This window comes from Lampetra planeri, chromosome 27 (assembly GCF_965212315.1).
Source record: "Lampetra planeri chromosome 27, kcLamPlan1.2.h2, whole genome shotgun sequence".
Classification (NCBI taxonomy): Eukaryota; Metazoa; Chordata; class Hyperoartia; order Petromyzontiformes; family Petromyzontidae; genus Lampetra; species Lampetra planeri.
In genome coordinates this window covers 7,224,282-7,296,370 of record NC_136133.1, presented here as the reverse complement: position 1 = coordinate 7,296,370, position 72,089 = coordinate 7,224,282, and the positions used below count along the sequence as shown (strand labels likewise).

At 48.4% G+C, this 72,089-nt stretch overlaps 1 protein-coding gene and 3 non-coding genes across 4 annotated transcripts; all 4 read right to left on the bottom strand.

Annotated features, from left to right (window-relative positions):
• Positions 1-34,343: 34,343 nt before the first annotated feature.
• On the bottom strand, positions 34,344-71,390 carry LOC144727908 (uncharacterized). The gene is made up of 8 exons (XM_078607046.1): positions 71,358-71,390; positions 63,098-63,257; positions 49,492-49,636; positions 48,591-48,668; positions 41,158-41,448; positions 36,018-36,080; positions 34,837-35,027; positions 34,344-34,444 (listed from the first exon to the last, which is right to left on the bottom strand). The coding sequence occupies exons 1-8, from the start codon at positions 71,388-71,390 to the stop codon at positions 34,344-34,346; spliced, it is 1,062 nt and encodes a 353-aa protein (XP_078463172.1).
• On the bottom strand, positions 42,668-42,739 carry TRNAA-CGC (transfer RNA alanine (anticodon CGC)). Its single transcript has one exon. It is a non-coding gene; the product is annotated as a tRNA-Ala (tRNA).
• TRNAA-CGC (transfer RNA alanine (anticodon CGC)) lies at positions 43,176-43,247 on the bottom strand. Its single transcript has one exon. It is a non-coding gene; the product is annotated as a tRNA-Ala (tRNA).
• On the bottom strand, positions 43,749-43,820 carry TRNAA-UGC (transfer RNA alanine (anticodon UGC)). Its single transcript has one exon. It is a non-coding gene; the product is annotated as a tRNA-Ala (tRNA).
• Positions 71,391-72,089: the final 699 nt, after the last annotated feature.

Here is a 72,089-nt window from a genome sequence, read left to right as displayed (position 1 = left end):
GAGCCGCCTCTAAACCGTCGCCCGTCCCTCGCAGTGTTCGTGCTCAGGGGCACAAGTGCTCTGTGAAGTGATAGGCCTCGCGTCTGTGCCTGCGGGAATCCCCACCACCACGCAAAGGCTGGATTTGGACGTCAATCAGATCACGAAGCTCGAGCCCGGGGTGTTTGACAGTCTGGCGGCACTGGTGGAGACACGAGGCTATGAGGACCTGCCATTGTCACTGCGATCGTGAATCATGATGTTGAATACCTCACATACACCGGCATAATGGAAAACCAAATACAATAACAATGTTCTAACGGGCTTCGTTTAATGAAAGAGTGGTGGCTTTATAAAGTAAACATTTCTTAAGAGAGAATAGAAGTCGCTTTAGCTCAAATATCTATATAATTGTGCATCAAGGTCACTTCAACGAAGTTCTCAATGAATGTGAATGCTTATTTATCCTTTTTTATAAAATAGTTCGGAAAGTGAATGGAATTCGTGTAACTTAAGATTGATATGACATTGAGTGGAGTTCCTGTTAACTAACACATATGTATGGAAGTGACATGAGTGTTATTAAGTTCATGCTTATGAAAGCGATTGTATTTTATTAAAAGAAACACATCTCTATGAAAGGGATTGAAGTCGGTTTTCACTGTGATGTGAATAGATATGCATTTCACTAACTTAACTCCATGCACGTGATTGGTGTCCGCTTGGCGCTCTCATTAATCTCTATGGAATTGAACGCAGGCCACTTTAACTAACTGATGCCATTGTAATGAATAGAAGTCACATGACGACGTTGAACAATTTCTCTTGTAGCTCCGTTTTCTTGCACACGACGTTGACCAATTTCTCTTGTAGCCCCGCCCACCACCCCCACGTTCCATTCCCTGGTTACCACATTCAGATAAGCCCCTCCCCCCTTAACTTGTATTTAAGGGCTGGTCTTTTGGAATTTTCCTCACTTGATGCAATAATTTTAGCTGTGACGGTCCCACCTTATGACGGAGACTTGTGTTGCCTCCGAAACGTCGTGATTTATTATTTTATTTCCATTACTACTTCTCTTAACTTTTAATTTTATTTTTTACCTACATGACTTTACCGAAAAAAACCTAACAGTATGAATAGAGGTCACTTTGATGAAGCAATCTCTAGCATCACCATAAGCCATGAGTACCCTCTGTGGTGAGTCACAGCCTGAGCCAGCTGACCGTTGTGGATGTTAGTGGCAACCAGCTGCAGCCTCTTCCCGAGGGGGTGTTTGACCACCTGGTGAATCTGCGGCAGCTGTGGTCCAACAGAAACCACCTGACCTCTCTCCCCGCTGGGGTCTTTGACAAACTCAACCGGCTCATTTACCTGACTCTGAGCACCAATCAGCTGAAGAGCGTTCCCAACACGACTGGTGGTGGAGCTGAAGACTGAATGAATTAGCAAATTGCTAACAATTAATGGTCACGTTTACGAATTTCATTAATTGTGTTGGACATATTGCACCCACACGTACACAAAGGTTCATTTTATAATTTGACTAGCGGAAGTACCCGGCTTTGCCCGGGTGAAAAATATATTTCTTTAAAACCTTACATATATATACACAGATACTAAGGTATTGTCAAAGCCCGGTGGGCTGTTTGTACATTTCTCCACCAACAAATATATAAGAGGCTTTCACAAGTCCAAAAAGTTGTAGAAAGTGTGGGGTAAATAGTTGATGTCAAAAGGTTTCCGAAAATTGCGGTCTCCCCCCCCCCCCTCAAAAATATCTTTACCCCTCGTAGGTATATATACTAACAACACCTTACATACAACAGAGGAAGTGGTATCTATTGACTCTGTAGTAGTATCTAGTGACTGTACCGTAGTATCTACTGAGCCAGTAGTAGCTACTGACTGTGTAGTAGTATTTAGTGACTGTAATAACTACTGACCATAGTAGTATTTACTGGGCCTACAGTAGAATCTACCGACTATATACTCGTAACGACTAACTGTATAGTATCTGCTGACTCTATAGTTGTATCCACTGACTATAGTAGTAACTACAAACTCTATAGCAGTATCTACTCACTCTATAATAGTATCTACTGACTCTAGTAGCTACTCACCGTGGTAGTATGTACTGACTGTATAGTAGTATATACTGACTGTAGCAGTATTGACTGACTGTAGCGGTATATACTGACTGTTTTAGTATTTACTATAGCGGTATCTACCAACTCGATAGCAGTATCTACTATCGCTACAGCAGTGTATACCGACTGAGGTCGTACCTGCTATCACTACAGCAGTGCATACTGCTGTGTTGGTACCTGTTATGATAACAGCAGTGCATATTGTGGTGGAACCTGCTATGATTACAGCAGTGCATACTGCTGTGGTGGTATCTGCTATGATGAGAGGAGTACATATTGTGGTGGTGGTACCTGGTATGATAACAGCAGTGCATATTGACTGTACTCATCATTCACCCTCACCATTCACCACTCACAACTCACCCTTACCACTCATCCTCACCACTCACCACTCCCACTCACTATTCACCATTCACCCTCACAACTCACCACTCACCAACCTCCCTCACCAATCTCCCTCACCACTCACCCTCACCACTCACCCTCACCACTCACCCTCACCACTCACCAATCACCACTCACCCTCACCACTCACTCTCACCACTAACCCTCACCACTAACCGTCACCACTCTCACTCACCACTCTCCCTCACCACTCACCACTCACTCTCACCATTCACCCTCACCATTCAGCCTCACCACTCACCCTCACCACTCACCCTCACCACTCACCGTCACAACCACCACTCACCCTCACCACTCAACGTCACCCTCACTACTCACCATTCATCCTCACCAATCACCACTGACCAATCACCACTCACCACTCTCCACTAACCCTCACCACTCAACCTCACCACTCACCCTCAAAACTAACCACTCTCTCACCACTCACCCTGACCACTCAGCACTCACCCTCACCACTCACCCTCACCACTCACCCTCACCACTCACCCCTCACCGCTCACCACTCACCCATCACCATTCACAACCGCCACTCACCCTCACCACTCATCCTCACCACTCACCCTCACAACAACCACTCACCCTCACCACTCACCCTGACCACTCACCACTCATCCTCACCAATCACACCCTCACCAATCACCACTCACCCGCACTGCTCACCCTCACCACTCACGCTCACCCTCACCACTCACCCCTCACTAATCAACACTCATAACCGCCACTCACCCTCACCACTCACCACTCACCCTCAACACTCACCCTCACCACTCACCGTCACCACTCACCCTCACTACTCACCACTCATCCTCACCAATCACACCCTCAACAAGCACCACTCACCCTCACAACTCACCCTCACCACTCACTCTCACCACTCACCCTCACAACAACCACTCACCCTCACCACTCAGCACTCACCCTCACTACTCACCCTCACCACTCACCACTAATCCTCACCAATCACACCCTCACCAATCACCACTCACCCTCACCACTTGCCACTCACCCTCACCACTCACCACTCACCCTCACCATTCACCCTCACCACTCTCCCTCACCACTCTCCCTCACCACTCACCAGTCACGCTGACCACTCACCCTCACTACTCACCACTCACCCTCAACACTCACCCTCACCTCTCACCACTCACCCTCACCACTCACCCTCACCACTCACCCTGACCACTCACCACTCATCCTCACCAATCACACCCTCAACAGTCACCACTCACCCTCACCACTCACGCTCAACACTCACCCTCACCACTCATGCTCACCACTAACCCTCACCACTCACCCTCACCACTCACTAATCACCTATCACAACCGTCACTCACCCTCACCACTCACTCTTACCACTCACCCTCATCACTCACCCTCACCACTCACCCTCACAACAACTACTCACCCTCACTACTCATCCTCACCAATCGCACCCTCACCAATCACCACTCACCCTCACTGCTCACCCTCACCGCTCACCACTCAACCTCACCCTCACCACTCACGCTCACCCTCACCACTCATCTCTCACTAATCACCACTCACAACTGCCACTCACCCTTCCCACTCACCCTCACCACTCACCCTCACCAATCACCACTCACCCTCACCACTCACCCTCACCATTCACCCTCACCACTCACCCTCACCATTCACCCTCACCACTTTCCCTCACCACTTTCCCTCACCACTCACCCTCACCACTCACCAGTCACGCTCACCACTCACCCTCACTACTCACCACTCACCCTCAACACTCACCCTCACCGCTCACCACTCACCCTCAACACTCACCCTCACCGCTCACCACTCACCCTGAGCACTCACCACTCATCCTCACCAATCACATCCTCACCAATCACCACTCACCCTCACTGCTCACCCTCACCGCTCACCCTCACCACTCACCCTCACCACTCACGCTCACCCTCACCACTCACCCCTCACTAATCACCACTCACAGCCGCCACTCACCCTCACCACTAACCCTCACCACTCACCCTCACCACTCACTAATCACCTCTCACAACCGTCACTCACCCTCACCACTCACTCTTACCACTCACCCTCACCACGCACCCTCACAACAACCACTCACCCTCACAACAACCACTCACCCTCACTACTCACCCTCACCACTCATCCTCACCAATCACACCCTCACCAATCACCACTCACCCTCACTGCTCACCACTCAACCTCACCACTCACGCTCACCCTCACCACTCACCCCTCACTAATCACCACTAACAACCGCCACTCACCCTCCCCACTCACCCTCACCACTCACCCTCACCAATCACCACTCACCCTCACCACTCACTACTCACCCTCACTACTCACCCTCACCACTCTCCCTCACCACTCTCCCTCACCACTCTCCCTCACCACTCTCCCTCACCACTCTCCCTCACCAGTCACGCTCACCACTCACCACTCACGCTCACCACTCACCCTCACTACTCACCCTAACCACTCACCACTCACCCTCAACACTCACCCTCACCGCTCACCACTCACCCTCACCACTCACCCTGACCACTCACCACTCATCCTCACCAATCACACCCTCACCAATCACCACTCACCCTCACCGCTCACGCTCAACACTCACCCTCACCACTCATGCTCACCACTAACCCTCACCACTCACCCCTCACTAATCACCACTAACAACCGCCACTCACCCTCCCCACTCACCCTCACCCTCACCAATCACCACTCACCCTCACCACTCAACCTCACCCTCACCACTCAACCTCACCCTCACCACTCAACCTCACCCTCACCACTCAACCTCAACCTCACCACTCAACCTCAACCTCACCACTCAACCTCACCCTCACCACTCAACCTCACCCTCACCACTCAACCTCACCCTCACCACTCACCCACACCACCACCACTCTCCCCCTCACCACTCTCCCCCTCACCACTCTCCCCCTCACCACTCTCCCCCTCACCACTCTCCCCCTCACCACTCTCCCCCTCACCACTCTCCCCCTCACCACTCTCCCCCTCACCACATGTTAAGGGCGATCCTAAAGGAATCTACAACCTTCGATGATTCCTTTGCGCGATTCAAAGAATCGATTCCTGGCGCATAGGAGGTTTCCATTTTTAATTACAGAGTTTTATTTTCATTGTTATGTTATGTTTTAAAGTTTTCAGGAGTTTTTAATTATATTTTAGCCCCGGTCAACGCCGGATATTTCCCATTCGTAGCAGTTTATATCAACTCTATAACCAACTAATATTAAACGGAAATAAAGCGATTCTAAATGAATCTACAACCGTCGATTTCTTTTCGCGATTCAGAGAATCGATTCTTGGCGCGGTCGGGTTTATAGTTTTAATCACACAGTTGTATTTTCATTGGAATGTTATGTTTTAAAGTTTTCAGAAGATTTAAATGTATTTTTCCCCCGGGCAACGCTGGGTATATCGAGTTTATAGCACAAAGTCGTCGCCTGACAGAGTTGCGTGTCGAGGCCTAGTACCATGCAGAGCCTCCGGCCTCGCCTAGATTGCCCACTCGGCTGAGGCTGGGTGCTGGGGCCGTTAACCCCCCCCCCCCCCCGCGCTACAATAATACTGTCTAATCGCTATAATTTTATTATCTACCGACCCTATAATAGTAATTGCACACATTGGGGTGGGGGGGGAGTGAAGAGGACGTGAAACTTTGATGAATTTACCTCAGAATCGCGTGTTAATGCGTGCGCATATTTATAACGGGAATTAAAAATGGCGTCCACCCCGCAGCGAATGCGTCGCTACTCGTTGCCAGGGGCAACCGCCGTGGTCCGCGCCGGCCGGCAAGAGTAAATAAATAAATAAAGCGTTAAATAAATAAATAAAGATAAATCGCACTAAATCGATAATCGGTCCAATTTAAAGTTTAGAGACGAAAAATCGGAAATGCCTAAGTTTACTGCGGGGCCGGGGGCGTGCCCACCTGCAAAATTTAATCTCGCCGAACCCCACGGTCCGAGAGCTAAATCCCCCGGTAGGGAGCGTACGCAGACGGATGGACGGACGGACGGACAAAAAATGAATTATATAGGTTAGATACTAAACCACGTGTTCTTGCTTAGCAGGGAAATATCTTGCGTTGTGCACCCTTTGTTTGTCCCCGAAGTCTCCCTTGCCAAAGATACTTCCGTCTCAGCGGGGGATGTCGTCTGGTCAGACAAGAGTTCAGGGACGTGCTCTATTTACATCGGGGCCAGAGCCTATTGAGACTAAGGTTTTCTGGTACGGGAGACGTAAGACGATACGATAAAATATCTCGGAACATGTCTCTGGGTGGAGAAAGACTAAAGACAGAGTCGTGCACCCAGCATTGAGAATAGCGGAGGAGTGGCCGCCAAGGGAGGCACATTGGCCACAGTGGCATGAGAAAGCAAGAAACTGCAGGGCTGCACCTTTACCTCTTCACTGAGATACGAAGGAAAACATTAAAATGCGGTGAATTAGGCCGTGAATGCAGAATGTAGCGTTTGGGAACAGGTGACCGATTTTGGAAACGGTTACTGGATAAGAGGTCGTCGTCTAATACCACTAATAACTAGCCTCCTTGAATTATTTTGACTGCCTGGGAGCTGGGCTCTGGGTTTGTGCTGTAATAAGCTCACAGAGCTGCCCAGTAGCGCGTTTGCCAAACTCACCCGGCTGAAGCATTTGGGTCTGGACGGAAATCAACTGAAGAGCATCCCCGCTGGGGTGTTTGACCGCCTGGGGAACCTGCAGTGGCTGAGTCTGCACACCAACCAGCTGAAGAGCGTTTCCAGGGGCGCGTTTGACAAAGGGAGCCAGCACTTCCAGGAACGGTCTCTGCTTTGTCGCTTGGCATCGGGATAGAGACGATGCTCGGCAAGAGTAGCGCTCAGTTTGTAAAGCGACCGCGTTATTGACATCCACAGTCATCGTCACCATCAATATCGTCACGGTGTCGTCTTGTGCTACAAGTTAGTCAACAATGTCACTGAGCGGTGTGGGGAGCATCTGCCTTCGTTAATTCGTGAATATGAAATACGCAACCGACGCAGTAAAATATACATTAAGAGTGCTTATACGTGCGTTCATGTATACATTGTGTGTGTATCAGGGGTCGGAGACCTGCATATCAAGAGCCGAATGCGGCTCTTTCGTCCCCCCCTTGCGGGCAGCCGTTTTTTTAAATTAAATCTTAAACTTAATTTTACGTAAAGATGACTAAATATGACAATGGAATGGTTCACTATGGAATGTCTGAGTGATAACAAAATGTACAACAGCCAAATTGTATTGTTAAAGAATCACTAAACGAAATGGACGCAGTTGATTTCATCACTTTTGTTGTTCATTTAAGTCAGAATGTTTGTTTTTGTTGTTATCTGCGTATACCCGTTGCTGTTTTTGTGCACAAGTAGCTCTGCGTGCGATGGACAACGATAGGATGCGACGGAATTGTCCATCCAGCAGACTGAGTCCTGAACATGGGCGGAGGACCCAGTGAGTACCTACCCGAAATGAGTGACAAACGGCTACTCGCCAGTGACTCACGGCCTACCCGTACCCGTACCCGGCCGCACCAGGGTTGCAAACGGCTACCCGTCCCCGGCCGGGTACGGGTAGCCGGGTATAGGGTAGGGTACGGGTATCGGGTACCCGGTTGCGACCTCTGGTGCGCCCTTCTGCACTCTCGGATTGAATGAACAAGGCAGCGACACTGACAGCTGCCCGTCGTGCAGCATGGAGTGGGTTGTTGGTGGCTGCCTGTGTGTGAGCAGCAGCTCCGCGTGGCCGCACTGCCGTGGATCCAGGCTGATTCTGTAACTGTTCGCGTTTTCAAGGCAGCGATATATTTTGTGAGAGTCCTGTTAGGGTATCGCGACTGTATTATTACTGCATTGTGAACCCGCAGACATAAAATAGGCTACCGGCCACGGCTAATATCAGTCTCGAATAGTGAATGCTGTATCGTATCATCTGTGTAGTTATTAGGCTGATGTACAAGGTTTAACACCCACTAATTAAACCTCTGACACTATAGTGCAAATAAAGGCAACATTTATTCGTAACATAACAACACTGGTTACACTTAGCTTTCCTATACTTTGCTCTTTAACATTCGGAGCCGCCCCTACTGGACATTTGTGAAAAAGAGCTTCATAGCTCATCGGTTTTTCCAGGGTAAATATTCTAATTCTGAAGTACAGTAGTGATATTACATTACATATGAAGTGTACACGTTGTCATATATGTTGCACAAATGCATGAATTGTGATTAATGCAGTCATACGGTTGTGTGATGTAATTAAAGCTGTAGAATAGCAGTCACCACCGTCAGTCATGATCCAAAGCTTTTGATGATTAATTGATACACGAGTACTAAAACCCAGCAAACGACAGTTATTTAATTATTAAAGAACCTCACTCCCGCCCCCACCAACAACCCCTCTACCTCCAAAGCAACGCTGCCTCCCACCACGCACTCAATGATGGTATTATTGATTGGTAGTATACTGTCCTGTATACAGAGGTGATGGTGCTGGCGGAGTAGCGATGACTTAGTACTGGAGGAGGCGAGGTCTGTGCTAGAGTCTCTGGCTGTCGCTTTGAGCTGGGAGCCCGCAAAAAGTCCTCCTACACCAACACCACCATCGCCACGAATGATAATATTGAACTACTAATACTCGACTAGTATATGGCATCAACTGCTCCTTCGATAGTCATCACATAATGCCATCATTATCAACGTATTTGAATACTTCCACGACTAACGCCACCACCGCTTCTGTAGCGAGAACAGAACCCTGCTCCGTGTTGTTAGGCCTTAGTTGGACTAAAGACAGCTCCGTTTAAAAATAGCGCGTCGAGTTTAAATGCTGACGAGTGCTTTTCCATCATTTCCATCTATCGCCCTCCAGATGGCAGCATCAACACCTTCTTAAACGAGCATTCGGAATTCCTATATCTGATTCCTAACCCATCTCACAGGCTCGTGTTTACAGGTGACTTTAATTGCCCCGGCAATACCCCAGCCTCCATCGATAGTCACCTTGAGTCAACTCTGGCCTGCCATAACCTGGTCATCACAAACTCAGGCCCCACCAGAGCTTCATCAACAAATGTTGACAGCATGCTCGATCTGGTTCTGGAACCTGACCAGCACCGACGCATCACTGCACTGGGAGTTTTCCAAACTGGTTACTCTGACCACCACCTCATACTTTCTTCCCTCCAATTTCCTAAACCAATCACCATCAAATTCACCCGCAACTTGCGTAATTTTAAGGGTATCGAATTTTCTGCTTTTCGTCACCTCCTTGCAAATTCGCTTTCAATGTTATCCCCATCATCGGATCCAACCGTCTGCGCTTTCCAACTAGAAGCTGACATGAGGGTGGCGCTGGGCAAACTAGCTCCTTTAAAATCACGAACCGCTAGGCAGTCTTTCCACGACACTCACTGGCTCTCAAGAGATGCCATCATTGCTAAGCGAACCAGGAGGTGCCTTGAGAGTATCGCATCCCGCAGTGGTCTACCTGCTGATCGACTTGCTTACAGAGTCGCCTGCAGGAAAACTAACAAACTGATCCTAGTCTCACGTTCCTCCTACATTGAAGAACGCATCAAAAAAGCAACCGGAAAACCGCGCATTCTATGGAAAACCCTCAAAGATCTTCTACATCCTGGTAGCACCATGGTCCCTCACCTTAGCGATCCCCTTGCCTCACTGAAACTTGCCACCTCTTTTAATACTTACTTCACCAACAAGCTAATCACCGTCGCAAACTCGTGCACGTCTACCGACACATCGCACCATTGTACTCCGCTCATGGTACCTAAAATTGTAAGCACTAACCCAGACACTCTTCTAATTACGCTAAAGCCGGTGTCTACAAAAGACGTTTTCTCTTTAATTGAATCACTTCATTTGAAGTCATCTCCACTCGACGTGCTCCCAGGTTCCTTGTTCAAGCAATGTGCTCCAGAACTCGCCATCATGATCAGGAACATCGCAAATGCCTCCTTCTCTTCAGGGTGTTTTCCGTCCAACCTAAAACATGGCCTGGTTTCTCCCTTGTTAAAGAAACCAAGTCTAGATCCGGATGACCCATCTAGTTATCGTCCCATCACTAACCTCTCGAACCTCTCTAAACTCCTTGAACGACTAGTCCTCGCCCAGCTAAAACCACACATCACCTCCTCCGCAAACTACTGCTGCTTCCAGTCAGCTTACCATCAAAACTATTCCACAGAAACAGCACTCACTAGAGTGCTCGATGACATCTTAACGATCATTGATTCCGGCTCAACTGTTGCACTTGTAAGTCTGGACATTTCGTCAGCCTTCGACACCATCAACCATTCGCTCCTTACTTCCCTCCTGAAATCCGACTTCGGTATATGCGGCTCAGCACTCAAGTGGATAGTCTCGTACCTTTCTGACCGGCTTCTCGGTGGCAGCCCCACCATTCTGGAACGATATCCCTCTGCACATTCGCAGCATCACCTCAATCGCCTCCTTCAAGAGAGACTTAAAAACTCACCTCTACAATCATGCTTTTGAGCGACTCTGAGCTTGGCTCCGCGCCTCTGAGTTGCGGCCACTACGTCTGCAAATTTGCGCGCGTTACAAATTGAACTATTATTATTATTAACGGCCTCCCCTTGCACGCGAGCGGCATCACGTGTGGTCCAACATTTACACGAGTTGCCTCTTCCTGAAGATTTCCCTGAAAATGTTTTACCCCCTTACTTATGAAAGTACTTCGTGCTAATACTGATTACTTTAGATTTGCATTTTTATTTATATTGTATTTGCGTCCATAGTTCACTTACAAGTACATCTATTGGATCATTAAAAAAATATGTTCTAGGTCTCGCTGGAGCATAGAGATATACATTTCAACAGTCTCTCACCTACTTCATAAAAAAATGTATCTATATCAATACGTGTATATGCAATAACAAGGGCCATGATCAATCCAATGCCAGCCGTAGTCACGACCATGCGATGTATTCATCCACCTCGCACCTGCACACGAGCTGCTGTCATTACTCCATCTCCATGGTGGCCGTCCTTCTGGGCCGTGTTCTCTACCTTAGCTGCCACTCAGCCCGTGGTCAAAGTGCATAGTGGATTATCCCATCATCCCCTCTTGCGCTTTATCCTGACCAAGCCAGCTTCCTTTTATTATCGGTTTGATGACATCAAACCGATAAGGTACATCACTGAAGTACATCTATGTGTTTATTATGTTCCGTACTCACCCAGTTCTTAGTATTCGTTGGCAACAATACTTATTTTTATTCCAATTCCAAACATTCCGACCATGTTCCCTCCACCCCTAAAAACAGACAAAATACCGTAATTGTTGCTGTACAATGTGTTATTACTGGATTAAAATAGCATGCCAGTTTGTGAATTCAAATAAAGCTCGCCTCCTCCAATACTGAACTGTCACGATTTTTATGAAATAGTTATTCGTGTGTGAATTGCGATTATTGTTATAATTTATTGGTTGGTATATTAACACTTGCATTACTATTATTTGCAATATATTAAAACGTAGGTATCCCTAAATATTTGATTTACATTCAGATATCACACAATGTTTATTATCTTTCTGTAAATAGTTTTTTTATCACTTAAAAATAAAATATGTATGCAGCTTTATTCTAGTAATAACACATTCTATAGCAAAATTACATAATAGAGGTTTTTGGGTTAGATCGCGTAAATATATAAATGCATCGTTAAAACGTCGCCACCACCCGACACAGCCAACTAGTAAGGGTTGTCACGTAAACAGAACATGCCAATTCGTCACTAGTACAGCACACCGGTGTGTTGGAGAGCCAAGCCACAACATTTACATTCTGAGTACGACGTTTCGCCAGTAATTACAACTAGCTTCATCAGGCGACAGCCAGATTTGTGGAGAAGTCCACCTGTTTCGTTCCTTATATAGAGGCGTAGATGTGTTTACCACCCTTCTGCGCTCTTGCATAATGTGGGGGGGGGGGGGATACTCAGGCAACATACATAATGTATGTGCATTATGCGAGCCCTTTTAACTTGCCCTTCATGTATATTGTGTTTATTAAAATACCCCAACCAACGGTAATCCCTATTGAAGTACGCTGCCCTTTGTAGGCATGCATTTAAAGAATGTATTATTTGATGATTCGCTTCCACGCAGCACTAAGACGGTAGCTATCTAAACGAGTTATTTTGATTTCTTTCAATTTCGATAGATTCTCTAATTAGTCTTGGCCAGTAGTAGCTAGTTTTGCACAAAACTTCAACATTATCAAAATCAATTGAGTGCCCTTGTTGGCACTTGTGTTCTGTTTCTGCTGACAGTTGCATTTGGGACAATTTAATATTTTTCTGTTGTTCTTTAGTTTCGTGCTGATATTTTGTCCTGTTTGACCAACATAACATATACCACACGTTCAGTTAATCCTGTACACACCTTCTGTTGATAGCTTCGGTAATACATCTTTTGTACCAGCTGCTAAATTTTGTATTTTATATACCGTACCAAATCTGACTCAGATGTTTTGTTTTTTCAAACATCTGGTTAGTTTATCAGTTACTCACGCAATGGATGGTATTTTGATCGTTTTAATTACTTGGGCAGTTTCAATGCTCTGGTTATTTGATTTGGTTTTGGTATTCAATGACCTGTTGATTTGTGCATCATTGTAACCGTTCATTTGCAGCGCTTTTTTAACATGTAACAATTGTTTTTTTAGGGAGGAAGGGTCGGAAGTTTTGGAATCGGAGTCGAAATAAGTATCGTTGATATCGAATGTAAAAAAAAAACGATTCTGGAATTGACTCCAAAATATATTATACTGTCGTCCCAAGGACTAGTACAGTATTCGTGTTTCATGCACGGTGACTTTTATGATCGGGTATAGTCAATCTTCTTTGTCACTGCACATTTCTATATTTCTGATCCATATGTCATGGCGAGCAGTATCCACGGAATTACATTTTTACTCGGGGAAAAATGGAATGCTAAGATTAAGGGTCCAAATATGTTTCAAACGCACTCTAAATTGATAGACTTCACCTGTACATGTGAACATTTGGATCACGATCTGATCTCTATCATCGCTGCACGTAAGATGTTTTCAAGTTGTTTCCCTCCAACAATTGTTTATTTAGATTATTACACTGGTTGTTTAATGTTTAGTTTAGTATATAAGTGCATATATGAAAACATTGCTTGATTATGAATAATTTAACGAACTACAATGATGTCGTTTACATTGATATTATTGAGGCTATTGATTGTATAATTTCAGTTGTAATAAGGTATTTTTTTTATTTAAAGCTTTCGTGACTGCAGGGATTCATATTCTTGGTTCTTTCGCTAAAGTCACGTAGAAGGGAAACAATAAAATAATGCAAATATAGAACAATAAAATTCTCACGACGTTTCGACTGCAACACAAACAATCATCATCAGGTGTGAAATCCACAGCAAGAACATTTGAAAAAAGTGGCGTTTTTTTCTTAACGTCAGCACCACGGACAGCGACTTGGCAGTTGGTCAGATGGGCGAGTCCATCTATGTCAGGCCTCCTAAAACTGTGCATATCTACAAACTATACAGACTAGCTTAGTTTGTAGACACCGCCAAGATTAGTTTGTAGAATAAATGTAGATCATCTATAGAGCCCCATTGTTTCATTGATTTACGCTCGCTAACGAAGCAACGACACCAGGAGGCGACGCTGCTTTGTCTGGAAGATGCCTTCAAGAGACAGATGCATCATAGAACTGCGGAACTCGTCGAGTTCCCACTTGAGTATCGAGAAGTCCGACTCGACCGCCGTCGTGTTGGCGAGCACCGATGCCAACCCGCCGCTGAAAGCGCGGAGGTTGTCGAAACCACTCGGCAGCACATCCCATGCATCGTTGAATGTCGTCGTGTTGGTGTGCTTGTTGATGGCGTCGTGAATGATCGTGTCCTCCTTGTAGAGCTTGACCAGTTGGCGATGCTCCTCCTCGACCATGTCGACCTTCACAGCTGACCAGAATTTCGTAACATGCACGCGACGCACTGCCAGCACGTCCTTCACGAACACACCAGGACGCATCTTCACGAGCTGAGCGGGCATCACGGCGCCGCATCCTGGTCGAGAGCTCGATTGGCGTCGTTACGCTCTGCTTTGACGTCGTTGAGACCCGCGATCAGCGTCATCGCATATATCGAGATCTCCTTGACGATCCTTGTCTTGTCGACCTCATTGAGACCCTCGTAGCTCTCCTGCGCAAACGATCCCTGGTCCTCAATGTGGCCAATGATCGCGGCAGACGCGATGCGCATCGACTGATCATGATACGACACGTACGCCTCATCATGATTGTTGACGCCATCAACAATCTCAACACTGAACAAAACGGTGAGCGACCCGATAAGCGACTGAATCTGCTCCTCCTGCTGCGCGATGAGCAGCGACTGGCTCTGGAGCTGGACGATAGTGACGTTGATGGCGTCGATGGCGGGCGCGAGCGCGTAGGTAAGAACCCACCAATCGGCGGTGGGCAGCTTCGCGGGGTTGTTCTCAGTAGTGTACTCGATCAATGCTCGGCGGTACTGCTTGTAGAACTTGAGCACGTTCCCGAGATTGGCCCATCGGTTAGCCTTCCTGGGGCACTTGACCTTCATCTTGATGATCAGGTTGTTTTGGGCGCGGAGGTACACCGAAAAGTCGTACAAGATCTTCACCCAGCTGCCATCTAAGACGCACTCGGCGGATTTCTTGACCACAATATCGATCTGATGAGGCGGACACCAGATTCGAATGACGTCGTTCTCGGCCTCCTTCACAATGAGCGTCACCAGCCCCCCATGACGCCCAGTCATCGTATTCTCGCCGTCCGATGAAAAGCCGATCAGCTTGGCGCGCCAGTTGGGGTACAGCGCGTCGAGGAACTTGACGAGCATGCGGAAGATGTTCTGAGCAGTGTGACGCTCGAACATAGGGATCGCGATCAGGTGCAGATTGACGAGGAAGCCGCGGTAACAAACGCGGGTGCGCAGGTCGAAGAACGACTGGCCGCGGTGAGTACTGCCGTCGCCAGCCAGAGAGAAGGCCCACACCGATGGATCGTCGATTATCCTGGCGATCATCTGCAGCCCGACGGCCACCAGAACACGGACTGACTGTGCGACGATGAGGTCGTTCATGCCCTGCAGCTTCGGCGTGTTGGTGCGGATCCTGGCATGATCGATGGCAGCAGCCGTTTGACGGAACGACATGCCGACACCGACGTGGTCCATGGCGAGCTCGAAGCGCATCTCGTTCTTGATTGTTGCCGTGTACGTCAGGCCTCCTAAAACTGTGCATATCTACAAACTATACAGACTAGCTTAGTTTGTAGACACCGCCAGGCTTAGTTTGTAGATATGTGGCGCTATTTATAGCGAATCTACAGTTTTAGGAGGCCTGATCTATGTTCGTAAAAGAGGAGGGGGGAGAAGAATAGAATGGAATGAAGTCACCTTAAGCGTGAACACAATCAATTAAGACCCACAATGGTTGATCAAATCCTTCAAATGATTGCTAAGCCAGAATCCATCTTCTCGGTTGAAATTGTCCCTGTGTTTGTATATGTGGATAGCCTCATGAACGAATCTCTCATGGTAGCCAGATGGCTTGCAGAGAACCTCTGTCTTGGAGTAGTCAATGTCATGTGAGCCCACTGAATTATAACAGTGAATTTATAAACGTGAATAAAGAAGCGAGTACCCTCTACACGACGTTTCGCGGAAGTCGCTCATTACACTTGGAATGACATTGAGAGAAACCGATAATAAAAGTAAGCTGGCTTGGCCAGGATACGGGGCGAGAAGGAATAGCCGATGCACATTGATCATGATCGATAACTATACAGGAGTGGCAGCCAAGGGAGCGAACGAACCTGGAAGGACGTCCACCATGGAGATGGAGTAATGACAGCAGCTCGTGTGCAGGCACGAGGTGGATTAATACATCGCATGGTCGTGACTACGCCTTCCAGAGACCTTCATCCAGCAGTGGAATTATCATGGCTGATGAAGACTTATTCATATCTAGGTTTTGATATATATTAGCAAGAGCATATTGAAATACACATCTCTATTTTTAAAGGACACATGAGAAATAAATTAAAACATTTACAGAATTTGTTATAAGCAAATAGATATGACAACACAACTTTGAAAAAAATTACTAAGCACTCTAAAATATTTCGTGAAGAACGTTTTGCAGGGAAAGCCTCAGTAAGAAGCGATTCGCGTAAATGTTGGACCACACTCGACGCCGTTCGCGTGCAAGGGGAGGCCGTTGTGAGCCACCTCTAAACCGTCGCCCGTTTCTCGCAGTGTTCGTGCAGAGGGACATATATAGACTGTGATAGCAGAAGCCTCGCGTCTGTGCCTGCGGGAATCCCCACCACCACGCAAGTGCTGTATTTGCATAGAAATCAGATCACGAAGCTCGAGCCCGGGGTGTTTGACAGTCTGACAGCACTGGCGGAGACACGAGACCCTGAGGCACCTGCTATTGCCACTGCGATAGTGATTCGTTGCGTATTATTACAACAGAACAAAGATCCCCCATAAAGCATCAACACACTTTGGAAAAAAAGTGCTGGGAGCGAGCACCTATGAAGACCAGCACGTTAGACGAGGGGGTGGGCAGCCGGAACCACGCTCGGCCGCATTGACCTCCCGATTGGCGATGTTTACACACCACACCAGGTAATTATTTGAAGCTGGACCATGCAATTGCAGGGCTGCACCTTATTCTGTTGATCTGTTACTCCTCGCTGGAGAGATTGACAACTGAAACGGAGCATTGAGCTCCGCCAGCGCTGAGCGCTTTGCCCGAGTTCGGCTCGAGCCTCGTGTCTACAACACACGATGAAAGAGCAAACCAATATCTTCAACTGGTTTAGGTCCAGACCGACAGGAGGCAGTGTCGGCAACTTCCCTGCGCCTGCATGGCAAATCCGTAAATGTATTATCACCCAGGAAAAGATCCCTTACACTCACCAGCCAGGCCAGGTGCTGTATTCATTAGATCTGAATGTGTTCCTGAAGTCACAGCCTAAGTCGACTCGACGGCGTCTTGTGCGACTTTACAAATTACTTGTTGATACCGCCTTGGCAAGCATGCAGTGGCACACAAGCACAGATAACAAAACACACACACACGCTGCCCTTCTTCACGTCTCATAAATCTACGTGCCCGCAACATTTCATAAATTTATTTTCCCTTCAAGGCAGTGCGCTTGACGAATGCCTAGCATTGTTTGTGCATTTTCAGTACATTTCCAGTCTTGTGTACAGTATTTAATTGAATAATTTTCTTAGTCTATTCAACTAAAGCGATAAAATTCGTCCACTCTTGGTTGTTTTATACTGGTGTGGGGTCCTACTCCCCCCCCCTCCCTTAACCAGCATGGTGAAACATGGTCATTTTATTGAGCAGTGGATAGACGAAGGACTTTGAATTATTATTTTGATATATTTTTTGAACAACACCAATCTGCTCACAAGCATGATGGTGTGATTTTTTTTAAACCAATACTCTTTGTTTTTTTCGGTAAAGTCACGTAGGTAGAAAAAAATTACGACGTTTCGATCGCAACACAAGCGGTCGTCCTCAGGCGGAAAAAAATAATCCAGCAGTAGAACTGCTGAACCAGCGAGAGAGCTGTTACAACAAGAGGTTATTTATGTGGCGATGGGCAAGCAAGCGGGGTCTGAGCTGGAAAGTAATTCCATCCCCGGACGCAAGCACGTCAGTTGTGTTAATGGGGGAGATTATGGAGAGAGATATTAGAGAGATAGATTATAATGAAATGAGCTTACGTTGCCGCATAAGAGTATCGCCCCCGCATATGCGCACAACAGCAGTGTTAATGGGAGATTAGCACTATGTTGATGAGAGAAATTCGGCAGGGAGATTAGGGGGATTAGCAAGTTAATGTCACGTCTATGTGTAACACAAGCTGCGGCGCTGCCAACTGCGCTGTGAGGCAAGTGCGTCCACGCAAGAGAACCACCGCAACGGTGGTCGCGTGAGACAGCCCATCACATAAGGGAGCAGAGGTGGCCATATTAGTGAGACCCCAGCTCGTTAATGCAGAGGTACCTAACAGGGCAATGCAACTCATAGAGTCGGAGATAACAGCCAAACGGCAGGGAAGAATGGAAGCACCACAGCAAGTTACGATTTTGCTTGGTTAATAACGTCCTTCCAATGATTGCTCAGCTTACAATTGTCTCTGTGTTTATATAACAGCCAAACGGCAGGAAAGAATGTAAGAACCACAGCAAGTTACGACTTTGCTTAGTTAATAACGTCCGTCCAATGATTGGTCAGCTTAAAATTGTCTCTGTGTTTATATATCTAGATGGCTTCATGGACAGATCTTTGATGGTAGCCCGAAGGTTTGCAGAGTACCTTGGTCTTGGAAAAAACAATATCGTGCGAGCCCACTGCGTTATGACAATGATCAGCCACTGCCGTGTTTCAAATCTGCCTTGTGTTCGCGAACACGGTCCGAGACATGTCGTTTCGTTTTCCCAATGTAACTGCTGCCGCAGACACAACTTAGTTTGTAAACAACAGGGTATTGCATTTCAGGAATGACATCCTTCACAGGTAGGATAAAATCACCGATGCTGTGTACTGTATTGAATCTGACCTGGATCTTGTGTTTGTTTAATATTTTGGAAATCTTTTTGGTGACACCTGCAAGGTATTGCAAGGTGATGGTTTTGATTGGGTCCTCAGATGGTTCTCTACCCATGGTTGGGGCTACAGCTTTGCGGATTGTGCGGTCTGAGTATCAATTCATCTTGAGGGCTTGGTGTACGTGCTCCAGTTTACTGGCTAGATGGTGCTGGTCGGAGATGCAGCGGGCCCTATGGTGTAATGTTTTGATGAGGGAGTTCTTATGGGGCGAATGGTGGTGAGAGTCAGGCTTTAGATACGAATCCGTGTAAGTGGCTTTCCTGTAGACGGAATGTTCCAACGAGCCATCAGGCCTTTTCTCGATTAAAAAACATCCAGGAATGGTAGCTTGCCATCATTTTCCACTTCCATGGTGAATTTGATGGATGGGTGTATGGAATTGAAGTGGTTGAAAAACTGGTTCAGTGCTGGCTGGCCATGTGGCCAGATGACGAAAGTGTCATCTACGTATCTCATTCACAGGGAAGGACGTAGGGTGGATGTCAGGATGGCAACTGCTTCAAATTTCTCCATGAAAACATTCGCTACCACTGCTGATAAAGGAGAGCCCATAGGTATACCTTCATTTTGTTTGTAGAATGTACCATTCCCAATGAAGTAAGTGTTGGTAAAGCAGTGCCTCACCAAAGTTGGTACATCAAGATTCAGTCCCTGTTGGACAAAGTCTTCAATGATTGCTATGGTGTAACCAATGCTGTTTGGAGTTGTATATCCATTCGCTCTGCTAGAGTATTCCGTAAACAGCAGAGAGCGAGTGTCTGAGTTTGCTGCGCAGTGAGGAACTCGCGTCTCTCCACACTGGGGTCTTTGACAAACTGACCCAACTCACTCATCTGTCTCTGGGATATAACCAGCTGAAGAGCGTTCCCAAGGGCGCGTTTGAAAAACGGAGCCAGCACTGCCAGGCAAGGTCTCTGCTTTGTCGCTGGGAATCGGGATAGAGATTAAGCTCGACGCGAATAGCGTTCAGTTCATAAACCGAGCGCGTTTTTGAAATCCACAGACATCGTCATCAGCATTGTCGTCATGGTGTCCACTCGTGCTACAGGTTAGTCTGCAGTGTAACCGAATATTAGTGAAGATTAAATGAGTGAATCGTGTCAACAATTAGAGCTGATCGTTTACAGAAACTCGCATGTGGTGGCCAACACTACGCCCGGCCACCTTTATCTCTCTAGTGACGATGCTTATATGTTGCACAAGGTACTCTTTGGCGTACGGGAGGCCCAGGACCAGTTAAGATAATCGTCGCTGGTGTTGTCCGTGATCGGGAATCGAACCCGGTTCGCCAGGTTTGTAGGGCAGCGCGCTAACCGCTACACTACGGATCGAGTAAAAATGTTCCAGTGGGAATGCGAGGCGCTGTACTGCACCGCACAGACAGTGGGCACGGCATGGAGCGAGGTGCCGAGATGTGAGGTGAACACGACGCCGCTAACGCGACCTAGGGACCCGTGCTGGACTCCACTGCCGTGTGAAGAGCGACGCTCTCTTGTAGAGGCTGCTCTATAGCAAGAGGCGGAGGCTGCGGATCTGCGATTTGTGCTCAGTGATGAACTCATGCCCTCCCCGCTGGGGTGTTTCGATCAGTGGAAAGAATTCTGGCATTCGCCTCGAGACAAGAGGCTTAGTCTTTAGTACGATGCTGCTACAATGGGATTTGTGGCCAAGTCCTGTTTGAGTAAAGTTTTGCGTTGTTGGTGCGGTTTGGGTAGTTGTTTTTTGAGTGGTTGCTCTTGTCCTGCTGTGCTGTCGTATTGTGTGGTTGTTTTGTCATGTCGTTGTTTTTTGTTGTGTTGCGTTGTTTGGATGTTGTGGTGATTTTGTTGCGTTGTTCCGTTGTTGTTGATGCACGCACCACTGCAAGCCGTCGTCACGACCATGCGATGGATTAACCCACCTCGCACATGTACACGAGCTGCTGTCATACTCCATCTCCATGTTGGATGTACTTCTGGGCGCGTTCCCTCCCTTGCCTGCTACTCCGCGATTGTTATCGACCATGGTCAAAGTGCATTGGCCATCGTGGATTTTTCCTTAATTTAATGTCATATATATTTGCCCTATTAATTACCACCTCATCCATTCGCATTGGTACCTCTCACAGAGACCTCTTAAATGCAGCCATATTCGCTTTCACAGTGATGTTTTAAGTCAAGCAAACTCCATTCCTGTTCAGAAATATGTTATCCAAAGGAAACATTTTCCCGTTATTTGAAGTCATATCTGTTTACAATCATAAACATATGTCAGGTAAAATCAACGCCATTTAGATTGTCAGAATTATCCTTATCAAAGTCATAAATATTCACGTAAACGATGTCCAAAAAACAATGTAACGTCATCTTTTGTGTAAATATGAAAGATGTTCAAATGATTAAATGCAATGATTCACTACCGCAGTGGAAATAGCAGGAGCCTTGGTGTATCGTGTCCTCCACCAGTGCCGTCAGGCGGTCAAACACCCCGGGCTCGAGTTTCGTGATCTGATTGACTTGCAAATACAGAATCTGTGTGGTGGTGGGGATTCCCGCAGGCACAGACGCAAGGCTTTTCCCTGCACAGTTCACAGATCCTGTCCTCGAGCACGAACACTGCGAGGGACGGGCGACCGTTTAGAGGCGGCAAAAAGCGGCCTCCCCAAGCACGCGAGCGGCGTCGCGTGTGGTCCAACATTTACACGAGTTGCCTCTTCCCGAATATTTCCCTGAAAATGTTTTTTTCCCGTTACTTTTAAAAGTGATTCGTTGAAACGTACTGTATATACGGCGCTAATATTGATCACTGTATTAGCGTCTATAGTGTACTTGTGATGCCGCCGCCACGAAGCCGCTCGACGGGCGCCCCATCCTCGACCTCGCCACCACCAAGTGACGGAGCCGACCCCCGCGTCCCCCCACCTCACCTCACATGACCACACCCGCACGCATTCCCCCCCCCCCCCCCCCCATAGAGCTCCGAGGGGAAGTCACCTGGCCGACCGGTTTTAATCCGAGAAGCCCTTAACTTTCACGGTTTCCGGTGACCAGGGAATTGGACGACCGCCCGCGATGCTACTTCGCGGCGCTACGACCGGCATTTAAGATTGCAAGGTCGCGGCGAGGGGCCACTCGGCCACCGCGGGTGAAACGCACCCCACACACGCACGTATCGACGGGGCAGGCAGAGGGGTATAAGTGAAGTATGGGAAATGACGGCAGGAAACTTCTTGACGGGTAACACACTTCTTTTATTAAATCTCGACTTGTCACGATACAACGTTTGGTCTCTATTCTTCTGACTACTGTCTCGATACACCGTGTGGTCGCTGTTCCCCTGACTACACACTCCACTTAACTCGTGTAGACCCTATGCCTCTGGCTACACACTCTTCACTTAGCTCGTGTAGACCCTATGCCTCTGGCTACACACTCTTCACTTAGCTCGTGTAGACCCTATGCCTCTGGCTACACACTCTTCACTTAGCTCGTGTAGACCCTATGCCTCTGGCTACACACACTGCATGCTTACACTGCATGCTCACACCCCATGCTCACACTGCACTCCGCCTCTGGGTTACACAGAGTCCCGGTCCCTACAGGACAGCGGGACTAGGTACCGCAGGCCCTATCTCTTCCTCTCCGTCTTCAGTCTTCGCTGGTTACATCTTTCCCCGTGCGCCTGTGTGCATCCCCTTATATAGTCCCTGCTCACGGGAGACGGAGCGGATGCGGACCTCGACGTGAGCATCGCTCCTTAGTTAACCAATCACGACGCGCTGTTCCTACGATCCCTTTTCCCCCAGCGCGTGTTTCCACCCCCAACCAATCACGCCGCGCTGCCACCCGATCATTCCCTCTCAAGCGCGTCACCGGCCCACAGCCAATCACTACGCGCTGGCACCCGGTCCCTATCCCAGCGCGTATCACCACTACATCACCCCCTCCCACATAGCTCGCAGCCGGCCCGGCTGCTAACAACAACACAACACAACGTTAACACAGCAAACCCCCCCCCCCCAGTGTGCCCCGTAACGCAACAATAACACAACAACAACAACAACCTATGTACAATCTATAACCAACACAATAAAAATCAACAACAACACACACACCACCTAGATAAGAAGCTATGTACAGCCCGACGAACAACACAATAAAAGCGAATTCCAGAAAATGAACGCGCCAAGTGTCTCTGTGACTAAACGCAGTGATGAGGCGCTCCGGCTGCCTCGACTCCTCACGTGGTAGGTCATAAAAAGTAGCGCGACCTAGCGCGAGTCCGTCTGGCCGGTCCGTCGTATGGGACGGGACGCTGACGACCGTCCGGTGGCTCCGACTGCTCTAGACGGCGCGGATCGGGCCTGGAAGGACCGGCCCCGCCGCGAAGATCCGGCCGCCGGTGGTCGGCAGCTGTCAGTTCCGAGACACCTGGGAGCGGATCAGGCGGAGACATGTGAGGATCAGGCAGAGACATTTCCCCCTCTGGGTCGTCGGACACGTCACATGCTCGGCCCTCACGACGCCTAAACTGGCTTCAACAGTTTAGGCGACGTAGCCAAAGGTGCCTGAGGGCAATGCAGCCAGGCCCTGTCACCTGGTTTCCAGTTGTGCACGGACACCTTTCGTGCACGCAACCGCTCGTTTGCAATTTGGCGAGCCCGCGAATTAAGACGTGCGGCCTTCCTAGCCTCTGTCAGCTTATGAATATTAAATTTGATATGCTCTGCCAATTTCGAATTAGTTCGTGGTGCGGACAGGCCCAGCTGCGTTTCCATGGGCGGGTCGGCTTCCCGACCGTACATCAGATAGAATGGGGAAAATCCCGTAGCTGCATGGGGGGCCATTCTATACGCGGCGAGGACCCCCGGGACCTGCAGGTCCCAATCAACATGTGCCTCACACACCTGCTGGCACAGCATAGAAGTCAAAGTCCTGTGGAGTCTCTCCACCATCCCGTCCGTCTGCGGGTGGTACGGGGAGGTACGCACCTTCTTAGTGCCCAACAGATCGCACACCTCTTGCAGCAATTTACTTGAAAAATGTTTCCCTTGGTCGGTCAGCAGGCGTTCGGGAGCCCCCTTGTCCAGGACGTAGCCCTGGACAAAGGCGTCCATCACAGCCGCCGCCGACTGGTTGGCGAGTGGCCACGCCATAGGCCACCGGGTAAAATATTCGACCCCCACCAACAGGTACTTATTACCCCTAGGCGTGACTGGAAAAGGCCCCAGAATATCGAGCGCAACGAGCTCGTTAGTGCGTGAGACCTGAATAGATTGCAGCGGTGGATTAGCTGCCACGGGCGGTGGTTTTCGTCTGGCGCACTCAACACATCCCTTCAGAATATTCACCACGTCACTCCCCATCCCCGGCCAATAATAGTCACGCTGAAGCAGGGCAAGCGTTTTGTTTACTCCCAAATGCAAGAGGCGTTCGTGTGCGGCCAAGACAACTTTCCCCCTCACAGCGGAAGGCTCCACAAGTGCGTGCCGCCGGGACAAACTGTCCCATCTCATCAACAGGCCTTGCTTAAGTACGTAGGAGCCAGTCCGCTCCTGGTCCTCTTCGGAACCCCCCACCCTGCGGCGCAATGTTAGCAGGGAGCTGTCCGCCATTTGGAGACGGCCCCACTCAATCAGCGACAGCGAGAGCAGCGAGTCCTCACCCCCTGGGGTAGCGGGAACATCCCCAATCGGCGCCCCCGCGGTCGCGACCAATGCCCCCATACCTTCCCCAACCGGCGGTTTACAGCGAGCCGATCCCGACAAGCACGCACATTTGTGACAAGGCAACAATCGCGACAGTGCATCGGCATTTGTGTGTCGCAACCCCTTACGGTATGTAGTCGTGAACTGATAGTCCTGAAGGACTTCCAACCACCGTGACAATTGGCCCGAGGGTTGGGCGACCCTCAATGAATACTGGAGCGCCGCGTGGTCCGTCTGGACCGTAAAGTGACGACCATAGAGATAGGGTCTGAATTGTTGTACAAAAAAAACAATGGCAAGCAGCTCACGACGGTGACGCAGTAGCGCTGCTCTGCCGGTGACAACACCCTGCTACCATAGGCGACCACCCTTTCGACTCCCCCAACGACTTGGGATAGCACCCCCCCAATGCCCGTGTTGCAAGCATCCGTGTCTAGCAAGAAGGGACTCGCAAAATCAGGATAACGCAAGGGTGGGGCACCCACCAAGGCGTCCCGGAGGGAGCAGAACGCGGCCTCCTCCTCCGGTCCCCATCGGAACTTCACTCCTTTTGCCGTTAGAGCGTGCAAGGGTTTTGCAATGGTGGCAAAATGCTCCACGAACCGGCGGTAATAAGAAGCAAAACCGATGAAACTGCGCACGTCCGGAACTGACTTGGGCATCGGCCACGAACTGACACAGTCCGTCTTCGCGGGATCGGTGGAAATCCCCGAAGAGTCGACAATGTGACCCAAGTATCGAACGGACTTACGAAGAAGGTGGCATTTGGCCGGTTTAAACTTTAATTTAGCCGATCGCATTCGCAAGAACACCCCTCTCAATCGCTGGAGGTGTTCCTCAAACGTTTTACTGAAAACAATGACATCGTCAAGGTAAATCAAGCACGTATCCCATTGTAAGCCCGACAAAACCAACTCCATAAGGCGCTGAAACGTCGCGGGAGAGGAGTGAAGTCCCATGGGTAACCGGTTAAACTGAAACAGGCCCCCTGGAGTCCGAAATGCTGTCTTAGGTTTAGACTCTTCGTCGAGTGGCAACTGCCAGAATCCCGATAATAAATCAAGAGTCGAAAAATATCGCGCACCAGACAATGCATCGAGGGACTCGTCCATCCTGGGGAGCGGATACGCGTTAGCGACAGAGATCTTATTCAGGCGACGGAAATCTACGCAAAATCGCAAGGACCCGTCCTGCTTTTTAACCAGCACAATAGGTGCTCCCCAAGGACTGGAAGAGGGCGAAATAATGTCGGCTTCTAGCATATCGTTGACGGCCGACTGAACATGTTCCTTCTCAGCAGGACTCAGTCGGAAGGGATTTTGCCTGACCGGTGCCGCATCGCCCGTTTCAATGTGGTGGCGTAACAGGTCCGTGCACCCAATGTCATACTTATGTTTACTGAACACATCAGAAAATTCTATCAGCAACCCGCGCAGCGCACCCAACTGTACCGCTGACAAATCGTCAGAGTCCGCGAACAGCGAATCGACCCATTCAAGGTCCTCCTTCGGTTTAATGTTCTGCGTGGGGCTCGGATCAACCTGCGCAACCAGCCACTCTTCCGCAGGGACCCGTGCCGCGTGAGCTTGCACGGTGCCCTGCTGAATGACGGCCGGCCGCGACCCCGCGTTTAAAACCATCACAAACGGATCCTTGTCAGCCCTGACCAAAGTGTGAGCCACCGACAAATCGAGACCTCCGACAGCCCTATTAGAAGGACCCAACAGCATGCCTTGTTCCGAGGTCTCCCCTACCCATGGTTTCCGCAACCGGAGGGGAATTAACATCTGTGAACCCGGAGGTACGTGCACGGTCTGTGTCGCCAACGCCTGTACCGTAGCGCACGCCGTCCGAATTTCAGTAGGGTTCGTCAAAAATGAAATACGGCGACCCGATGGTAGTTCAATGCAACGCTGATCGATGAGAATTTTAATGGGCATTTTAGCCAAAAAATCAGTGCCCAATAGACAAGGAACCGCCAAAGAGGACAAAACGAAAACGGGTCCCGACAATTTGATATCTCCAATGCAAATGGACGCCCTAATCTGACCGATAATGCCCAACGATCCCCCATTAGCGGCGTAAAATGGCACATCCACTGGAAGCAGCGGACGACATTGGACTGGGAGGATGTTGTAAATTAGGTCCAATATAATAGTCGCCGACGCCCCCGTGTCCACTAACACCCTGACCTCGACCCCATCAATAGATCCCGTAACAACGGATGAACCCGCTGAGGCAGCCACTATTCTGTGCCCCAACTCCGACCATTTAATGTCTCCCCGGTCCCGGCCGAACCCCCCTCGCCGAACCGAATCCCCGAACCCTAACCGGCTCTCCTCCGCCGCAACGCGACGGCCCCTGTGTATCGAGCATGCAGGCCGAGCATGTGAGGTGCCGCGACTTGCCGGGGTAAGTAGGGACGACTTGGGGCCTTGGTCGTCGTCCAGCCGAGGTCCCATGGCGCGCTGACGTGGGGCGCGGCAACCGGACGCCACGTGGCCGCGGAGGCCGCAGTTATAACACGTGATGAGGGTCGTCGGAGATCTCGGTTGCTCCAGCTTGCGGGCCGATCGCAGAGGCGAACGACCCCCCGACCTCCAGTCCCCTGGTCGTCCCGCGGTGAACGCCTCCTCTCATGGGCTGACGACTTGGGGTTCGGTGACTACCGGGCCCGGAGCTGGGGCCACGGCAGCGTTGCAGACGACCCCCTGTTTACGTTGAAGAACCTCGTGCGCTTGTATACTTGTAGCGACCCGCAGGGAAGAAATATCGATCTCGTCGGCCGTGTTGATGGGGACCCCCAGGTCCTGCGCCAACTTGAGCAGTTGCTCCAAAACCATCGCATCTTGGCCCTCCTCGTCCATACGAGGGAACGCGGCGTCGGCGAGAGCCAGCAACGCCGTGCGATAGGCGAGCGCGGTCTCCGTGTCTGCCTTCCGCCTTGCATAAAAATGATGGCGACACGCCGAAGGAGGTCCGTAGACCTTGGCCATGAGACCCAGCGCAACCTTAAGCGTGGAGCGGTCCGACTTCCGTGCGGACATGAAGGCCGCGAGCGCGTTGTCGTCCAACATGGCAGGCAGTGCCCGCAGCGCCGTAGCGTCGGACCAGGCGGACATCTCCTGATGCGCCAAAAACCTGCGCTGAAATTGGCCCCAGTCCCCGCCTTCCACCTTGAAGGCTAACAATGTGGGAAGGCGCTGTTGAAAGATGAAGTCGTCTTCTGCCTCGTGGTTCCTCCCCGCCGCCCCGTCGGTGTGTAAAATGGCGGCCCCAGTGGCGGGTGTCTGATGGCGGTCCGCAGCGCGCGTTGATGACGTAAGCGGGCGCGCTTGGAGAACCGCCGCCATGTGGTGGTCTCCGTTCCCGCCAAAAGTCGGCGCAGATGGAATGGCGGGAATCGCCAAGTCATTTTGGCGGGAATCTGCGGGGCGACCCTGTAGAATGTCCGCCGCCGTCCCCGCTCCTCCCGACGAGCTGATCTCCGCCAGGATGGACGCGGCGGCGAGCAGCAGCTCTGCCAGACGGGAGTGCGCCTCGCGGAGCACGGCATCGGTCCCCAGTCGCTCGCCCGGTGCCGTCGGCGGATCCTGCAGCGTGGGCAATTCTTCATCCTCACCCCCCGATGGCAGCTGGCCCGAGTCGTCAAGGTAATCCTCGCGGTCAATCCCGTGGGTCCGACGCGTCTTCCTTGTATCCATGCTTGGAAGACTGTTTCACTTCTGACGCCAGTTGAAGTATGGGAAATGACGGCAGGAAACTTCTTGACGGGTAACACACTTCTTTTATTAAATCTCGACTTGGCACGATACAACGTGTGGTCTCTATTCTTCCGACTACTGTCTCGATACACCGTGTGGTCGCTGTTCCCCTGACTACACACTCCACTTAACTCGTGTAGACCCTATGCCTCTGGCTACACACTCTTCACTTAGCTCGTGTAGACCCTATGCCTCTGGCTACACACTCTTCACTTAGCTCGTGTAGACCCTATGCCTCTGGCTACACACTCTTCACTTAGCTCGTGTAGACCCTATGCCTCTGGCTACACACACTGCATGCTTACACTGCATGCTCACACCCCATGCTCACACTGCACTCCGCCTCTGGGTTACACAGAGTCCCGGTCCCTACAGGACAGCGGGACTAGGTACCGCAGGCCCTATCTCTTCCTCTTCGTCTTCAGTCTTCGCTGGTTACATCTCTCCCCGTGCGCCTGTGTGCATCCCCTTATATAGTCCCTGCTCACGGGAGACGGAGCGGATGCGGACCTCGACGTGAGCATCGCTCCTTAGTTAACCAATCACGACGCGCTGTTCCTACGATCCCTTTTCCCCCAGCGCGTGTTTCCACCCCCAACCAATCATGCCGCGCTGCCACCCGATCACTCCCTCTCAAGCGCATCACCGGCCCACAGCCAATCACTACGCGCTGGCACCCGGTCCCTATCCCAGCGCGTATCACCACTACATAAGCATTGTGATGGAGAAGCATAATTAGAATAAGCGCCGCGCATAAGTATTGTTATGGAAGAGCATAATTAGAATAAACGCCGCAACACGCAGCGCATCTGATTAGCATAGCAAAGGCGCCCGGAACCGCCGCACGCGCCCTGACGGGCGCGCTCCCATTGTTAAAGAAAAACTGGGAGGGGACCACCACAGGCGGAGCAGCATCCCTTTGATGTAGGGCCGATAAAAAGGGGGCGAAAAAGGGAGATCCCTCTCTTGCTCCAGCATCAGGCCATGAGACGCTCTCCAGCCCAGCGACCCGGACGTCCGTGCGACGCATCGAGGTACGCTGCGAGCACGGGATCAACGGACCGCCGTGGGCACCTAACCGTGAGTAAGAATGTGAATTAGGATCATAAGCAGATAAATAGGGAATAGGCATAAAGGTATCAGCGTAGGCCAGCCTCGTCGACTCATACTGATTTAACAACAAGTCCAAGGTAGCAGACAATAAATCATTAATAGCTGATCGTGGCCTCGTGTGATCTCGTGGAGAAGTGTGAACGCGTGTGGTGCTGCGTATACAGCGGCTCGCCTCGTGGGAGTGCGGCGCAGAGCGGCGCGAGAGTGGGTGTCGTGTGTGGAGCTGCGTGTGTGCACGTGCGTTCGCTCCGTGTATGATACAGGTGCGCGATTGGTAACGTGGTTATTCGACGTGGAGACGAGTGCTGCACAGGGCGGTAGACGGGCACACGCTCGCATCGTGAGAGAGCTGTACATAACGATGTATGGCGTTTGATTGATCATGCTGTGCGTACGTATGCTCACAGCGGGGGAGCGCTGCGTGAGGCTGGATGAGTAGGGACGTCGCGTTCGAATGCCGGCGACACCCTAGCGGGTATTAGGGCGGTGTGGCAACGCGAACGGAATAGGGGATGCGTGAGGGAGAGACCCCGGGGGCCAACGGCCCCCACATATTGGAGCAGCCAGGAGGGACCGCGGGGGCCAGCGGCCCCAACATACTTACTAGTACATTTATTGGATCATTGATTAAAGTTTTTAGAGGTCTCCCATGCGCTTAGAGATATACATTTTAATAGGCTTTCACCTACTTCATATTCTTTTTTTCATGTAAATGCGTGTATTTGTAATAATCAAGAACCATGATCAATACACTGCACGTCGTATTCACGACCATGCGATGTATTAATCCACCTCGCACCTGCACACGAGCTGATGTCATTACTCCATTTCCATGGTGGACGTGCTTCCGCTATAGTTATTGACCATGGTCAATGTGCATTGGCCATCGTAGATTAGTTCATCATCCCCTCTTGCGCTATATCCTGGACAAACTAAAAGTGCTTCTGCACCATATACTATAGGAGGTGCTTCACACGGATCAACATCTCGAGTTGTAGACACGTGGGAATGTTACGTTTCATTGTGCAGTTAATCTTCACAAAAGCACTCCAACCTGCTCTCATTGGAGCGTTTTCCTTGCATGGCTTTAGTCTCATTATCGCTGTTGTTAGAACGTCGAATGCGTAAACAACTATCGGGCAAATAAAACCTAGTTACAACTGCAATCATACAACGAATAGCCTCAAGAAAGTCATTGTAAACCGCATCATTGTAGGTTATTAGAGTATTCATAATCAAGCTATAGTTTAATATATATGTAAAGAGAGTGCGTGGCCTAGTGGGCATGGGGGATGGTCGTGGTGACAGGGGAAGGAAGGGTTACACGAGGTGACTGTGCAGAGCAACCGAACAAGGCTGGGAGAGTTCGAGAGGAGGTGCGTGGCCAGGGGCGGGGTCCGGTCACCCTGAAGGGGATATGAACCGTATGGCGGGACCCCGGGGTCCCATAGACCCCCGGCTCTCGCATAAACATTAATTACAATGTAAACAAAAACTCTGCTCTTTTTCACCAATTGGTTTGAAGGATGGTAGTAAGTGTTGTCTTGTTAAACTATACTGCTGTCAATCATCGTGTTTCTCAGTAAAGGATTTGTGAACGCACTTTGTAAAGAGTACATAAAATAGTAGGCGTTTTCAATGCTCTGTTCATATTGTAACAAGCGTTTATACCAATGTTACTCTACAGAGTAGTGGGTCGCCGCTCCTCTTATCCGCATTGATACGAACCGTATGTGGGGACTATGGCTTAACCACAAAAAAAATGTATTTGCACAGATGCATATGGACAAGATAAGTATTATCAAACAGGAGAAATTAACGTCTCCTCTGTTAAATATCTTCAGGTAATATGATTGACATCGATTGATCCTGGCTGCAGACATTTCTAGGTCACAAATAATGATGAAAATAAGAGAGCAGTTTCACTGTATTATGCATACCGTTATGACAAATAAAGGACTTAAGTCGTGTAGGCAGTTTGAGCAGCTTTGGATAAGACTTATGATCCAGCCCATACCCGAGCATGAAGTGTATTTGCTGCGCTTGGACGACATGACAACAGAATGATCCGTGCCAGGTGGGTCGCGGCGTTTATGTGCGCGGTAGGACGGAGTAGCCAAAATAAATAAATTAATTTCGATTTTGACTCCCATTTATTCGGGACCCTTAACTATTATCGGTCTGTCGGTGCAAACCTCATGTTGCAACGCGCACACCTGTTTTCCCTCCGTTGCACCTGCTTAACTGTGCGCACTGCGTATTTTTCTCCTCTACATCGCCCCCTCCCCCCCCATGAATAAAAATGCAGCCGTCCCGGCTGTCAAATCTATGCAAGCGTGCACGTATGTGTGTGATCGATCCCTAACAACAACACAATTGTAGGCAGTGACCGTGGGAGGGCAACAATAACAGTAACAAACATAATGTGAAGGCGTGAAAAGTCCTTCCTATTAACGAAACGTGACGCGTTGCGAGCGAGTGCGTGTGGCAAGACCGTCTCCGCAGGTAGAAATGATTTCGGTCGGGTGGACACTTATCAAGAACATAGCCATATTAAAAGGCATCGGTTATAGAAGCAGTCAGTTGGTCAGCCAGAGACCATGCCATAGGCCAACGGATCAGATATTCAACCCCAACGAGGAGGTACTTGTGTCCACTCTGGGAGACCAGAAAGGGCCCCAAAATGTCAAGGGCCACCAATTCATTCACCCGTGACACAACAATGGACTGTGATGGGATCTGCGGGCACAGGGCAGGGGATTTCCGACACGCACAATCGGCACAACCATTAATCAGAAAGAGTACAGTACATTGTTTTAATGCCGGGCCAGTAACAGTTCTTTTTCAGCATCTCCAACGTTTTGTGAACACCCAGATGCACCAATTTATCGTGTATGGCTTTAGTAAGTTTTCCCCTAAGGACCATAGGTACGACCAATAAATAACGCTGGGACTGCCCTTCCCACCGCATGAGGAGTCCCTCGTGCAGCACAACGGATGGGCGTCCCGCGGGGCATGGCCCACAAGAAGCACGACGGCGCAATGTCAAGAGTGAGGTGTCATCAACCTCTAGCTTAGCCCATGCATCATGGTCAAGATTCAAGACAGGATCGCGTGGCGACTGAGCGCCTTCCTCCTGAATTGTGCCGGCTGTCACAAGCACCGCGGGTGCACCGTCTTGCGAGGGCTTACATCTCGATGCCCCCGAGGCACACGTGCACGCAACATGGGGCGGTAAGCGGGACAACGCGTAAGCGTTGACGTGCCGAGTGCCTTTTCTGTGCACCACTGTGAATGAAAATTCCTGGAGGATTTCGAGCCATCTGGACAACTGGCCGGACGGCTGGTCGATTTGAGAACTGGGAGGCACGTTAACGGTTTGCCTAGCCATCGCATAAATGACAGCGTTCTGCAATGGATGTCGACCAGGAGAGTTCAGAAACAGCAACCTCTGTCCCGATGGTAATTCAATACACCCCTGGTCGATTAAAAGTTTCAAGGGCATCCTGCGTAGAAAATCAGTGCCCAGCAAACAGAGGGCATGGCCAAAGTCCGTGAAAGCAATATCTGTCCTTCCAAAAATATTTCCCCAATTTGCACAGATGCCAACATCTGACCCATTATGCCCAGACTCCCCCTGTTAGCTGCCACCCAAGCCCTCTCCACGGGGGTAAGAGGATCGGACGACGAAGGCAATGTACGAAACACAGCCTCGGAGATCATAGTTGTGACGGCCCCTGTGTCTATCAACAGACGAACCTGGATCCCCTGAATTGACCGCATAACTGTTGAAGAACCTGCTGCGGTGCCCACTACGCGATGAGCCAGTGCGTTCCATTGCTCGATGCCATGTGGCCAACACGCTAACGACCCCGCACCATGTTTCCAAGTCGCGACAGGATGAGATTCCACAGGATGAGTCCGCACACGACCTATGCTAGATGGATGATGGGACTAAAGCGGCCATGTGTCTGATGCGTCCGGACTCGCCTGTGTATTGCGGGAGGTGGAGGTGTTAAAGCCGGAGGATGGATTCAGTGAAAACCCTCCAGTCCCATGGCAGGAGTCGACGGCGATGTGGCCCGGGCATTTGCACCTTACGCAGGTACGGTAAAAACGCCCAGGCGGCGTTGTGCCTCCAGATTACAGTGTGTGTCTCCATAGAACCCACTACATCTGGTGCCAGTAGTGCCAATGCTTTCTAGCTAGGTGATAACTTTAGAGTAAGAAAATGTTTACTAGATGGAGACAACCCACCAGGGCTTTTTCAGAGGAAGAAGACGAAGAGGGGGTGATCCCTCAGACATCCCTGGGAGAGGCGGCCCCAGAGATGGAGCACAAGGGAGCTCGGCCGGCGGACCAACGCCAGGAGCACGACCTCGCATGCCGCCCGCATTGGGACGAGACAGACAGGTGTGTAGCCGGCGCATTGCTGACTTACTGTCCTCTGCGGCACTGCTCGTCGCTGAGTTTGAACTAGATGAGCCGGGTGAACGAGTTGGTGGGCCGGAGCCGCGGGGTGACTACTCCGCCGCTGATACGTCCCACGCGCAGGAAACAGCCCACGAGCACGGCCGCTATTTTGACAGGCGAGCGGGACGGTGTTCCCGCCATTACAAACTTCCCACCAAAACTACAGTCGGAGGTGCTGGCACTGAGGAAGCGCCTGCGCTTTGTAAAATAATTTGTGGCTGCAGGAGGAGATTGGGCGGCCTTCAACCGGCGGTTCACCGCCACCTGCCGCCTTCATCGCTGTTGTCATCACTTGATATTGCGCTGCTAGACGATAGTTGGCTTTCTTAGTTCAGTGCCGTCAGTGTCAGACATGTTGAGTTGTGTGTTGGCTAGCGACCAGTGTAGAGTTGCATAGAACCGAGAGACAGCAGAGTGTGTAACAGTGTAGGGTGTGTACTGTATAAAGTGTGCTCGGTGTTAATGATAGAACTGACGTCTCTAAGTTAGTCACTACACAAGTACAGCTCCTTCAGATTCACGAGGCGGTCAAACACCCTGGCGGGTAGAGCCTGTAGTTGGTTGGTGTGCAGACTCAAGACAGTCAGTTGAGTCAGTTTGTCAAACACCCCGGCAGGGAGAGCCGACAGTTGGTTCCCAAACAACCACAGCTTCTGCAGATTCACCAGGCGGTCAAACACCCCGTCGAGAACGACCATCAGCCGATATCCAGACAAATACATGGATGTGGAAATTCACCAGCATGTTCCTTGATTGGGGTTCAGTATAACCCAACTTCCAGTCTCATATTCCACGAGCATTTGTTTTCATACTTCATATATTCGAGCCGTTTTGAATCAATTAAGAATGCGTAATAGAAATATTAATCCATTGCGGTTTTCCTTCAGTTTATTCCCATTGTAATATCTATGCCAGGTCATGATATGAAGGATCGATTGGGAATTTTCAATCATCCCTGCTGGTAGAGCCGACGCTGGAATATCAGCTTGGTGCAAATGAAATCAGACGATGAAACCTACACGTTCGTTATATTTCACGTGAAATAGGTTTACAGCAATGACTTGACTTTTATGCTCAGTGTAACAAAGCAACGCATTTCCGTCAGTAACATTACATTTAGTTTGGATGCCGAAGTAGAAAATCGATATACATTAATATCTACAGGTGCATCAATATGCATGAATTTCCTCGAGTAGGTTTTCTATGTTTAATTCTTCGTAACTCGTCTTCTGACTTCATGATGCCATCAGACGGAATATGTTTCCACACTTAACCATTCTTAGTGATTCGTGAGGTGATGTTCCACGTTCAGCGATTGCCGACACTGGAGAGAACACGAGGAGCTGATGGCTACGGCTGGAACTGCTGAGCTGGTGGCAAGTTCCTGAGACTCGTGTACTATAGTAGAGTCCGAATTATAAGGTTTGATAACACTTACGGGCTTTGACGAAGGTTCACTTTGACCAATGGACCGACGATCCACAATAAAATGACCCGGCTGTGTAAATCCACGACTTTTCCTTGGCTAAACAATGACGTCACAATCTCCTTAAGTGTGCATCGTTCGCACGGACTGCACGGGCTCATGGGTAAAACCTGGACCTGTGGAACGGTCTCGAGCTGTGATTTTGCAGCGCTACTCGCGTAAGTTGGGTCAGATTGAGACGAACAACAGTGGGCAGAGCTGTCAACTGGTTGGTATACAACTTTAGTTCCTTTAGACTAACCAGCCGATCGAATCCGCCATGGATTCGATTGTCACACAGAATTAGGTAAATCACTGTGAAACACCCCTGCGGGCAGCTATGGGATTTCCACATTCCTATATCGGGAATCAGAACTTTAAACTTATATTATTGACCGTGTCCAGTATCCTTCTCGAATATTTGAACCGGGCATGGGCATCACCTCGGTCGACTCAGCTTTAACTGAGCGCTGTACCTGGAACATTGAGTAAGCATCATTACTGGGGTGGTAATGCGTGTGTATGAGGGAGAGGAAATGTGGATTAAACGAGAATGATTCTGTCACAGTCCTTGTCTGCATCGTCACCGCTATGAACTATCACTGATTCCACTGATCCCCAGCCGCACCGATGTCTGTCGTGTCTACTCCTCACCTGTTTGACGTCACGTTTTGCTAAGTAAGCGCATATGCCATCACACGTGAAGCTCTGCACGCGTGACTTGCATTATTACAGTGTAAACAGAACGCAGTACAAAGCAATCGGGGCAGCTGAAGAGCATTCCAAGGAGCGCCTTTGACAACCTCAAGAGACTCACTCAAATATGGCTGTACAATACGCATTGGACTGAGCCCTGTGCAGAGCTCTCATTCTCCTCGCCTCTCTATCAGCCTCCGCGTATTTCTCACAGCCTCCTCCTGATGGTGATGGATGATAAAGTAGTCGAAGCAGTAGTTTAAATATGAACATATGTGGAACGTTGTTTTTTTCTTGCCTCAGAGAAAGCGAGGATTGGTGGCCCGATGGTTAGCGCACTACGCTATTCACACGGTGACATGGGTTTGATCGTCAGCAACGGCGATCATCAGAAGCGAGTGATGATAATCTCTACTTCAGCAGAGTGAAGTTTGATGAAACCCCTAAAATCGATGCAGTGCTTGTACCAGGCTAGGTGCACACACCTCCATGAATATAACACACGATGCAAAAAGCAAACTCATCTCCCTGCAATGCTCTTCAACTGGTGGACAGTAGGTCCAGACATAACTAAATTATTTGAGGGCTAAGTAGACCTAGGAGAGGCACAGGACTCGGAATCGCTGTTTTTGTAGAGCAGAGCGCTAGCCGCTACACTCCCGGGCTTCCTTTAAATAATTGTGCTTTAGCTATGTTGTTCACGTCATGTTACTGACTGGTACTATGTTACGTTGAAACTTGTAAGATGAACAGTTCACCATCCAGGCTGTGGCTCAAGAAACCGTGCGTGGATTGCGGTGTTGCGATGTTAAAAAGGGGGTGTGGGATGCGATGTCGTGGAGCGAGCTGGAATCATTGATCTGCGCTTCGGTGGAGGACTCTTGTGACAATATTCCAGTGGATTTAACGGAGCCCCAGAGACTCGCGTCTCCCCTATCCGAATGTCAATCACCCCGAGTTTGAGCTCTGAAATGCAATTGCTCTACAAATACAGGCTCTGCGTGTTGGGGTTGCAGATGATGCCCTGAGCATGCGAGTGATTCATTAAAACTCGACTGCGGCTGATGATGCCTTCTGTCTATCCGACCCATTGGGTCTCTGGTTATTTCATGGAGACGATGGTTGATGCCCTCCATATCCGTCGCCTGATTCTCGTGCAGGTGGCTCCAACTCCACCGCCAGTTGCGCTCCTGGAAATGCTCTTCAGTTGGTTCTGATTCAGATACAGGCTATGCAGATTCACCAGACCGTTAAACAGTCCCTCCGGAAGGGTGTGCAGTCGGTTGCCACTCAGAGCCAGAATAGTTACTTGGGTCAGACTGTCAAACACCCCAGCGGGTACTAATATAGATATACAGATATGTTAATGAAAGCGACATAATTTAAAACGAGATTATTTAATGCGACCTTCAATCACTTTCATAGACGACGTTTTAGTTTCACCGGTCTCTATTTACTGTCATAGTTATCTGTATTTTGTACTAATCTCCATCCACAATCATAACGACTTCCATTTCACTTCCATAGATATATTAGCTTAAGCAACTTCCTTTAATTTTCATCCGCATTTGACGTAAATATAAGTGCCTTGACTTGAGTACAGATGTGTTCGTTAAATTAACCTTGATGAACATGTATTTTTTTATATTAGATTGTCAAACACCCGAACGGGAACTCATGGATTATGAAAATTCGAGTGACCTGTCAGTTAAAAGTGGCCTCTTCACTTCTAGAGACGTCAGTTTAGTAGTGACCTCCATGCTCTTTGCCCAAAGCGAACTCTCACCACTCTCATGGAAATATGTTGTTAATGAAAGCGACATCCATTTACGTAAAGTTTTTAACTAGAGCCATTTTCTCTCATGCAGACATGGGGAATGACACAACCTGCATTCTCTATCATTAAGACTTCTGATCTAATACAACTTAGACTTACTTCATTTGAAAATTAACAGTTAACATGATGCCAGTTAAATTCCGTCGAGATCTGCCAGTTAAAATGATTTCATTTACATGCAAAGACATCTATGATTTTAAGATACCTCAATGACTATCAAAGAGAGAAGTGTCAGATAAATCCACTTAATTAAATTTCAAAGATAACCGCGTTATTAATTACCACGTGATCGAAAACAATCTGTTTACAATTATAAACGTCTGTCAGATAAAATTACCTCCATTTTCATTGTCAAACCTATACTTTTTGAAGACACGAATATTCCTCAAAACGATGTCCTAAAAAAAAAGAATGTCACGTTATCGTTTGTGTGGCCGAGAACGGAGCCCGGCCACGCTGAGAATATAAGAGGGGCCCCCTGTAGGGGACCTCGGGGCTATACATATAGCGCTTAGGGGCCGTCCATAAATGCACCGAGGGGGGGGATGGGGGTCAGACATTTGTGACGATGTGTGACGAGGGGGGGAGGGGGGGTTTGAGAAATGTGACGTCACATCAAAAAGCACAACTTTAAATCAATATAAATTAAATATATTTGTTATAACGGCACTAATTTTGATTCATTTTCATTATCGATCCATGGGAGAATGGAGAATCATAAATGTAGTAAAACAAAGTTTTGATTTTGATTGTTATGAAACATTTTGATTCTAATAATTCTACCAGGGCTTTTCATTCAATGAAATGAATATGTGATTGTTATAATTGTACTCTCCATTTTGCTTCGTTCTACTACAAAGTTTCAAGTATTTTTTTCCTAGTCATAATAACTTTTAATATTTTATAATTATTAGAGAATTTCAATATAATTTTCTGAACATCTGCAGTTTTAGTTAGACGTTGAATAATTTCAAGTGAATTTTATGATAAATTTCAGATTTCCAACGCCTCTTTTTTAATACATGTTTTCTCCTACAACATCAAAGTGCAGCGCCACATTAAATACGCACTACAATGACAATAGTTTTAGTTTAAAATTATTTGAAGCATGTTAAATTTTCAAAATGGAAATACGGTTTGGCGGGGGGGGGGGGGGGCAGATCTTTGTGACGTCATATTAGAGGGAGATCTGACTTTTTGTGACGCCGTGTGACGAGGGGGGAGGGGGGGGGGGTCAAAAATCGGCCAAAATCGCGTGACGTCATTTATGGATGGCCCCTTACACGTGCGTTACATTGTGTGTGTGGCAGGGGTCGGCAGCCTGCGAATCCGGAGCCGAATGCGGCTCTTTGGCTTCCCCCTTGTGGGCAGCCGTTTTTTACTTAAATCTAAAACGTAATTTTACGTAAAGATAATTGAATAAATGTGCAATGGAATGCATCACTATGGAATGTTTGAGTGACAACAAATGTACAACAAACTGTATTGTTAAAGAATCACTAAGGGGGTGGGGGGGGGTAACGAAATGGACGAAGTTGATTTCATCACCTATGTTGTTTATTTAAGTCAAAATGTTTGTTCTTGTTGTCATCTGCGTATACCCGCTGCTGTGCACAAGTAGCTCTGCGTGTGATGGACAACGTACGGATGCGACGAAATAGTCCATCTAACAGACTGAGAACTGAACATGGGGGAGGAACGAATGAGTGGAGTTCTTGAAAAAAGTATGTATGTTGAACTTTTTTTGCACCGTACGTAACCAACTGTGGGACTCGGAGGTGCTGGGGAAGGACAACAAGCTAAACGCAAAAAGCAGTTTTAACGAAACCAGTTTTCAATTTATATTTAAAAGTGCATAGCTCCATGTGCTTTCAAATTTCGGAAGATAATTCCAGACTGCAGCAGAAGCGCAGTAATTCTGATCGTGGCGACAGAAGAGTGATAAGGAGGTGACTGGCTGCAGGTTAGGGAGTGATTGGATAAGTGAGTATTGTATTATATTATCAGTCAACCTGACTGCTTTATGTTGCATTCTTTCGAGAGGGAGGCACTGGGTGCTCAACTGTTTATTTGACACCACGGTTCAACCGCGGCCGAATGCGTGCTTTGCATAGCAGTAGGAATGGTTGTTCAGAGTTAAATAATCCTTTGGTGTAAAGAAGGAAACCAGGAATTCTAGCTGCCTCCATAGGCAGATGACTGACATGGCTGAACGTGGGATACAAATGGACAAAGGGGCCTTGCCTGACATGAACATGAAGCGACATTCGCCAGCAACAACACAAGCACCACGTGAATCATTCTCTTTGCCTTTCTTTGGTTTACACGACGAAGTGCATAATGGACATGGACAGTGCGGTGACAACACGCACCATCCACTTACCGTCTCAGTCAATGACTTTCTCCATGAGCTGATATACAGTCAGAACTAAGTTAGCAACATTGGAGATGGCCACGTGGTAGCAGTACAACCAGAGGGCTCGTGAACCTATTTGCACGGACTGCTGAGTGTCATTCCCTGCATGGTATGCGCGGTGGGTTTTCTCCAGGGTTTCTTCCAACGTGTCAAACACGCATTCACAATGGAGTTACCACACGCCCCAATGTGGGACCATCCTTAGCACAGTCCTGAAACTGGGTAAGACTTTTCTGGATGAGTTAAATTAGTGGTATTCACATTGACTTGGCGACTCTGAAGTATCATGCTACTTATTACTCTCGCTGGTCTATTCCCTGAAAATCGTATCTGTCCGGAACGGCTCTCACTCAGCTAGTTCCCCTGCAAATACCGCTTCTGCAATTTCACTAGGCAGCCAAACATCCCAGCGGGAACGGTCGTCAGCTGGTTATGGTGCAGCTCCAGTTTCGTCAGCTTGCCCAGTTTGTCAAAGATCCCAGGCGGCAGGGACTTCAGTTGGTTAGTGTCCAGCTCCAGATGTGTCAGTTCAGTCAATCTGTCAAACAGAGTGGGCGGTATCGCCTGCAGTTTGTTATAGTCCACATGCAGAGTCTTCAGATTCACCAGGCGGTCAAACAGCCCAGCGGGTAGAGCCTGCAGCTGGTTATTTTGAAATGAAAGCTCCATGAGATTCCACAGGCTGTCATACATTCTTTCATCCAAGCACACACTCTTGTTCGCGTACAGACATGCAACTTACTGATGAGACCCAATGAAGTCAAAACCGGTTAATGTTTTCCAAATTTCAACAAATGGCAATGGTTCTGTATCCATAATATTACTAATAATACGCTTGTTCGTGTGTCTGTCTGTAACGGACTTACAGAAAAACAAGTAAACAAGTCTGGAGCGGATCTGTCTCCTGTTCTATCCGACAAACAGAACGAAAGATCGCGCGTCCATTCAGCCCAGTCGCAGTGTGGAGAGCGTGCAGCCTCCTCGGCGTGTTTCCTGGAGTTTAGTTTCATCCTCTTGTATCAGTCCTGGTCGCGTGTTTGTCTCTCTAACTTTTTTTTACTAGTATTTACTGCAAAATAATTGGGTACGTTGTTTTGTTCTTGTTAATACTTCTATCGACAAAATGTATTGTAATAGAGATACAATCGTTAATGATTATACAGGTAGGTGCAATATGTTCCACACTGTCCACCAGGGATTATTTGTCTGTCTGACTGTCTGTCGTGCAACACGTTCCTTCGGAGTGGGCAGGTAGGAACTTGGTTGGACAGCACATTCGTGCACGACAGAAAGCTCGCGGTCACGTGATGCACTTCAACCAATCCCTGAACGTACATGTTCGGGAGGGGCGATGCACGACAGACAAATAATCCCTGGTGGGCAGTGTGAAACTGTTGTTCCTACTTGTATAATTCCACTCGTTGAGTTATCCTTCAGCCATGAGGACTCCAGACTGATTTTCTTCTCACCCACTCCGTTCGACCACCACTCGGCAGGTCACAACACTTTTCTCTCGGCTTCCTCCACGCACTGCTCAAATTTGGAAGTCCATCCTACGGGTTCAATTCTAATTATCTTGCTAATTTCTATAAATATTTTGATTTCACACTTGATGACGATTGCTTGTGTTGCAGTCGAAACGTCGTGATATTTTTATTGTTTGATATTTTTATTATTTTATTATTTCCTTTCTACATGACTTGACCGAAAAAATCTATAATATGAATGCCATAAACATGTTAACTCTTATGTACTACAACTTTGATTGTAGTGCTGTTCATTGCTGACCGTATGACATGTTGGTCTTCTGGATTTACGCTCAGCAACTATAACGAATGAAAACAAGCAGACGTTTTGTGCAGGCCACGCATATTCCTTCGAGTAAAATTGTCCACTGGCAAAATATCACCTCGTGGAGATGCCGGGGATTGAACCCGGGGCCTCACACATGCGAAGCGTGCGCTCTACCACTGAGCTACATCCCCATGGTGCTTGTACATGGGCGCAGTTCCACCTCGGTACGGGGTGAAACGTCGTCGCGAATCCAAAAATGGGAGGGGTGTGGCTGGGTGGAGAGGGGAGGGTGGGGAGGAGCTGGGTGGGGGAGGGTGTGGGAGGGTGGGGAAGGGCTGGTCACCCCGTGGTGCCCTTATAAAACTCAACGTTTAACCTACTCACGCCGGCTTGTGCCCAACCTCACAGTTGGCCATATTTGCGAAATACATCACGCCGCCGTTGACCCTGGCCATTGACCGAGCAAACCAACGTTCCTTCCAGCTCCCTCCGCAGGAATGTGTTTACGAGAGTTCATGTGCACCCCGATTACATGGACATGGACACAGCCAATTGATTTTGAAAATCAACCTTTGTTGGAAACATAAATAAATAAATAAACTTCCAACATGGATTCCAGATCCAACATGGAGATGCCGGGGATTGACCCCGGGGCCTCACACATGCGAAGCGTGCACTCGACCACTGAGCTACATCTCCATTCTGGTTCTACCGGGGCGCAGTTCCACCTCGGTACGGGGTGAAACTTCGTCATCAGCTTCTTCCTCTCCCGTGTCACCCCACTCACTCTCCTGTTGGCCTTGGGCCCTGGACACATCGAGTCTGCACAGAGTCCAAGCAAAATGTATTTATTTGAAACAAAAGAAATAACAAGAATACATGTGGATGGATACTATAATGCTGTCCTAATTAATTTATTCTTGGAAATCTTTAATTCGGAAATAAAAGTGTTCTGGATACTTTTAAGCACTTGCTTTCATCTACAAATGTTTAAGTAAACCATTTGATCACTGTGTGCATCGCCAGTAAATAGAAATAGCAAGTTCCTGATATCAACACAAATTCATCCGAAGGTATCGTTCATAGAGGGTAATATTTACGAGAGTTCATGTGCACCCCTATTACAGGGACATTGACACAGCCAATTGATTTTGGAATTCAAACTTTGTTAGAAAAATATTTAAATAAAAGCATCTGACATGGAGATGCCGGGGATTGAACCCAGGGCCTCACACATGCAAAGCGTGCGCTCTCCCACTGAGCTACATCTCCACCACGCTGGCAGCCAGCCAGGTAGCCAGCCCCCTTAACTATCAGCCCCTCCCCTTACCCCCCCTTCTTTAGGCCCCTCCCCTGACCCCCCTTACCTTAAGCCCCTCCCCTGACCACCCCCATATCCTTAGGCCCCTCCCCTGACCCCACCCCCTTAGGCCCCTCCCCTGACCCCCCCCCCCCCTTAGGCCCCTCCCCTGACATCCCCTCCCTCAGGCCCCTCCGCTGACCCTCCTCCCCCCTCAGGCCCCTCTCCTGACTCCCCCCTTCCTTAGGCCCCTCCCCTGACCCTACTCCAATAGGCACCTCTCCTCTCCGTACCCGGCAGTAGGTCTCCACCAATCAAAGAGCTGTGTGTATTATATATTTATTTATGCACGACAGACAGACAGTCAGACAGACAGACACTAAATCCCTGGTGGGCAGTGTGGAACATTGTTCCTACCTGTATAAATATATATATTATAAACAGCTCTTTGATTGGTGGAGACCTACTGCCGGGTACGGAGAGGGGAGGTGCCTAAGGGAGGAGGGTCAGGGGAGGGGCCTAAGGAAGGGGGGAGTCAGGAGAGGGGCCAAAGGGGGGGGTCAGGGGAGGGGCCTAAGGATTTGGGGGGGGGGGGTGGTCAGGGGAGGGGCATAAGCGAAGGGTGGTCAGGGGAGGGGCCTATGGATATGGAGGGGGTGGTCAGGGGAGGGGCCTAAGGATATGGGGAGGTGGTCAGGGGAGGTGCCTAAGGGAGGGGGGGTCAGCGGAAAGGCCTGAGGAAGGGGGGGTCAGCGGAGGGGCCTGAGGGAGGGGGGGGGGTAACGGGAGGGGCCTAAGGGAGGGGGGGGGGTAAGGGGAGGGGCCTAAGCAAGGGGGAGGGGCCGATAGAGGTTTGGCTACCTGGCTGGCTGCCTGGTGACCTCAAGTCAAGTTATCTTTTATACAGGTAGGAACAACAGGTTCCACACTGCCCACCAGGGAATATTTGTCTGTCTGTCGTGCATATTTGTCTGTCGTGCACGAATGCGCTGTCCAACCAAGTTCCTACCTGCCCACTCCGAAGGAACGTGTTCACTTATTTTCAGCATACTGTATATATGAAAAATGTTGATTTGAAGATTTCGTGACTGCAGGAATCCATACTCGTTGGTTCTTTCGGTAAAGTCACGTAGGTAGAAGAGTATGAAAAATACATATTTCCGCTTGAAATCACTCAGTGTGTGAAATCGTCAGTCTCTGTACATATCCGCCATGCTGTAGCCGTAGAAGTTCCGCGCTTTCCTGCTCATAATAATGAATGATAATTTAGCCACTTGTCAATCCACTGCAAGATAAAAGCCTTCCCACGAAGTGCTGGTCATATGTGGTAGCGACATGGGGGTTCTGTTAGCTATACTTCACCACGTTGGTAACTGTGGGTTTGTGTCGTCTGGGGGGTTTGGGATGATGTCACCCAATTTATAACCGATTGCGCTACCCACTGCACCAGCACTCCCGCCCACCACATTGTGTTAGATTCACAATTCTTAGCTCAACATTACCCAGCATCATTTGCGAACAACGCTATGATTCACGTGCGGAGACGACCCAGATAAACTTCAACAACTTGGCTTGGAGACTCAGCAAGTGCAATGTTAGTTTACAATGTATGTATGTTGAACTTCTGTCCAACCAACTGTGCCAATAGGAAGTGCACGGCGTTGCTCGACTCTGTCCATGATATTTCACTTTCACGCGCTCCACGTGACCACACATTTTCAGACAGTTGGGGAGGCAGGCAGGGAGTTAATGCGCCAACCCGCAGCCCAAAGTGTATAGAATGAACCAGCTGACCTGCACCAGCCCATCGTGGAAGAATCGCGTAAAGACCCTCCAGAGGAGCTCTCTAAAGCTCCCTCCAGTGGAGGCCCTTCCGATATCAGTGGCGTGAACCTGGCAGGGCTGCACCTTAATCTGTTACTCCTCGATGGTGACATTGTCAACTGATCCGGGGCATTGAACACGCTGAGCGCTATGTCCGAGTTCGGCTCGAGCCACGTGTGAACAGCACACGATGGGAAGAGCGACCCAGTCTCCAGGCAATGCTCTTCAACTGGTTTAGGTCCAGACCTAAGTGAGTCAGTGTCGGCAACTTTCGTACGCCTGCGGGCAACTCCGCAAAATGTGTTATCACCGAGGAAAACCTCCCGTAGACTCACCAGCTAGGTCAGGCGCTGCATTCATTCGGTCTGAATGTGTTGCTGAAGTCACAGCCCAAGTCGACTCGACGACGCCTCGTGTAACTTTAAAAATTATTTGTGGATACGCCTTGGCAAGCACTGGTCTACAAGCACAGATAACAAAACAAACTTAACACAACACACACAGACGCTGCCAAAACGGGAAATATATCATGGATGACATTTCAGGCGATGGCCCTTCTTCATGTCTCGTATATGCACGTGCCCGCTACGTTTCATATATTTATTTTCCCTCTAAGGCAGTGCGTTTGACGAATGCCTCGCGTTATTTGTGGATTTTCACTTCATTTCCAGCCCTGTGTACAGTATTTCATTGAATAATTTTCTTAGTCTATTCAACTAATGCGAGAAAAGTAGTCCACTCTTAGTTGTTCAATAATTATAATTGTTGTGGGGTCCCACTCTTCCCCCCCCCCCCCACCAGAGTGGTGAAATATGGTCGCTTCATCGCGCAGTGGATAGACATGGGACGTTGAATAATGTATTTGATATTTTTTTAACAACACTAATCTGTTCACAAGCTTGATGTTGTGCAATAAAGGTAAACAATGCTAATAAAAGTAAAATAAAAAAATAAATAAAAAAATAACGACGTTTCGGAGGCAACACAAGCCTCCGTCTTCAGGTGGAACCGTCACAGCACGATTGCTGTATCAAGTAAAGAGAAATTCTAAGAGACCCGACCTTGTAAAAAAACTCCTGTCCAGGGGCCTACTCTGGCTCATCCCCCCTCAACCAGTATATATACAAGGTCGGGTCTCTTGGAATTTCTCTTTACTTGATACAGCAATCGTGCTGTGACGGTTCCACCTGAAGACGGAAGCTTGTGTTGCCTCCGAAACGTCGTCACGAAAGCTTCAAATCTAGAAGTAAACAATGCTCTTTGGAGTCGTTTTAACATTCACTCTGCTAGAGTCTTTCAAAACAGCAGAGAGCGAGTGTCTGAGGTTGCTTCGCAGTGAGGAACTCGCGTCTCTCCCCACTGGGGTGTTTGACAAACTGACCCAGCTCACTGAACTGACTCTGTACAACAACCAGCTGAAGGGCGTTCCCAGGGGCGCATTTGACAAGCTGAGCCAGCACTGCCAGGCACGGTCTCTGCTTTGTCGCTGGGAATAGGGATAGAGATGACGCTCGGACACGAGTAGCATTCAGTTTATAAAGCTACCGCGTTATTGAAATCCACAGTCATCGTTATCATCACCGTCGTCATGGTGTCCTTTAGCGCTAAAGGTTAGTCTGCAGTTTAAGTGAACATTCGTGAAGATTAAACGAGTGAATGTTGAAAATTATTAGTGCTGGAATTTATCGTTTACAGAAACTAGCATGTGCTGTGCGGGTGTATGTTAGTGCGGCAACAAACACAAAAATAACAACCACACCACAACAAAGACAAAGATTCCCGTATAACCTTAAAAGACTGTTGCGGAAAGTGCTCTTAGCGAGCACCTATGAAGGCCGGCACGGCACACGAGGGGGTGGGTGGCACAAAGCCTCCTTTGTCTCCCTAACGACGATATTTACACATCATACCAGGTACTCATTTGAGGCTGAGTCGACCTAGGGGAGGCCCAGGACCGGTTAAGATAATCGTCACTGGTGTTGGCCATGATAGGTAATCGAACCCGGTCCGCCAGGTTCGTAGGGCAGCGCGCTAATCGCTACACTACTGATCGAGTAAAAATGTTCAAGAGGGAATGCGAGACGAGCTCTGAACACCGTGAGGGTCGTTGTACTGCACCGCAGACAGTGGGCACGGCATGGAGCGAGGTGCCGAGATGTGAGGTGAACACAACGCCGCTAACGCGACCTAGGGACCCGTGTTGGACTCCACTGCCGTGTGAAGAGCGACGCTCTCTTGTAGAGGCTGCTCTATAGCAAGATGCGGAGGCTGCTGATCTGCGATTCGTGCTCAGTGATGAACTCAAGCCCTCCCCGCTGGGGTGTTTCGATCAGTGGAATTAATTCCGGCATTCGCCTGTCCATGGGTGCCTCATCGAGTCAAGAGGCTCTGTCTTCAGTAGGATGCTGCTACAATGGGATTTGTGGGCAAGTCCTGTTTGAGAAAAGTTTGCGTTGTTGGTGCGGTTTGGGTAGTTGTTGTTCTGAGTGGTTGCTCTTGTTTTGCTCTGTTCTGGTGTTGTGTGGTTCTTTTGTCATGTCGTCGTTTTTGTTGTGTTGCGTTGTTTCGATGTTGTGGTGATTTTGTTGCGTTGTTCTGTTGTTGCTGCACGAACTAAGCCTGCGCAGCACGCGTGAGTTTCAATAAACGCTCAATATCACCTCTAATTATTCACACAATTCACTTCATGAAATATTCACTGATGTACGAAGGCAGATGCTCACCTTACTGCTCAGTGACACTGCAGGCTAACTCGTAGCACAAGAAGGCACCATGACGATGATGACGATGACTGTGAATGTCAAATAACGCGGTAACTTTACAAACTGAACCCCACTCGTGCCGAGCGTCGTCTCTATCCCGGTGCACAGCGACAAAGCAGAGACTGTTCCTGGCAGTGCTGGCTCTGTTTGTAAAACGCGCCCCTGGGAACGATCTTCAGGTGGTTGGTGTTCAGAGCCAAATGGGTGAGCTGGGTCAGTTTGTCAAACACCCCCACAGGGAAAGACGCGAGTTCTTCACTGCGCAGAAACCATTAACCATATGCACTCACCTACTTAGTATCAACTTTATCAATACATATAGTGCGTAATAAAAAAGATCCACTGCAAACCATAGTCACGACCATGCGATGTATTAATCCACCTCGCACCTGCACACGAGCCGCTGTCATTACTCCATCTCCATGGTGTAAGTCCTTCGGGGTGCGTTATCTCCCTTGCCTGCTACTCCGCTATAGTTATCGACAATGGTCAATGTGCATTGGACACCATCCATTCGCATTGATGCCTCTCACACCCTGATTCGCTTTCACAGAGATGTATTAACTCAAGCAAACTCAATTCCTCATCATTAGACCTCCTTTGCCAGTACCAAAATATAATACTAGGGTTTTCCCCCTTTTTTCTGGCAATAAAATTGAAACCTTTTTACAAGCATTCATGTCAGCATTAACCACACTACTTGCAGTCAAAATGCAAATAAATAATACAATATGATAATATATGCTTTGTTCTTGAAACTGATTGGTCCACACCAGGGACGGCTTTCTTTTGAGCCTCGACCCAATTGGTGGTGCTCGACCAGAGGACGCCAAAAGGCGTACAGCTCAAAGACAATGCACTATATCAAAGTAATGAGGGCTCGGGGTGAGCAATACATCATTAGACCTCCTTTGCCAGTACCAAAATATAATAACTTTTTAAAAGCACACATATTCAAGTAAACGATGTCCAAAAAACAATGTAACGTCATCTTTTGTGTAAATATGAAAAATGTGCATGTGTCTCCACCAGTGCCGTCAGGTGGTAAAACACCCCGGGCTCGAGCTTCGTGATCTGATTGACGTGCAAATACAGATACTGCGCAGTGGTGGGGATTCCCGCAGGCACAGACGCGAGGCTTCTCTCATGGCAGTACATAAATATCCCTGAGCACGAACACTGCGAGGGACGGGCGACGGTTTAGAGGCGGCTCACAACGGCCTCCCCTTGCACGCGAGCGGTGTCGCGTGTGGTCCAACATTTACACGAGTTGCCTCTTACTGAAGATTCCCCTTAAAATGTTTTACCCCAATTTATTTTAAAAGTGCTTTGTTGAAATGTCCTGTATATACGCCGCTAATACTGCTCACTGTATTTGCGTCTAAATTTCACTTATTAGTCAATCTATTGGATTATTGATTACATTATTTACGAGGTCTCCCTTGAGCATATAGATTTCAATACGCTATTACCTACTTCATATAACATTATTTTCACGTCAATACGTGTATATGTAATCATCAAAAACCATGATCAATCCATTCTACGTCGTAGTCACGACCAGGCAATGAATTATTCCACCTCGCACCTGCACACGAGCTGCTCTCATTACTCCATCTCCACAGTGGACGCGCGTCCGGGTGAGTTCTCTACCCTGGCTGCCACTCAGCTATAGTTATTGACCATGGTCAATGTACATTGGCCATCGTAATTAGTTTATTATTCCATCTTGCGCTATATCCTGGACAAGCCAACAGTGCTTCTGCACCATCTACTATAGGTGGTTCACACGGATCAACATCTCGAGTTGTAGACACGTGGGAATGTTACGTTTCATTGTGCAGTTCATCTTTACAAAAACACTCCAACCTGCTCTCATTGAAACGTTTTCCTTGCATTTCTTTTGTCTCCTTATCGCTGATGTTAGAACGTCGAATACGGAAACAACGATATGGCAAATACCACCTCGTTACAACTTAAATTATACAATGAATAGCCTCAAAAAAGGCATTGTAAACCGCATCATTGTAGGTTATTAGAGTATTCATAATCAAGCTATAGTTTAATATATGTGTAAGGACAGTACGTGGCCTAGTGGGCTTGGGGGATGGTCGTGGTGACAGGGGAAGGAAGGGTCACACGAGGTGAGTGTGCAGAGTAACCGAACAAGGCTGGGAGAGATCGAGAGGAGGTGCGTGGTCGGGGGCGGGGCTCGGTCACCCTGAAGGGGATATGAACCGTATAGCGGGACCCCGGGGTCCCATAGGCCCCCGGCTCTCGCATAAACATTATATTACAATGTAAACAAAAACTCTGCTCTCTTTCACCAATTGGTTTGAAGGATGGTGGCAAGTGTTGTCTTGTTAAACTATACCGCTGTCAATCATCGTGTTTCTCAGTGAAGGATTTGTGAACGCAATTTGTATCTCCTCAGGGCTGCGTCCTTTCCCCTCTGCTATTCACCCTGTACACCAACAGCTGCACCTCCAGTCACCAGTCCGTCAAACTCTTGAAGTTTGCGGACGACACCACCCTCATTGGGCTAATCTCTGATGGGGATGAGTCTGACTATAGGAGGAAAGCTGACAACCTGGTGACCTGGTGTAGCCAGAACAACCTGGAGCATAATGCTCTTAAGACCGTGGAGATGGTTGTGGACTTCAGGAAGAATTCAGCCCCACTCACCCCCATCCCTCTGTGCGACTGCCCAGTCACCAATGTTGAGTCCTTCCGCTTCCTGGGCACTATTCTTTCCCAGGACCTCAAGTGGGAACTGAACATCAGCTCCCTTATCAAGAGAGCTCAACAGAGAATGTACTTCCTACGGCAGCTGAAGAAATGTAATCTGCCAAAGACAATGATGGTGTGCTTCTATACAGCCATCATTGAGTCCATCCTCACCTCCTCCATCACCGTCTGGTACGCTGCTGCCACTGCCAAGGACAAGAGCAGACTGCAGCATATCATCCGCACTGCTGAGAAGGTGATTGGCTGTAATCTACCAACCCTTGAGGACCTGCACACTTTGAGGACCCTGAGGCGAGCGAGGAAGATTGCGGACGATTCCTCGCACCCTGGATACTCTCTGTTCCAGCTACTCCCCTCCGGCAGAAGGCTGCGGTCCATCAAGACCAAAACCTCACGTCATAAAAACAGTTTTTTCCCATCCGCTGTTGGCCTCCTCAACAAGGCCAAGGGCTTAAAATGACTTTTACACTTAAAATGACTGCTACACTTACTATAACATTTTATCTACATAATTACACCTTTCCATACTTACAACGTGTAATCTTATTTGTATTTTTGTATTTTACGATTGTTTAATACGGCTAATTAACATTTTACATTTCGCATTTTATAAGGTCTACTTATTCATAATTTTAAAGATTTTAGCCCTTTAGTATTACTTATACTTTGTAACGTTAGTATAGTTAGAGTGGATACCTTTTATATAAGTTAAGATTCCTACTTGTTTAATGTATGCACCGTCCCGCCATAGTGAATTCCTTGTCTGTGCAAACTTACATGGCGATTAAAACCGTTTCTGATTCTGATTCTAAAGAGTACATAAAATAGTACGCGTTTTCAATGCTCTGTTCATATTGTAACAAGCGTTTATACCAATGTTACTCTACAGAGTAATGGGTCGCCGCACCTCTTATCCGCATTGATACGAACCGTATGTGGGGACTATACTTAAACACAAAAAAAACCTATTTGCACAGATGCATACGGACAAAATAAGTATTATCAAACAGGAGGAATTCAAGTCTCATCTGTTAAATATCGGCAGGTAATATGATTGACATCGATCGATCCTGGCTGCAGACATTTATAGGTCACACATAATGATGAAGACAAGAGAGCAGTTTCACTGTATTATGCATACCGTTATGACAAATAAAGGACTTAAGTCGTGTAGGCAGTTTGAGTAGCTTTGGATAAGACTTATGATCCAGCCCATACCCGAGCATGGAGTGTATTTGCTGTGCTTGGACGACATGACAACAGAATGATCCGTGCCAGGTGGGTCGCGGCGTTTATGTGTGCGGTGGGTCGGAGTAGCCAAAATGAATAAATTAATTACGATTTTGACTCCCATTTATTCGGGACCCTTAACTATTATCGGTATGTCGGTGCAAACCTCATGTTGTAACGCGCACACCTGTTTTCCCTCCGTTGCACCTGCTTAACTGTGCGCACCGCGTATTTTTCTCCTCTACATCGCTCCCTCCCCCCCATGAATACAAATGCAGCTGTCCCGGCTGTCAAATCTATGCAAGCGTGCACGTATGTGTGTGATCGATCCCTAACAACAACACAATTGTAAGCAGTGACAGTGGGAGGGCAACAATAACAGTAACAAACATAATGTGAAGGCGTGAAAAGTCCTTCCTATTAACGAAACGTGACGCGTTGCGAGCGAGTGCGTGTGGCAAGACCGTCTCCGCGGGTAGAGATGATTTCGGTCGGGTGTGAAAAATGGTCCACATCTTTCCGTCCGTGAACACTTATCAAGAACATAGCCATATAAAAAGGCATCGGTTATAGAAGCAGTCAGTTGGTCAGCCAGAGGCCATGCCATAGGCCAACGGATCAGATATTTAACCTCAACGTGGAGGTACTTGTGTCCTCTCTGGGAGACCAGAAAGGGCCCCAAAATGTCAAGGGCCACCAATTCATTCACCCGTGACACAACAATGGACTGTGACGGGATCTGCGGGCACTGGGCAGGGGATTTCCGACACGCACAATCGGCACAACCTTTAATCAGAAGGAGTGCAGTACATTGTTTTAATGCCGGGCCAGTAACAGTTCTTTTTCAACATCTCCAACGTTTTGTGAACACCCAGATGCACCAATTTATCGTGTATGGCTTTAGTAAGTTTTCCCCTAAGGACCATAGGTACGACCAAGGAATAACGCTGGGACTCCCCTTCCCACCGCATGAGGAGTCCCTCGTGCAGCACAACGGATGGGCGTCCCGCGGGGCATGGCCCACAATAAGCACGATGGCGCAATGTCAAGAGTGAGGTGTCATCAACCTCTAGCATAGCCCACGCATCATGGTCGAGATTCAAGACAGGATCGCGTGGCGACTGAGCGTCTTCCTCCTGCATTGTGCCGGCTGTCACAAGCACCGCGGGTGCACCGTCTTGCAAGGGATTACATCTCAATGCCCCCGAGGCACACGTGCACGCAACATGGGGCGGTAAGCGGAACAACGCGTCAGCGTTGACGTGCCGAGTGCTTTTCTGTGCACCACTGTGAATGAAAATCCCTGTAGGATTTCGAGCCATCTGGACAACTGGCCGGACGGCTGGTTGATGCGCATGGAGTACTGGAGGGAGGGCCGCATGGTCTGTGCGGACGACAAAGTCCCTTCCGTACAAATATGGACTATATAGCTGGATGAAATGGAACATGGCTAGTAACTCTCTGAATGTGACACAATAGCGCTGTTCAGCAGGAGATAGGACTCGACTGCCGTAAGCCACAACCTTTTCTGTGCCCTCGACAAGCTGGGAAAGGACTGCCCCGATGCCCATATTGCTGGCGTACGTATTCAATATGAATGGCCTGGTCAAATCGGGATATGCGAGAGGAGGGGCATCGGCAAGGGCAGCGTGGGGAGCGATGAAGGAATCCTTCTCAGCCTTATCCCACTGATATTTCTGGCCCTTAGCCGTGAGGGTGTGCAGTGGTTTACATTGGTAAACCACTGACCACCCTCACGGCCAAAATCCCTGACAAAACGCAGGTAGTATGAAACAAATCCGATGAAACTGCAGACTTCCGCCACAATTTTGGGCACCTGCCATGTGAGCACGCACGCGGTTTTCTCCGGATCCGTGGCAACACCGGCTGTGCTAACTATATTGCCCAAGTATTTAACCGATGTCTGAAGCAAAATACATTTCCGAGGTTTGAATTTCAACTTAGCTGCACGTACTTTCTCAAAGACCGAACGCAATCACTGTACAAGCCGTCAAATCTCCTCCTGCAGCAGTGAACTGACGCACCAGTGGATGCCGTCGGAACTTAGGGGCATCTTCAACCTTGGAAGTCGGCAGCTGCTGCTGCAGCACGGACCGATCGCCCGAAATGGAGTATGAGTGGAGCGTGGCTGCAGCCACCAAAATGGTAAGAAGGTCCAGCGCCCCAGTCACAGCGGCGGGAAGCGTGTCTTGGAATCCATTGAAAGTCGACGCAGTCATCTGCTCGAAGAGATGAGCGGCGGCTGACAAGAATCTCCCCAGGTGACTGGTGATGTCCAGCCAGCTCTGCGGAGGAGGCGGCTGGGCTGGACTCACCACACATTCTTGAGCCGACCGAAGCACGTCGTCGGAGCGGGCGCTCGGAGCCCCGGCAACTGGAGCTGTTGGAGGGATGACCGTCTTGCTTGGCGTCATCGCAGCTGCGAGATTTCTTCACTCTTGGTTCCCTGCAACCACCCCCCTCGCTCACACACACTCACGCTTTAATCCCCCTGCTCATCCCGAGTCCTCACGTGCTTCCATTTAACCTGCCGCCAGGCTGGCACCACTTGTCCTATTAGTCTCTTATCATCACCCCTCATCTCCCGTCTCCTAGGTGCCAACCTCCGGTCACAGCGTAGCAGCTGTTCGACCTCGGTTGCACCTGCTTCTTTCCTTAATTACTGGCGGTTTGTCTGTGCAAACCTCATGTTGCAACATGCACATTTGTTTGACCTCAGTTGCACCTGCTTCTCCACTTAACAAATAACTACTATCGGTTTGTAAGTGCAAACCTCATGTTGCGACGCGCACACCTGTTTGCCCTCCGTTTCACCCGCTTAACTGAGCGCACCACGTATTTCTCTCCTCAACACTGGTAAAGGCGATAAGGTAGGCTTACTGGTAGACACTTGAAGGTTGTTGGTTTATAAACTGAACTCTACTCGTGCTGAGCGTCATCTCTATCCTGTTGTCCATCGACAATGCAGTGATCATTGCTTGCAGTACTGGCTACGTTTGTTACACGCACCCTTGAGAATGATCTTCAGCTGGTTCTGATTCAGATACAGGCGGTGCAGATTCACCAAGCGGTCAAATACCCCCCCGGGGAGAGACGCAAATCCCTTAGAGCGCAGGAACCTCAGACACTCGCTCTCTACTGTTGTATGACGGCTCCAACAGAATGAATGTCCTCCAAAAACCAATGGCTAAATTTTATTCACCCATAAAATATGTGAGCAGATTGGCGTTGTGTAAACAAAAATAAAATGAATTATTAAAAGTATTTTTTCGAATCAGTGATGGATATAGGCCTTCCCATGTCGTTCCAGTCATGGGGTGTATTTGACCATATTTAACCACGCTGGTCGGGGGGGTGGGGATAAATGGGTGTCTCTGACCAATGTTGAAGAGTGCGTTAATGATCTAACTTTAGTCTGAACAGACTAAGGGAATGACAAAATTAAATACACAGAGCTGAATCTTAACTGAATATCCGTAAACAACCTTACACATTTTTATTTAAAGCTTTCGTGACTGCAGGGATTCATATTCTTGGTTCTTTCGGTAAAGTCACGTAGAAGGGAAATAAATATGTATATTATTTTATTATTTCCCTTCTACGTGACTTTAGCGAAAGAACCAAGAATATAACCTTACACATTTTCCAATGACACTGCATTCAAGTAAAAAACAATATCTGAAACTCGATGTTGCACGCACATACATTTACGTGCAATGCAGAAGGGCCGTCGCCATTATATATTTCCCATTAAGTGCTGTGTGGGTGCGTGTTGTGTTGAGTTTATTTTTGTTATCTGAGCTTGTGCACCATTGAGTGCAGCCGACACTGGCACACTGAGGTCTGGACCTGAGTCAAATGACATCCATTGGTGCTGGCACGTTCCATCAGCTTGTGAGTCTGTAGGAGCTGCAGCTTTTCTAAATGTAAATATTTCGATGCAAAATTAGACGTTATAATTCACGTATATTGCTTCATAGAAATTGCTTTTCGCGAGTTTTTTTCTTGGTGTAACCAAAAACAACTTTGGTCAAAAACACTACCTTAAGTATAGAAGTGTATATATATAAGTATGCGTGTTTGTGGATATGTACATACGTGTATATATATGAACATTTAAATGTGACGCCCGTATATTCTCCTCGTGGTTGCATGAATTTTTCTCTGGGTCCTCCGATTGTGCCTCTACATTGAGAATCAAAATGCTTTTAGTGTATTTGGATGCTCCAAATTTCCACTTGATAAGCCACTTTGTTGAGGTATCATTATGGCCAGGTCGCTTCTAACAATTGGTCATGGACGTGTAATGCGGGCGAAAGCGACCTTCCGGATGTGACGTCACGAGGAGGCGGAGCCAGGTGACGTGGGTTAAAGGTTGGGGTCCTTAAGCGGGTAAACCGGAAAGAGAAGTCAGTCGGGTTGTGAATGGAAAAGGGTGAGGCCACGAGGGCGAATGAGAGGAGGGGGGCACCGCTGGCGAGCGGGAGCCGACCCCAGAGTACAGCCAGGAAGGCTGTGTGTTAGAGGCAGCGGTGTGGCTGCAGAGAGTCGCAGGAGCGACGAAGAGAGAGAAGAGTACAGCCAGGAAGGCTGTGTGTTAGAGGCAGCGGTGTGGCTGCAGAGAGTCGCAGGAGCGACGAAGAGAGAGAGACAGCACGAGTCTGTCAGAGCGCTGCGGAGTAAGCAAGAGCGAGAAGAGCAGCAGCGATTACAGCCAAGGGGGCTGAGAGTGAGTAACAGCAGCGGAGCTGCTGTGGGGCTGCAAGAGCAACAAAGAACAGCAGCGGGGCTGCTGATGGTGACTGGAGTGACATCGGAACCAGCACTGAGAGAATAAGAGAGACAGCCGTGTGGGAATGCAGTACGGACCAAATAAAGGACACTGAGCCAGAGATCGTGGTCAAGTCTTTTATTACACTGGTGTCAGAAGTGAAACGGCTTGTCAAGACGGCTCGGAAGAAAGAATATTCCTGTGCCATCATCTGCTACATCATCCGACTTACGATTGAGACAGATGGCGCAGCTGGAGACCTGGAAAATCGTGCTGGCGAAACCGTGTGAGCTCACCACGCCGACGACGGCAGTGGGGAGAGCCGATGGTGGTCTGCAGGCCGACGCCTTGCCTGCGCTGCCAGCGCCATCTGCCACGCGGCACGAAGACGCCATCTTGGGCGTGGCAGGGGAGAAACGGCGGGAAGCCGCCATCTTGTCTTCACCGCGGCGGGGAGACGCCGCCATCTTCAACATCGCGGCGGAGAGGCAGCCTTGCGCTGCCATCTGGAGGTGCCGCGGGGAGAGCAGCCTGCTGTGAGCTGCTGTTTTGCGAGGGGGAGCTGCGAGGAGAGGACGACGACGCTACAGCTGCTGGGGCGGGAGCTCTCCCGTCCTGGCTCGGGTGCGTGACAACGGAGCAGTCAAGTCACCGAACGAGTTCTGCGAGACGACTCAAGTTGCCGCCCTGCCGTCCTCTTCTTGCTGCAGCCCCGGGCGGGTCGTAACGATACGCAACCGGCCTTTACACACACCTCACCCATCTTTCGAGGGCCGGGTGGGGGCGATTTTGTTTTCTCTCATGACTCGATTGTGCGGAGCGCGGTTCGGACTGTGGGTATGTGTGTGTAATAACGATGAACGCGCTATCTGCTTGTTGCTCGGTGTCAATTAAAGTGTGTACGTGTGTTGAGAATGGACGGAGAGTATGCTGTGCTTGCTGAGTGTTAAATTGTGTGTGTGCGCTGCGGTGTGGAGTTGTTATATTGATGGCGAAGTTAATTATTAACTCGGGAGCGTCGGGTATCTTGCGCTGTATCATCTCGTGGGTTACCTTGTGCGATGGGCTTAATTGAAAAATATATATATTTTTTTGGTGTATTGTGCTGCGAGGTGCTATGTGCGATGTGGTTGTTGCAAGAGAGAGAATATTTGTGTTGTTGCTGCAATGTTACGACTGGATTAATGGTGTGTTGGTTACCTGCAGATCGGTTTGCTATTGTGCTTAAATGTGCGCGTGTGATCGCGATATGCTGACTGTATGTGCTGTTACACCGTTCTGTACGGTTATGGGGTGCGATGCATTGATTGACTATTGGGATTGGGATGTTATTAATTGTGCGTACCTGTTTGGAAATTGGTAACAAATTCGAGGGGGACCCTATTATTTGGTCGTATGGATGTTATGTACACGCGATTTTGTGTATATTATGGGTAACGGCGCTTTGTGAGAGAGAGAGCGCGCTTTGAGGGTGCGTGATGACGCCGTTGTGGGTGTCTCAAAGGTTAATGCTAATGGGACCGTAATTGGCGCCAAGTTGCGTCGCGTATTCGGTTGGTCGCATGCAGCCACGAGTTGCTTTGCGAGTTGGGTTGTGTAACCAATGTGGTTGGTAAAATATTGGTTAAAAATTCCCCGATATGACTGCTGCGCGCAGCAAGCTGGGGCTGTGCGTCTATCGTTGTTGGGATTGTTACAATAAGACGGGGGAAGCAATTTGTGACCCCCAGCAAAGGGAAGCTGGGGTGCACGAATGGAGAAAACTGGCCACGTGTTCGCACGTTGGGCCGCCATTTTGCGCACACGCGGGGTATGGCGTCGATGCGCTTTGCAGAAAGGGCCGCCATTTTGAGTGCGCGCGAGATATTGCGCGAACGCGCTGGGCGAAGGGGGCCGCCATTTTGAGCGCGCGGGAAAAACCTCGGTGGGGCAAATATTCCATCTGTTATGCCTGCCATTGTTGATTGGGTGATGCACGAGTGGTGGTCACGTCGGCCTATGGCTGATGGCTGACCTGACAGCCCGGAGGCGAGACCTCCGTGGTATGTCTTAAACTAATGGGCCGTGTGCTCATATGGCTCGGGGAGTCATGGTTCAGTTGTGCGGAGGCAGACTGAACCTGGTGTGCGGGGGGCTCACGGGTTTTGGGTTAGGGCGTTATTGTCTCTATAAGAGAACATTACCCCGTAGGGGGGGTCGTTGATATCTGGCCTTGCCGAGGGATTGATCTTCCCTTGGCTATGAAGCGCATTTCAAAGATTGATGGAGCTCGTTGACGGGGTTGCAGTGGCAGACGTGTCTTATATATTTGGACGATATCATTGTCTTCAGCCGCACATTTGAGGAACATTTAACACGGCTGGAGACAGTGTTCACGAGGATGCGCTCTGCGAATTTAAAATTTAAACCAAAGAAATGCCACCTACTGCAACGGTCCGTCCGTTATCTGGGGCACATTGTGAGTGCTGAGGGGGTGTCCACGGATCCGGAAAAGACGGCGTGCGTCCGGGATTGGCCGACTCCGGCCACCGTGGGGGATGTTCGGCGGTTTTTGGGATTTGCCTCGTATTACCGAAGATTTGTGCCGGGTTTTGCGACGATTGCGAGGCCCTTGCATCTCCTTACGGGTAAAGGACGGAAATTTGTTTGGGGACAGCCGGAAGAGGCGGCCTTTCGGAGTCTGCGTGATCTATTGGCTACGGCTCCGACATTGGATTATCCCGATTTTGATCGCCCTTTCATTCTTGATACGGACGCGAGTGACACAGATAATGGGGCGGTATTATCACAGTCTAAAGGGGGCGTAGAGCGCGTCGTGGCGTATGGTAGCCGAGTCTTGTCGCCTGCGGAAACACGCTACTGTGTCACTCGTAGAGAACTTTTGGCGGTTGGTTTTTCCTACGGCAATTTCGACCGTACCTTTACGGTCGTTCTTTTATTGTGGGTACGGATCATGCGGCCTTGCAATATGCACTTAAAATGGACCAGCCATCGGGACAGTGGGCACGTTGGTTGGACACGCTACAGGCATTTTCCTTCCAAATTCAACATCGGAAGGGAGTGCGCCATGCGAACGCTGACGCACTTTCCAGATTACCAGGGCGCGCCCCTTGTAAATGTGCATCGGGGACGCATAGGTGTTCGCCGATTCTAAACCCCCCCTCAGCCGCTTACGTTGGCCGTCGAGAAGTCGGATACTCCGATGGAACCGGGACCGACTGACGGGGTTTTGAATCTGCCGCGGTCTGTCTGGATTCGGGAACAAATGATGGATGAGTTGTTGTTGTCCATGCGGAAGCGGTCTATGAGGGACAATGGGAGTCCGAGTACGGCTGTGGGGCCGCGAACCGCTCTCCGAGATGGTCTGCTTATGTGGCGAGAAGGGTTCCAGGAAAGCTGGCGTGTGGTGCTACCAACGTCCTCGCGATTCGAGTTGATGAGAACTCTCCATTGTGACACACTATTGCATTTAGGGGTGCAGAAGACTTTGTTGACGTTGCAACGTCATTATTTTTGGCAAGGCTGGTGTGTGTCCATCGCTGATGGGATAGTAAGGGAGGAGCATGGCCGAGTGCTGCTCATCCCCGAAATGGCACTAGCTGAGAGTATGGTAAATGGATGTTGCCGTGGGTTGACGACCACGGTGAGGGTTACGGCGAATTAAACGTTACCGCTGGGGAGCGTGGCTCTCTCCACGCGAGGGTGTGCGATTAGGGGTTGTTGGGTTGTTGAGAGTGACTGTGGGTACATGCTGTGTACGTCTGAGGCCTGTGCTGGTCCTCAAGGGAGGACTGCTGGTGGGTAAGAGCAGAAATTTTTTTGTTGTTGTTGTTTTCACGTGTAAATAATATTGTTGTTAAAATGTAAATACTGGGGCGTCCATCGCGGTTATTTGGGTAATTATTGGGGTTTTCTTAAGCGGCCCGGAATTACATCATCTCCACTACCCTGGGGCCGGGTGGCTGTCGTGTACGACATGCGGATGTGCGTTGTTGTGCTTTGTGCTGTTGTTGTTCTTGTTGTTATATTACATGCTTAGTGTCCTTTAAGGGGGAAGGTCGGTTCACCGCATTACGCTTTGGTATTGTTCAGCCGAGGTCGGCTGGGTTTTTTCTATGGGGGAGGGTGGTGTAATGCGGGCGAAAGCGACCTTCCGGATGTGACGTCACGAGGAGGCGGAGCCAGGTGACGTGGGTGAAAGGTTGGGGTCCTTAAGCGGGTAAACCGGAAAGAGAAGTCAGTCGGGTTGTGAATGGAAAAGGGTGAGGCCACGAGGGCGAATGAGAGGAGGGGGGCACCGCCGGCGAGCGGGAGCCGACCCCAGAGTACAGCCAGGAAGGCTGTGTGTTAGAGGCAGCGGTGTGGCTGCAGAGAGTCGCAGGAGCGACGAAGAGAGAGAAGAGTACAGCCAGGAAGGCTGTGTGTTAGAGGCAGCGGTGTGGCTGCAGAGAGTCGCAGGAGCGACGAAGAGAGAGAGACAGCACGAGTCTGTCAGAGCGCTGCGGAGTAAGCAAGAGCGAGAAGAGCAGCAGCGATTACAGCCAAGGGGGCTGAGAGTGAGTAACAGCAGCGGAGCTGCTGTGGGGCTGCAAGAGCGACAAAGAACAGCAGCGGGGCTGCTGATGGTGACTGGAGTGACATCGGAACCAGCACTGAGAGAATAAGAGAGACAGCCGTGTGGGAATGCAGTACGGACCAAATAAAGGACACTGAGCCAGAGATCGTGGTCAAGTCTTTTATTACAGACGTACACTGCCGCCAGCTGCTGCACCTGACGGGGCGGAAGACACTGTGCACATTACAGGGTCGGTACTTTTGGCCAGGCATGACCGCTGACGTGCACCGATGGGTCGCTACCTGCGTCGAATGTGCGCGGTGGAAGCAACCACCCCGGGTAAGCCCGGCGCCCCTACAGCCCATCACGGTGACCAGGGTCAACGAATTGGTTGCATTGTACATCCTGGGACCACTGTCGGTCACGCCACGGGGAAATAAATACTTGTTGGTTGGTGTCGAGTACTGCACGAGGTGGCCGATGGCGTGGGCCCTCCCAGAACAAACGGCAGAGACCTTCGCCAATGCCATCGTGGGGGGCTATGTCCTTGAAATGGGGGCACCGGAGTGGTTGCTCACGGAGCAGGGCAGGAATTTCTCCTCAGCTATTTTGACTTCTGCTCTATCCTGGGCACTTAAACGGTCCAAACATCTTCATATCATCCCAAGACCGATGGGATGGTGGAGCGGCTTAACTGCACCATAGCGGCCATACTGTCCCAAGTGGTGGAGAAAACCACTCCGACTGGGACCTCCACATTCCATCGGTCTTAGCGGCGTACAGGGTGGCCCCGCACGCAGCAACGGGGTTATCGCCGTTTTTCCTGATGTACGGACGGGATTCCGTTCCGCCTATTGAGGTGCAGCTGACGGACATTCGTGCAAGAGCCGACGCATGGCCTAAGGCACTAAAGGCCTCCCTCATTTATTTGAGAGAGGCCCACCAAGCAGCCGAGGCTGCATCGGCCACTAGCAAAGAGAGAAATATACGGATAGGGAGAGGATAGTGACAGCCAAGCCCTCTAAAATCGGGGCTGTCATTTGGAGTCGGATCCCTGTCGTTGCTGCTAAAGATTGCCACAATCATCACTGTCATCTCGCCGCCTTCGTCGCTGTTGTCATCACTTAATATTGCGCTGCTAGACGATAGTTGGCTTTCTTTGTTCAGTGCCGTCAGTGTCAGACATCTTGTGTTGTGTGTTGGCTAGCGACCAGTGCAGAGTTGCATATAACCGAGAGACAGCAGAGTGTGTAACATTGTAGGGTGTGTATTGTATAAAGTGTGCTCGGTGTTAATGATAGAACTGCCTCCAAGAACTGACGTCTCTAAGTTAGTCACTACACAAGTACAGCTCCTTCAGATTCACGAGGCGGTCAAACACCCTGGCGGGTAGAGCCTGTAGTTGGTTGGTGTTCAGATTCAAGACAGTCAGTTGAGTCAGTTTGTCAAACACCCCGGCAGGGAGAGCCGACAGTTGGTTCTCATACAACCACAGCTTCTGCAGATTCACCAGGCGGTCAAACACCCCGTCGAGAACGACCATCAGCCGATATCCAGACAAATACATGGATGTGGAAATTCACCAGCATGTTTCTTGATTGGGGTTCAGTATAACCCAACTTCCAGTCTCATATTCCACGAGCATTTGTTTTCATACTTCATATATTCGAGCCGTTTTGAATCAATTAAGACAATGCGTAATAGAAATATTAATCCATTGCGGGTTTCCTTCAGTTTATTCCCATTGTAATATCAATGCCAGGTCATGATATGAAGGATCGATTGGGAATTTTCAATCATCCCTGCTGGTAGAGCCGACGCTGGAATATCAGCTTGGTGCAAATGAAATCATACGATGAAACCTACACGTTCGTTATATTTCACGTGAAATAGGTTTACAGCAATGACTTGACTTTTATGCTCAGTGTAACAAAGCAACGCATTTTCATCAGTAACATTACATTTAGTTTGGATGCCGAAGTAGAAAATCGATATACATTAATATCTACAGGTGCATCAATATGCATGCATTTCCTCGAGTAGGTTTTCTATGTTTAATTCTTCGTAACTCGTCTTCTGACTTCATGATGCCATCAGACGGAATATGTTTCCACACTTAACCATTCTTAGTGATTCGTGAGGTGATGTTCCACGTTCAGCGGTTGCCGACACTGGAGAGAACACGAGGAGCTGATGGCTACGGCTGGAACTGCTGAGCTGGTGGCAAGTTCCTGAGACTCGTGTACTATAGTAGAGTCCGAATTATAAGGTTTGATAACACTTACGGGCTTTGACGAAGGTTCACTTTGACCAATGGACCGACGATCCACAATAAAATGACCCGGCTGTGTAAATCCACGACTTTTCCTTGGCTAAACAATGACGTCACAATCTCCTTAAGTGTGCATCGTTCGCACGGACTGCACGGGCTCATGGGTAAAACCTGGACCTGTGGAACGGTCTCGAGCTGTGATTTTGCAGCGCTAATCACGTAAGTTGGGTCAGATTGAGACGAACAACAGTGGGCAGAGCTGTCAACAGGTTGGTATACAACTTTAGTTCCTTTAGACTAACCAGCCGATCGAATCCGCCATGGATTCGATTGTCACACAGAATTAGGTAAATCACTGTCAAACACCCCTGCCGGCAGCTATGGGATTTCCACATTCCTATATCGGGATTCAGAACTTTAAACTTATATTATTGACCGTGTCCAGTATCCTTCTCGAATATTTGAACCGGGCATGGGCATCACCTCGGTCGACTCAGCCTTAACTGAGCGCTGTACCTGGAACATTGAGTTAGCATCATTACTGGGGTGGTAATGCGTGTGTGTGAGGGAGAGGAGATGTGGATTAAACGAGAATGATTCTATTTCGATGTAAAGCTTTCGTGACTGCAGGGATTCATCTTCTTGGTTCTTTCGGTAAAGTCACGTAGAAGGGAAGTAATAAAGTAATAAAAATAAAACATAATAAAACAATTCTCACGACGTTTCGGCCACAACGCAAGCAGCCGTCCTCAGGCGAAGAATGAAGCACATCCAAGCTTGGAGCGTATATTTAAGCTGGGTTAGAGGGGGGGAGGTGGGAAGAAGAGCGCCTAGACAAAATAATTTGCATATCAAGAGGAATTCAGCATATGGAAAATGCGTAGGAGGTGGGCGGGGGGGGTTCCAAATCAATACTATGCCCGTGCATTATGCAGGATTAGCAGCATCAAAGGGGGGGGGGAGGGGGGGTAGCATTAACAAAGGAAAGGAATGTTAATAGTATGTAGCTGCAGCTACTAAACAACCACGTAAAAAAACTAAAGTAAACTGCATAACAAACTAAAGTATAAACTACATAGCATCATCAGTATACTTACTATACTCTACAATAAGCTGAGTTACTAACAGTAAGTAATACATAAAAAATTCTACGTTGTAAAAAATTATATAATATGCTTCCATCTAAACTTTATTATCTTACATCACATTCGTCTATACCGTACTATATACTGCCATAGGCAAACCCAACATTAAATTACATACTGTATTGCTATAAACCACCCTATACCTTATACATTTTAATATAACACTATGTATTATTCTACCCACCCTAATGTGTATCGAAATGGTTTATTACGTCCTTCCAGTGATTGCTAAGCCAGAATCCATCTTCTCGGTTAAAATTGTCTCTGTGTTTGTATATGTGGATCGCCTCATGAACGAATCTCTCATGATAGCCAGATGGCTTGCAGAGAACCTCTGTCTTGGAGAAGTCAATGTCATGTGAGCCCACTGAGTTGTAACAGTGATCTGCCACGGCTGAGGTGTTTGTCCTACCGTGTTTCAGGTCAGCTTTATGTTCACGGATGCGGTCCGAGACATGTCGTTTGGTTTCCCCAATGTAACTGCTACCACAGAGGTAACTTAGTTTGTAGACACCAGGGTACTGTATGTCTGGAACCACATCTTTTACAGACGGTACCAGATCACGGATTTTATGTACTGTGTTGAATCGGACCTGGATCTTGTGTTTAATCAGGATTTTAGAGATCTTTTATGTGACCCCAGCAATGTAGGGTAAGGTGATGGTCTTGAAAGGCTCCTCAACAGGATCCTTCTTGGTGGTTGGAGTGATGGCTTTGCGGATTGTGTAGTCGGAGTAACCATTAGCCTTAAGAGCTTGGCGTACGTGTTTGAGTTCACTGGAAATGTGTTCATGGTCGGAGATGCATTGGGCTCTATGATATAGAGTCTTGATGAGGGAATTCTTCTGGGATGGATGGTGGTGGGAATCCGGTTTTAGATAAGCATCCGTGTGGGTGGCTTTCCTGTAGACAGAGTGGCTCATTGAACAATCAGGTCTCCTTTTGATTAGGACATCCAAAAAGGGTAGCTTGCCATCATTTTCGACTTCCATGGTGAATCTGATGGCTGGGTGTATGGAATTGATGTGGTCGAGAAATTGGTCTAGAGCAGGCCGGCCATGTGGCCAGATGACAAAAGTGTCGTCTACGTACCTCTTCCATAAGGTCGGGCGTAGAGTGGCAGTCTGGATGGCGTCCGTCTCAAATTTCTCCATGAAGATGTTGGCTACAACCGGAGATAGGGGGGAGCCCATTGGGGTGCCCTCAATTTGCTTGTAGAAGGTTCCATTCCAGGTGAAGTATGTATTGGTTAAGCAGTGTCTCACCAGGGGGGGTACCCCAGCATTCAGTCCTTGATGAACCAAGTCTTCAATGATTGCGATGGTGTCAGGCACAGGCACCTTGGTGAACAAGGAAACCACATCAAAACTGACAAGCAGGTCGTCTGGGGACAGGGCAATCCCCTTGATTGTCGATACCAGGTCAGTAGAGTTTAGTACTGCAGAGGTGGTTTTTCCAGTGAAAGGCCGTAGGAAAAACCACCTCTGCAGTACTAAACTCTACTGACCTGGTATCGACAATCAAGGGGATTGCCCTGTCCCCAGACGACCTGCTTGTCAGTTTTGATGTGGTTTCCTTGTTCACCAAGGTGCCTGTGCCTGACACCATCGCAATCATTGAAGACTTGGTTCATCAAAGACTGAATGCTGGGGTACCCCCCCTGGTGAGACACTGCTTAACCAATACATACTTCACCTGGAATGGAACCTTCTACAAGCAAATTGAGGGCACCCCAATGGGCTCCCCCCTATCTCCGGTTGTAGCCAACATCTTCATGGAGAAATTTGAGACAGACGCCATCCAGACTGCCACTCTATGCCCGACCTTATGGAAGAGGTACGTAGACGACACTTTTGTCATCTGGCCACATGGCCGGCCTGCTCTAGACCAATTTCTCGACCACATCAATTCCATACACCCAGCCATCAGATTCACCATGGAAGTCGAAAATGATGGCAAGCTACCCTTTTTGGATGTCCTAATCAAAAGGAGACCTGATGGTTCAATGAGCCACTCTGTCTACAGGAAAGCCACCCACACGAATGCTTATCTAAAACCGGATTCCCACCACCATCCATCCAAGAAGAATTCCCTCATCAAGACTCTATATCATAGAGCCCAATGCATCTTCGACCATGAACACATTTCCAGTGAACTCAAACACGTACGCCAAGCTCTTCAGGCTAATGGTTACTCCGACTACACAATCCGCAAAGCCATCACTCCAACCACCAAGAAGGATCCTGTTGAGGAGCCTTTCAAGACCATCACCTTACCCTACATTGCTGGGGTCACAAAAAAGATCTCTAAAATCCTGATTAAACACAAGATCCAGGTCCGATTCAACACAGTACATAAAATCCGTGATCTGGTACCGTCTGTAAAAGATGTGGTTCCAGACATACAGTACCCTGGTGTCTACAAACTAAGTTACCTCTGTGGTAGCAGTTACATTGGGGAAACCAAACGACATGTCTCGGACCGCATCCGTGAACATAAAGCTGACCTGAAACAAGGTAGGACAAACACCTCAGCCGTGGCAGATCACTGTTACAACTCAGTGGGCTCACATGACATTGACTTCTCCAAGACAGAGGTTCTCTGCAAGCCATCTGGCTATCATGAGAGATTCGTTCATGAGGCGATCCACATATACAAACACAGAGACAATTTTAACCGAGAAGATGGATTCTGGCTTAGCAATCACTGGAAGGACGTAATAAACCATTTCGATACACATTAGGGTGGGTAGAATAATACATAGTGTTATATTAAAATGTATAAGGTATAGGGTGGTTTATAGCAATACAGTATGTAATTTAATGTTGGGTTTGCCTATGGCAGTATATAGTACGGTATAGACGAATGTGATGTAAGATAATAAAAAACTTTAATCGCTCAGACAGCTACAGGCTTAGTGCGGCCTGGAAGCGTATTATTAAATAAGATGCATTACAATTCCTTATAAGGGAAACAAGCACTAACTGATTATTAATGTAGCATAATCACAATAGAACACATTCCAAATGATTACTAATCTACAACTCGCATCGTAACAATAGCCTTATTACTAATCAAGTATATAATTACAATAACCCCCCCCCCCTCAAATCTTTGCACCTGATGAGTTAATGAGTTAATAATGACGTCACCCTGCTGCTGCTCTATATAAGAACGGGAGACACAGCAGAGCCTCACCATTCTGGCGAATTGCCCGATGATGCTGGATGCAATTACCAGCGAAACGTCGTACTCAAATTGTAAATGTTGTGGTTTCACGCTTCAACACACCGGTGGGCTAAAGCAGTGAACTATTTGTCTTTTGTCAACGTGACACTTTTTTACTGATTGGCCGTGTCAGGTGGTGGAGGGTTACGACACATTTATAAATAACGCGATCTAAACCCAAAAATCGTTGATTATGAACAATATTGGTCGCGAAAGCCTACGTGTTAAACTAAGATAATAAAGTTTAGATGGAAGCATATTATATAATTTTTTACAACGTAGAATTTTTTATGTATTACTTACTGTTAGTAAATCAGCTTATTGTAGAGTATAGTAAGTATACTGATGATGCTATGTAGTTTATACTTTAGTTTGTTATGCAGTTTACTTTAGTTTTTTTTTTACGTGGTTGTTTAGTAGCTGCAGCTACATACTATTAACATTCCTTTCCTTTGTTAATGCTACCCCCCTCCCCCCCCCCTTTGATGCTGCTAATCCTGCATAATGCACGGGCATAGTATTGATTTGGAACCCCCCCCGCCCACCTCCTACGCATTTTCCATATGCTGAATTCCTCTTGATATGCAAATTATTTTGTCTAGGCGCTCTTCTTCCCACCTCCCCCCCTCTAACCCAGCTTAAATATACGCTCCAAGCTTGGATGTGCTTCATTCTTCGCCTGAGGACGGCTGCTTGCGTTGTGGCCGAAACGTCGTGAGAATTGTTTTATTATGTTTTATTTTTATTACTTTATTACTTCCCTTCTACGTGACTTTACCGAAAGAACCAAGAAGAGAATGATTCTGTCACAGTCCTTGTCTGCATCGTCACCGCTATGAACTATCACTGATTCCACTGATCCCCAGCCGCACCGATGTCTGTCGTGTCTACTCCTCACCTGTTTGACGTCACGTTTTGCTAAGTAAGCGCATATGCCATCACACGTGAAGCTCTGCACGCGTGACTTGCATTATTACAGTGTTAACAGAACGCAGTACAAAGCAATCGGGGCAGCTGAAGAGCATTCCAAGGAGCGCCTTTGACAACCTCAAGAGACTCACTCAAATATGGCTGTACAATAACGCATGAGACTGAGCCCTGCGCAGAGCTCTCATTCTCCTCGCCTCTCTATCAGCCTCCGCGTATTTCTCACAGCCTCCTCCTGATGATGATGAATGATAAAGTTTTCGAACCATTAGATTAAATATGAACATATGTAGAACGTTGTTTTTTTTCATGCCTCAGAGAAAGCAAGGATTGGTGGCTCAATGGTTAGCGCACTACGCTATGCACACGGTGACATGGGTTTGATCGTCAGCAACGGCGAACATCAGAAGCGAGTGATGATAATCTCTACTTCAGCAGAGTGAAGTTTGATGAAACCCCTACAATCGATGCAGTGCTTGTACCAGGCTAGGTGCACACACCTCCATGAATGTAACACACGATGCAAAAAGCGAACTCATCTCCCTGCAATGCTCTTCAACTGGTGGACAGTAGGTCCAGACATAACTAAATTTTTTGAGGGCTAAGTAGACTTAGGAGAGGCACAGAACTCGGAATCGCTGTTTTTGTAGAGCAGAGCGCTAACCGCTACACTCCCGGGCTTCCTTTAAATAATTATGCTTTAGCTATGTTGTTCACGTCATGTTACTGACTGGTACTATTTTACGTTGAAACTTGTAAAATGAACAGTTCACCATCCAGGCAATAGCTCAAGAAACCGGGCGTGGATTGCGGTGTTGCGATGTTAAAAAGGGGGTGTGGGATGCGATAACGTGGAGCGAGCTGGAACCATTCATCTGCGCTTCGGTGGAGGATTCTTGTGACAATATTCCAGTGGATTTAACGGAGCCCCAGAGACTCGCGTCTCCCTCTTCTGAATATCAATCACCCCGAGCTTGAGCTCTGAAATCCAATTGCTCTACAAATACAGGCTCTGCGTTTTGGGGTTGCAGATGATGCCCTGAGCATGCGAGTGATCCATTAAAACTCGACTGCGGCTGATGATGCCTTCTGTCTATCCGAGCCATTGGATCTCTGGTTATTTCATGGAGTCGATGGTTGATGCTCTCCATATCCGTCGCCTGATTATCGCGCGTGTGGCTCCAACTCCACCGCCAGTTGCGCTCCTGGAAATGCTCTTCAGCTGGTTCTGATTCAGATACAGGCTATGCAGATTCACCAGACCGTTAAACAGTCCCTCCGGAAGGGTATGCAGTCGGTTGCCACTCAGAGCCAGAATAGTTACTTGGGTCAGACTATCAAACACCCCAGCGGGTACTAATGTAGATATACAGATATGTTAATAAAAGCGACATAATTTAAAACGAGATTATTTAATGCGACCTTCAATCACTTTCATAGACGACGTTTTAGTTTCAGCAATCTCTATTTACTGTCATAGTTATCTGTATTTTGTACTAATCTCCATCCACAATCATAGCGACTTCCATTTCACTTCCATAGATATATTAGCTTAAAGCAACTTCCTTTAATTTTCATCCGCATATGACGTAAATATAAGTGCCTCGACTTGAATACAGATGTGTTCGTTAAATTGACCTTGATTCACATGTATTTATTAGACTGTCAAACACCCAAACGGGTAAATTTCGATTTAAAGCTTTCGTGACTGCAGGGATTCATCTTCTTGGTTCTTTCGGTAAAGTCAAGTAGAAGGGAAATAATAAAATAATACAAATAAACACATAATACAATAATTCTCACGACGTTTTGGCCACAACAGAAGCAGCCGTCCTCAGGTGAAGAACAGGTCTGTCGCGAAGACAGCGTCTGAAAGCGTCGTGAGAATTATTTTATTATGTTAAATTTTTATTATTTTATTATATCCCTTCTACGTGACTTTACCGAAAGAACCAAGAAGACCCAAACAGGTACTCATGGATTATGATAATGCGAGTGACCTGTCAGTTCAAAGTGGCCTCTTCACTTCTAGAGACTTCAGTTTAGTAGTGACCTCCATGCTATTTGCCCAAAGCGATCTCTCACCACTCTCATGGAAATATGTTGTTAATGAAAGCGAAATCCATTTACGTAAAGTTTTTAACTAGAGCCATTCTCTCTCATGCAGACATGGGGATTGACACAACCTGCATTCTCTATCATAAAGACTTCTGATCTAAAACAACTTAGACTTACTTCATATGAAAATTAACAGTTAACATGATTCCAGTTAAATTCCGTCGAGATCTGCCAGTTAAAATGATTTCATTTACATGCAAAGACATCTATGATTATAAGATACCTCAATTACTATCAAAGAGAGAAGTGTCAGATAAATCCACTTAATTAAATTTCAAAGATAACCGCGTTATTAATTACCACGTGATCGAAAACAATCTGTTTACAATTATAAACATCTGTCAGATAAAATTACCTCCATTTTCATTGTCAAACCTATACTTTTTGAAGACACGAATATTCCTCAAAACGATGTCCTAAAAAAAAATAATGTCACGTTATCGTTTGTGTGGCCGAGGACGGAGCCCGGCCACGCTGAGAATATAAGAGGGGCCCCCTGTAGGGGACCTCGGGGCTATACATATAGCGCTTAGGGGCCGTCCATAAATGCACCGAGGGGGGGGATGGGGGTCAGACATTTGTGACGATGTGTGACGAGGGGGGGAGGGGGGGTTTGAGAAATGTGACGTCACATCAAAAA

What these genes read in the sequence shown, in the direction of transcription:
- LOC144727908 (XM_078607046.1), bottom strand. Translation starts at nt 71,390, where the DNA reads ATGGAGGTCACTACTAAACTGAAGTCTCTAGAA. An exon ending in CTAAACTGAAGTCTCTAGAA is followed by an intron (nt 63,258 to 71,357) that starts GTGAAGAGGCCA and finishes GTGAATCTGCAG; the next exon opens with AAGCTGTGGTTGTATGAGAA. An exon ending in TCTGAAGGAGCTGTACTTGT is followed by an intron (nt 34,445 to 34,836) that starts GTAGTGACTAAC and finishes CTGTCAAAATAG; the next exon opens with CGGCCGTGCTCGTGGGCTGT.